Here is a 72,089-nt window from a genome sequence, read left to right on the forward strand (position 1 = left end):
CTTCATGCTGTGACTGATCAGTTTAATCCCTTTGTAGTTACTACAGCTCTGCACATCACCCTTATTCTTAAAAATCGGTACCAAAACACTTTCTCTCTATTCCTCAGGCATCCTCTCACTTTCCAAGATTTTATTAAACAATCTAGTTAAAAACTCCACTGCCATTTCACCTAAACACCTCCATGCTTCCACAGGTATGTCAACTGGACCAACAGCCTTGCCTCTTCATAGCTATCCTTACTTCCTCTTTGCTAATCCACTGCACTTCATGATTCACTATCCACACATCATCCAACCTTCTCTCCCTCTCATTCTCTTCATTCATCTGCCCCTCAAAGTACTCTTTCCACCTGCTCAACACACTCTCCTCACTTGTGAGAACATTTTCCTCATTATCCTTTATCACCCTTACCTGCTGCATATCTTTACTAGCTTGGTCCCTCTGTCTAGCCAATCAGTACAGGTCCTTTTCTCCCTCCTTAGTGTCCAACCTCTTCATACAACTCTTCAATAAGCACCTATAAAGGCATGTCTAAGGGTCAGCTCCCAGTGTTTTCTCATGTCTACCTCATGAATCAGAGCATCTTGGAGCAATGCAGCAATTGCCTCGTGTACACAGACAACCCTCTCCTCCTACCACCCAATACTATAACCTGTGAGAGATGCACTTATATAGCCAAACTGGAAGCAAAGCTCTCTTCACCCAAGACTGGACTAGACAGTCAAGAAGAGAAGGTAAACACTTGCACCACACCACACTCACCACATAGTCCCTCAAAACCTACACCACCAAAACACAGACATAGAAACACAAAACACATACCTACATTCACGGAGGCTCTCAATAAAAATCTACCCAAGCAACGGGGACCTCCAAAGCAGAAACGCAAGCAACCTCCACCCCCCAACACAACCCAAATGACACATAACCCAAAAACTCGGTGTGCCACTCAACCACAGCCCATAAGGCATAACAATGTACCCAACACTCTAGTCAATGGTGACTCTTTAGTCAGGTACACTGATGTTCCACTCACTAGGCTAAACAAGGAGAAAGTTACTATCAGCTGCCTGTCAGGTGCCAGGATCCGCCACATAACGCACACACTCAGGTCACTCCACAACAAGTACAAATATGACTCTGTCATTGTCCATGTTGGTGTGAATGACCTGAGATGTACCTCCCTGGACTATATGAAAAGAGACATGGAGGAGCTGTCCGATCTTGTAGCCCAGGCAGGTATGACCCCAGCCCTGAGCAGCATCCTGCCATCACCCAGAATGATACCACAGTACAAGGACAAAATGATTGACTTCAACAATTGGCTAAGCTTCTGGTGTCATTCTAAGGGGATCCAGTATATGTCTGCCTGGGGTGATGTGATCAACAAACCACAATGCTTTGCCAGAGATGGCCTGCACCTGTCGCCCTTGGAATTCCGGATACTGGCAAAGGCTCTTGTCACCCCATAGTGCCTTTTTTAGGCAAGGTTCAAATGACAAATTCACTACTGTAACAGGTACAAGCAAGCAAAATCTGAGGGTAATGTTACTTATTGCTAGAAGTCTAAACCTCAAAATGCACTCACTCGAGGCACTCCTTAAAATGGAGAACATCGACATCTGTGCAGTGACAGAGACCTGGTTCAAGGCTCCAGAGAGCATCCCTGCATTATCAGGCTATAATTCATACCACACCTTTTGGCCACCTAACCTGGACTGAAACAATAAAGGCGGAGGCTTATCCATACTCATTAAGGATATCCACACCTCCAGGCTAGTTGCTCAACAAAATGCATCCGAGATTATCCAAGTGCAACTAGCTCTAGGCAAGACCGCAATCCAAATTGTAGCTTGCTACAGATCCCCCACCATGCCCCAGGTTTCCCATTTCTCATTTCTTGATACACTGGAAAACATTAGGGTACAACTTAACACCCTAATAATGGGCGATTTCAACTACCTCACCATTAACTGGTAAAACTACTCATGTACCAAATCTTGTGCTCAATGTTTTCTGGAATTCATAAATTCTAATGCCTTGGATCAACTTATCCACACCCCCACCAGGGGCAGCAATATCCTAGACCTGGTCATTACCTACATGGGCAACTGGTGCTCCACACCAGAGGTCAGTTCCTCATTGGTCAGATCCGACCACAAGCTAATCACCCTAGACATCCACATCCCACCCCCCATTAGGGAAACCACGGTAAAACATTTCTCCAAAGCCATCTTTACACTTCTTAAGACAGAAGTGGCAAACTTCATGACACCCATGTTGACAGACAATAGATGTACGACTGCTGAATCCTACACAAATGCACTTTATAAGCACTTACATGAGTGCATGGATTGAGCAATCCCTAACAGAACCAAAATGCTATCCTCCAAAAAAAGGAAGTCAATCTGGTGGTCCCCTGCCATAAAAAAACTCTACAACAGAAGGAAGAAACTGTTGCAAAAAAGAGTAAAAGCCCATGATTGGAGGAACTCTGTGGTCAGCCTCAGTAAGAAGCTGAGATCCCTCATAAAATCTTTCAAAGCTAGTTATGAAAACAAAATTGCCACTGATTCTAAAGACAACCACAAAGCATTCTATAGCTATGTCAAGAATCTCAATGGCAACACACAGATCTGCTCTGAATTACAGCACAATGGCAATAAATATACAGACCCAACTGATATTGTTAACATCCTGGCAGATAGGTTCAGTGCTAATTTTACCCCTCTCTCACCCCCTAAAGGGCCCATCTCTATACTGGAAGAATGCAAAGTTCCTGTAACCGCAGCTGCACAGGTAAAAAACACATTCTCCAAAGCCAAGAACACAGCATCCATGGGACCTGACAACATCCCAGGCTGCGTTCTACATGAACTACAAAACGAACTGGCACCCCACTTAAGTACCATGTTCAGTCATAGCCTCACCTCAGGCTTTGTGCCCACTGAATGGTGCACAGCAACGGTTATCCCAATCCACAAAGGGGGAGCCACCATGGACCCTGGGAACTACTGCCCCATCAGTCTGATGAGCCTGGTCTGCAAGGCTATGGAACGTATCATCATGGAACTTATAAACAATGACATTGTTAATTTCCAAACTCTGGACCCTACCCAGTTTGGGTTTGTAAAAGGCAGATCTTGTCTCCTAAACCTGATAGACTTCTTTGAAGTGGTCACCAAAGCCGTAGATGAGGGTAAGGTGGTTCACACAGCCTATCTAGATCTTGCCAAGGCTGTCGACACCATTCCCCACTCTGGAATTATAGATAAACTCACTAAACTAAGTATAAAATTCCTATGTCACAAGATGGGTTGTCAACTGGCTCACTGACAGAACCCACACTGCGAAAGTAGCAGACTCTAAATACAACTTCATACCAGTGACAAGTGGAGTACCACAGGGTTCAGTCCTGGGTCCTCTCCTGTTTGGTATCTACTTCTCTGAAGTACAGGCTAACACAGAAGGTCTTTGGCTAACAATGTTCGCAATTGACTGCAAACTAGGAGCCATAATAAAAACTCCTAATGATGTGGACATCCTACAAAAAGGCCTCACTGAGACAGATGCCTGGTGTCAAAGCCATGGCCTCAAGCTCAATGCTAAAAAGTGCATTGTCATCCCGTTTGGTAAAAACTCTATACCCATGAACTACCACATAGGCGATAGTCTACTTAACACCGAAAGTGTGACAAAAGACCTTGGGACACAGGTGGACAGTAGTCTCTCCTTTGATAATCACATCGCAACAGTAGTCAGGAAATCCTTCTACATGGCACACCTCATCACAAAAGGTTTCTCATCCAGGAAAAAAGAGGTCATTGCTCCCCTCTACTCATCACTCATTAAACGCATTATAGAGTACAACGCCCCTTTTGGTATGTACCTCACAAGAAATCTACAACAACTGGAAAGGCCACAGAAATACCTCACAAAGAAGATTACCGGCCTCAAACAGATGCCCTACGCAGACTGTCTCAAAAACTCCAGCTTTACTCTGTCACATATCGCCTACTCAGAGGTGATCTATGCCTAACATACAAAGATATGTCAAATCCAGACCTGTTGGACATGCTCCACTTAAAGAAATCCCAATCCCCCTGAGCTACACCCTCTAGGGACCTACACCTTGTCACCACAATAAACAGAACATGCTGGAGGGATAGATTCCTGCCCCAGAGACTTCCCATACTCTGGAACAAACTACCTATCTATATCAAACAAAGATCCTCATTAGCACTCTTCAAGAAAAATCTTGATGATTGGATGGGAGATAGGAAATTCACCCCGGGGATCATTTCTGTGGCTCTGCTTGACAGGGGGACAGGAAAATAATTTCCTTGGGTGGCAAAAGTCAGGCTACTGTTTGGCTAGGCTTATATAGGCCCTAGGGCCAATAGCCTAATACCTACCTATGAACCTACAATGAATTTCGTTGTATTTACACAGTTACATTTTTCCTTATAAAATTGCTCTTCAATGAGATATTTTTAAGAAAAGTGGAATGCTGGTATTAAATTGCTGATGTAACAGTTGCTTTTTTAGTTCAATAACAGCAATCTTTATTGAAGATGTTCTTACTTCAGTGATTTCATATGCCTGAAATAAGGTAAAAAAAGAGATTTTAATAAAAAAAAATGATATGTTGAAGGTAAAGATCAGAAATTAGAAATATGTTGCACTCAGCTCAAAATTAAATTTATCAATAATACAGTCATAAACTGGAACATATGCACATTTTCTTCTTCATATTAGTGAAGCAATTTATTAACAAGGAAAAAGCCAACAAACACTCATTTCTGTCTATCATCATCAAACTTATTTTATGTGAAGTGTTATGTCTTTCAATTCAGAAATTATTTCTGTGGTTACATTGGCAAAGTTCTGCATAGTTTTTGGTTGCTTATAAATTTCAGTGAACCACATCAACGTTGAATATGTCAATCATTCCAAATGTGGTAAAACAAAAAAATAAACGTAAATAAATAAAAGAAGAAAGAAGATTATAATTCAGTAATCATTTCATAAATATATTATTCATCACATGGCCTCAAATGATAGTCAATGATAATTTGCAGAAGTTATGAAAGATTACAAATATTCAGGCTTTTCTAATTCAACTACCACATTCTCAAAAACAGTGAAAATGATTACTTTAAATGTGTAACACTTATCTCTAGCATCACAAAATCCAGCATATGTAGGAGATGAGAATGTCTGTCATATTTTATTAACAATACAGGATGGAAGCACACATCTGTTGTTTCATCCAAGTCTCTTCTACATTCAGAAAACAAGCTTATTGTAAGACATGTATCTTAAAAGACTATAACGGATACAAATGTATTAAGATATAATAATTGATAACGGAATCAGAGAAGCAAAATGAATTAACAACAGCTTCAGAACTTTAACTTGACTAATTTACATCAATGCACATAAACTCAAAATTGAAGAGGAAGAACACTTAAAAAGAATGAAAAATGAAGACAAGTATAACGTCACATATAAATCAAACCATTTCAATAATACATGTAAAGGAAGGAAAAAATAACACAACTATCTATTCAATTCCAACAAATTACATGTTTCAATATAATAAAATTGTTAATTCACACAAAGTACAGTAATACCACATAGTAACTTGCATCTTTATTATTTCTTATATGACAGTACCTTATGACATTAAATCAAAACACACAAATACATCAATATTGGATGTCATTTTCTTTTATTTTAATGTTCAAAGTTATACAACAGCATAATATTTGACATTAACATGATTTTAATAAGATGTAAGGATGTCAATACAACACTGCATGATGTTAGTTATATACAGTTTTGTAACACGCCATAATTCAAAATGTATTCATCATTCATTTGAATTTTAACTGAATTTTAAATTAATATTTGACATGTCCATTTCACTTACTGTTTGTCAAATTGTGCACGTGTATACACACACACACACACACACACACACACACACACACACACACGTGAAAACAACAGGAAATGAAAGGGAATTGTGTTAAATTACTGATATGTATTCTGTAAAGTGCTTTCTTTTGTTGATATGCATGTAAAAATTTGCCTTTACATATCTTACAAAATTAGCAGAGTGTTTCTGTGTATGTGTGTTTGTATGGTTGTGGGACACTTGGTATACATGTATACCTCTGTGAATATGTGTCTATATGGGTCTATGCCAAATGATTGAATTTTCAGAAAGCTTAAATTCATATGGTTGAGACCCTATGATCAAGTTTATGAAAACTCAAACATCAAAAAAAAAAAAAAAAAAAAAAAAAAAAACACAAAACTCTACCTTTTTTACATTTTTTGCAGGGAGGGGCAAGCCCTACTGCACACCTATCTCCTTGCAAAAGCTTTGAGTTTTCAAAAACATGATCATATGGTCTCAACCATATGAATTTTGAGTTTCTGAAAACTTGATCAACTGATAGGGACCCATGTATGCATAATTTTGAAGAAAAATTAAAAATAACAAATAATAACAAGTATGAAGTTCATGGGAAAACATGAACTATATTACTGCATGAGTATTTACAAGTTTATAAAATATAATTTAATGTGCTTAAATATCACACATGCATAAATATAAACCAGATTAGTTTTGTCTATTAATGCAAAGGAAACTACAAATATTGATTAAAATTTTCTACATTTAAAACAAGCACAACATTAATTAAATAAAAAAAGAAAAGATTTATTAGCAACAATAACCAGTTACATGTTTCTTGGTTCACCATCACTAAATGGACTGTCAAATTGAACAAACTCATTTAAAGATAACTCAAGCCCTCAGATTTACTAATCTTCCATGCAGGACTAGCTTAGTCCTGCTTGGAAGCACCCGCTTAGGAGCAGGATGGCAGTGTGCCATGCTCCTAGGCTTACACCGAGCATGTAAGAATGTAGGGGGCGTGTCTGAGAGCAGAGCTCTCAGAATAAACATGCCCCCGCAATGTAGAACAGAAAAAAGGGGTAAGAAATGAGCGAGACTGCTCATAGGTATCCTCATATCCCCACCAACTGTCCCCCATGTGTACAACAGCAACAGTACATATACATAAAATGAAGAAACCCTTTTATTTATTTATTTTTTAAAAATGAACCGATGTGAAGGTAGCTATCCTGCTAAATGATACCACACCAAAAATGAAGAGAGCTAAATACAGGATGCAAGTGTAGTATCAAACGCTTAGGACCATCCAAGAATGCAACAATATAGTTGAATACCAATCGAGACACACTAGTAGCACTTGTAGAGGACAAATCTTTTATTTGGAGACAAAAATGAGCGCTTTCGCGTGGACACCCACGCTTCATCAGATGTTTTAATGAAGATGCCTTCTTAGTTTAAATACTTGTTCAAAAGGCGGGAAAATGCTCATTAAACAATTAATTACTTTGAATAGTTAATGCATACAAATCAAGGCAGAATCTTGTCACTATTAAAAGGGCTACATCCAATCTAAAACAAAACTAACAATGGCAACAATATTTCATAATTCTTACGTCTTGTTAAAACAGCAACACTAAAAATGTATACATTAAAATCCCTATATAGGTACTGTTTTAAAACATATAAATCTGACCCCTTAGGACAAGGCTTATCATTTCTTTCACTCGTGTATGAATATGTATAAAACTTTAATAAAGATCAATAATAATAATAACAACAGCTAAAATTATATTTATAAATGCATCATGTTAAACATAATTCATGAAGGCACGAGAAACAACAATTTCAAATGCCAAGAAGTGAACCTAATTGCATGAGTATATCATAGATGTCATATGTATACCCTTCAGGCAATTTAGAAGCTGAGTGTAAGAAACTGTAACCAGAAGTTAGCAGTGCTTACTGCAGCGCAAACACGTGCAAACCCACTTACAACTGCTTTAAAGTGCCTTAGTCACTCTGTATCCAACAGCCCATGTTCTGCCTTGCAACAAAATAAACAGCCTCAGCAAGGGTTGAACAAAGGACTCTGCACACCATAGATAAAGTGATTTACCACTAAGCCATACTAGACATACATAAAACTAATGTTTTCACAAACATATCATCCAGCCCAGTCATGCAACAGTACAGAGAATGTATATCAACATATAGATGTATGCGTGTGTACATATATTAGTATCAAAACAGGTACAACATAGCTATATATGTAAATATATATATATATATATATATATATATATATATATATATATATATATTTAGAAATATATACATATATATATGAACATATATGAACATATATACATGCAAATACCTACATCTACACATACATATGTCAACACCTATATGTCGACATATACACAGCAAGTTACATATATGTACGCAGATATATATCTCTGTAAGTATATACAGACATAGGTATATATATGTAAGCAAATATACATACCTATATAGGTATATATAGCCATACATCTGTAGAGAGCAATGGTAGATTAACAGAAACATATATGTCCACATGCACCATTAATGGGGTTGAGAGGCCCCAAACAATGTACATCTTGTACGAATTGGAATACACCCCCCACAGCCAAACACATCCGCCCTGCAATATACTACCAAGTGTTGCAGATCCCATAACCAGGACCTGACACAACATGGGCACATGATGTTAACAGTACTACATCCCAGCTGTATGATGTCAGGCTGGTATTGATAACATATCATGCAGTACAGTCTGGCTCACATAGGAAATGTAAAATGTGGAAGCTATCAACATCCCCAGGATACATATACACAGACACATATATGCAGATACAGATATATATATATATATATATATATATATATATATATATATATATATATATATATATATATATATAGATATATATATATATATATATATATATATATATATATATATATATATATATATATATATATGTGGCTACGCATAGACACACAGAGATATGTACAGTAAGATACTTATGTAGTAGGCGCATACAATATGTACAGTAAGATACAGCCACTATGCCTATAGTTAACACCCTAACAACTGGACACTGGATGAGCCACCCATACAAATGACATTCTCTGTCTGAAACATATACCCACAGAGGTCATAAGATAAACACCACAAACAAGTTTTCAGAAATGGAATACCTTTATTTGTGTACCATTACAGATTTATATGCCATGTCATATAGCTGTTCAGACACTGACATCCATATCAACAGAGTAATGCAACTGTGAAACAGTTATACTAATACAGTAGTCTGGAAAGGTCCACAACTGTTGCTGTCCAGGCCAAGCCCTTCAAATCGTACATTAGTAAAGACAGACTGGGCCACAGGATACCACAAAATCAACAGTAAGTAATGCAGGTGTATAGTCCAGCAACCTCTATCTACACTCTGTACACAATCACTAGGTGGTAAAGACTTCACTTGACCAACTGGGATGTAACTGTTACATAACAAGGCATAACTGACACCATCACAGTCACACTGACTTGCAGAACAGTCTGTATGGTAGGAGGCAGTAGGCCTGCAGTAACCCACTTTATGTAAGTAATGTCAAGATAGGTGACACGTATGGTACTGTACATCCAGATACCTTAAGGCACCCCTGATAACACCACATGTTGTAACAGCCTAGGTTATGTATCGTGCACCCCCCCCCAAGACTCACTAATACAGGGTCATATACCACTGTTACATACACTGGCCTCTGGAGTGCATATGGGCACACATGTATTGCGTAGGTGAAGCCCACACATATATGGCCTCAGCCCCACCGTATGTGTGGGGGATACAATAGCAGTGGACTGCTGGCAGGCATGGCAGCATGGTATACGTATATGTGCATATGCATCTCTATCTGTATATGTGTAGACATATACTGCTCTGTATATGTATATATCTGGGTGTGTATATGCATATCTATGTACATATACACAGCCATTTATATATGTCGATATGTACATGTGTAATTGTCTATATAGATATCTGGATAATCATATGTACATATATATTCACCATATGTCCTGAACATGGGGTGTTGCCCTACCTCAGCCCTTATAGTCCAAACTTCATAGAGCAATGGGATGTCAGGTATGTATAGCAGGTATATTAGCAGACTATTGCTACTGTAATAGGGATTGTCTTCAAAGACATGGTGTGTGTGTGGGAGGTCACATCTACTTTTCACATGTTCACCATTGGCTACTGACAGACATCCTAAGGATATCATAGTACAGTACTACTGCAAGCATGTATTGCTCCTGTGGACTACAGCAGAGATATTGGCCAATAGATGTGGACATTCTAACACACTCTGTACAGTCCAGAGGTATACATAGACTGGCATGTGTGAGTCACTTAGCTTATGGGGAGGTGCTGGAGGGCTCCCTCTGTCGGATGAACATAGTACACTCCCTACATATGGTTAGGCACAGGTAGTCTGATGTTTGATATCCATTTTACTGTATGTGAGAGTCAGAGAGAGGTGTTATTCCCTGGGTCCCTCCTGTGTCAGTGTATGTGCTATGCGTTGCATCTTTGCCAAGGCCAGGGCATACTGGGCATGCCTCCTTCTGCCTACTGGGGCAGGCTCAGGTTGTTCCTCCTCTGAGTCACTCTGTGCCTGTGCTGGCCTTGGCAATGGTGGGGGGCTGTGTGGCCCTGCTCTGTGCTGTTCCTGCTGCAGCTGTTTCCTCAGGATCATATTGTGTAGCATGGCACATACAAGGACAATTTGGGTACATGTAGCTGGTGGGTACTGCAAGGCTCCACCGGATGTGTCCAGGCACCAGAACTGTGACTTGCACATCCCAAACACATGCTCTACTATAATTCTGGTCTGTGTGTATGTGTGTGTGTGTGTGTGTGTGTGTGTGTGTGTGTGTGTGTGTGTGTGTGTGTGTGTGTGTGTGTGTGTTTGTGTGTGTGTGTGCCTCATTATGGAGTTCTTGTTCGGGTGTGTGTGCATTTCTGATGGGTGCCATCAGCCATGGCTCCAGTGCATATCCAGCAGCCCCCACTAGGTGACCATCAGGGATGTCCCCAATGGCAAATCTCTGGTACAGCTGCGTCAGAAGCCAGATGTGGGAATCGTGATAGCTTCCAGGGCAGCCAGCACACACATTCATTATTATGCCCTGGGCATCGCACATGACCTGGCAGTTGATGGAGGGAAGTCCTTGCGGTTGACGTAGACCCTACTCCACTCACCGGATGGTGCTTTAATGCATATGTGCTTGCAGTCTATAGAACCCACTACCTCAGGGTATTCTGCTATTTGGTGGAACAGTTGCATATTGCTGGCCAACACCTCATGGGTGCTGGGGAAATATACGTGCTCACTGACATGTGCTGACATGGCATCCAGGAACTGATGGAGTACCCTGGATGATGATGCTTGTGAAATCCCCATCATATCCCCAGTTGGCCTTTGGAAGTATCTGTAGCTAGTATTCTTAGGCCTACACATACCTTGGTATCCACTGGCATGGGTTCCCCTCTGTTAGTTCTGTGTGTCAGGCATGGCCAGCACAGCTCAACAATTTGCTGTAGGAGGCCCCTGTCCACCCTATAGTGCTTCACTATCTCCAGCTCATGTAGCCCCTGGTAGGTTACCCTGGGTCTGTACACTCTTCTCAGTCTCCTAACTGTGAGTTGGTGGACAGCATTCACATCCCCACCACCCTCAGCCTCTTCCACAAGTTGTTGTATGATAGCTATTGCAGCCCCTTTCATTTTGCTGTTGTGAGTGTTAGGTTCCCCACTTAATTACACTGGTAGTGTAGAGTGTGGGAAAAAAAACAGAGGGGAAGGTGTTTGCTTAGTTCATAGCAGTGTTCTGGGCTGGGCTGGTCTGCTGCCTGTGTAAGTGGCTGATTCTGATACATTTCACCTGTCAGCTAAGTTAGTTCTTGATTACCTTCCTACTGCTGTTTTCCCTTCCCATTGCCTCCCTGTTTAAGCCTGTGTGCACGCCGCACAAACAGAGTGCTCAAATGTGCACAGAGCTGCTATTTCCTTGTATAATTTCCTTTTTCTTCCTGTAAAAGCTGGTGCGCGGCACGCACACCCGCTTACACTTTGTAAAGAGTGCTAGGCAGGGTAAGACACACCCCTAGCTTAGCTCTGCTAGCTAGGAGCAATCCCGAGCCACAGGGCTCCAGTCCACTTACAGTATGCCTGACACCCCCCCCCATGATTTGCTGATGGGTCCTGTCTCACATGCTGGGGAAAACTGGGATTCACTATCCTTCCCCTCATTTGCACAGGATTGCCTGCTAATGCATAGTTACATGTCTCACACTGAGCCTCCCCCCTTAGCAACCATTACTTACTGGCCAGGTTGTCTTCTGCCTGCCATTGACTTGCATGGCAGAATACTAATTTTAGTTAGGATGCTCATTTTAAGTTTATTTTCTTATTTTTACCCCAATCCAATTTGCACGTCGCGGGCCTATGCATAAACAGCCGAGATTGGCGAAAAAGACATTAAAAGTTGATTTCCTTATTTTTTAAACAGTTTGCAATGCCAATGGCCTAACCTATTCAGCAGGACAAGCAAAGTAGTAGGACAATGCTTCAAGGTCTCCAAACTCAATATCATGCTCCAGCAGGACAAGCAAAGTAGTAGGACAATGCTTCAAGGTCTCCAAACTCAATATCATGCTCCATTGCAGTTATACCTCTCAACCTCTTAGAGCAAGAAATCTGGACAAAACCAAAAATAATGGGGGGGGTGCAAAATCCTAAAGATAGGCCACATTTTAATTACTGCTCTTTTAAACTTAGAAAGTTGATGGAATAACATTTTTTTCTTGTTAGCATGCATTTTCTGAAGGATATGAATTCTGAAATTCAAATTTAGTGACTTCAATCCTCACTGATTTGCCACAAAACCACAATTTATATGAGGAACATACCAAAAATATGAGTTAAAAACCTGGACATTCTGCAAAAATCTAGATAGTTGTGAGGTGGAGAAAAAAATCTATAACAAGAAATAACATATTAAAATGAAAAACTAAATTACTTTTTAACTAGACAAGTATTTTTTTTAAATCTCATGTAAATGTTCTAATCAAATACAAATATGTAAACACTGTCTTTTGTTATACACGATCAGCAAATTATATACTTTCATTACAAATGGAACATTACAACACAACTTACATTAAATTCAGTTTAAATATTTCATATCACTGTGAATTTGTGTGTGTGAATGGACCTCTAAATGACTACCTTGACAAGATACAGAAGCTTGTCATAATGTAGCGACATTACTATTAAATGCCAGTATATTCTATCAATGCTGTGCACTATGAAGTAATATGTTTATGCATGTATTTGAAGAATGTACATGTAAAAGATGGTGCAGTGGTGGAGTTGTTGCCTCCCACTAAGAGGTTCTTCAGTTTGATTCTCGGCTGGAATGCCATCTGTGTGGAGTCTGCATGTCCTCCCTGCTTTCTTGTGGGTTTCCTCGCACATTTCAAAGACATGTATGGACTGTTTCTCCCCAGGCCTCCACTGAAAATTGGCTTTGTTCCAAGTTGGATTTTCTCAGTAAATAAATAATGCACATACAATTGTATCAATGCATACAGAAATACATATGCATACATACACAAGTGTACATAAAAAATAAATAAAAATTCACATTTTATATGCATGTATACAAATGTGCATTACTGCATCAACCATTAATTACAAATATACATAAACAAATAGAGATAGATAGATAGATAGATAGATACATAGATAGATAGATAGATAGATAGATAGATAGATAGATAGATAGATAGATAGACAGACAGATATACATAAACACATGAATTACTGTGTATGTGTATAAATGGCTAATGTCTATCGCACAGAACACTGTCAACAGAGAGGACAATATTATAGGCTTGATGTTCTACAATTTTGCTTATTTCCATACTGCAGCGGTGGCGTTGTTGCCTCACAGCAAGAGGTTCTCCCATTTGATTCTCAGCTGGTGTGAGGGGAGTGCCTTCTGTGTGGAGTCTGCATGTCCTCCCCGCTGTCTAGTGGCGTTCCGAAAGACATGCATGAATGGGCATGCCTTCGTTGAAGGTTGGGCATCAAGCTGGCAACTCGGCACCGTAAAAACCTACTGCCAATCATTAGCAGACCGGAGATCCGCTGTGGCGACCCCTAACCGGGAAAAGCCGAAAGACAAACAACAACATTACTGGCATAATGGGTTAGGGAATTTGTCCTTAACCAATTGCTAATCAATCTTGCAGCTGATGCACAGAATGTGCAGTTTGTTTGCGTAAAATGTCTATGTCTGACAAGTTTGGTAAACATTTTAGAAAATGGGAAATCGGCCCTGATTGGAGAATGCAAATTTTCCAGGAAGGTGTTAATATGCAGTTAATGTCGACAGAAAAAAAAAATCCACTGCTTCATGGTAGCAAATTAAGCTGATGAGAAACTCCAGCAGTTAATCAAATGGCTGCCATTTTTTGCAGTCGCTAAACAGCACTTTGCTATTTACTGAGCATAAAAAAATAAAATTATGAAGTAATAATAATAATAATAATAATAATGTGTGTATGAGTGAGTGATTGCATTTATTTGCATGTGAGTGTGTACTTGCATTGTGTAAGAGAGAGACAGACAACTGCAACAGGCAGTCAGTTATCATAAATAGCTTGGAAATGAAAATCTTAAAACTTGGCAGTATCTACTGACTTTATCCACAGTGATTTACCAGAGAAATACATGGGGGGAAGGAACATTTGCAGCAAATTTATGGAAAGTAAGGGGTGAATTATAATGCCATATATTTTTTATTTTTAACAAGAGGATAGTAATTGCAGTGTATGTGTGTGTGTGTGTGTGTGTCAGTCTATGTTTCTGAATGTGTGTGTGTGTGTGTGTGTGTGTGTGTGTGTGTGTGTGTGTGTGTGTGTGTGTGTGTGTGTGTATATGTTTGTGGGACTGTATGCACATCTAAGTGTGAATGAGTGTCTGTGTGTGTGTGTGTGTAGACATGAAAGACTTACATTCTTCTTCTTCTTTCAGCTTTTCCCGGTTAGGGGTCACCACAGTGGATCATCTGTCCGCTCATGATTGGCAGTGGAGTTTTACAGTGTCGAGTTGCCAGCCCGGCGCCCAACCTTCCACAGAAGGCACACACATGCACACACTCACACCTAGGGCTAATTTAGAGTGTCCAATCCATCTACTGCATGTCTTTGGGATGTGGGAGGAAACCGGAGCACCCGGAGGAAACACACGCGACCACAGGGAGGACATGCAGACTCCACACAGAAGGCACCCCAGCCAAGAATTGAACTGGAGAACCTCTTGCTGTGAGGTGGCAACACTAACCGCTGCACCACCAGCTTATATAATATATATTTTTTATGTAAAATACTTCCTCCAACAACAACAATTACACATACTACAATAAGTCTGAAACATTAGGTGGAAGAACTATTTTATATAAAAAATATAATGATAATAATAATAATAATAATAATAATAATAATAAAATACAAAACAGTATAACAGTTAACCCATTCTCTAAGTGCAAAAATCCCAGCAGTGTGAGTGTGTATGTTATTGTGGACATATTGCCCGTCCAAGGGTGTACAGGCCCCCAGCCTGTGGCATTAGGACTCAGAACACCCCAGGCATGCATTGTTTCCGCAATAACGCACACCATGTTGGAAATCATTGCTTTCTTATATTTGCAGTTATCAATTCTCCCATGTAAAAGAACATCACTTAAAAATGCCTTTAAAAATTATAACTGCTGACAGAATCACATTGAAAAAAATCAATGACAAATACTGCAAAATACACATGTTCTTCAATTACAATAATCTCTTCAACTTATGTCCATAGCACAACAGCACTATTAATAGACCCTGCAGTCAGGGATTTGTGAGCACATGCAGAAGGCAAATTAAGATTTTACCATAATATGTTCTATTAAATAAATCATTACATGTTGCATACCTTACAATCAAAAGTATGGCAACCATGACTGCATAAGTCACTCTTGTACTGCACCCTATCCTAACTTAGACTAATAAATGAATGAAATGTCCCATTCATTGAACAACTAACCAGGATGTGACACCCCTGCACTGGTTCAGTAATCAAAGAGCCTCAATCCTCACTACTGGCAACAGCTAGGAGACATATAGACTGAGTGGATGACAAGTACACACACAGTAAAGTGCAATTTCCCTTAAGAGCACACAGAGCTCACAGTCACTCCCTTTTTCTCCAGATCCCCAATAAGACTCCCCACTGGCACAGCTATAGAGTTGAGATCTCAGCTGAGTGGCCAAGCTAAGACCTCCAGCAGCCTCTCTGTCCAACCAATGCTTTATGTCCCTGCCCAGGTAGCTGACACACACACACACACACACACACACACACACACACACACACTTTGAGATTTGATTTACATACAAACACACACACACACACACACACACACACACACACACACACACACACACACACACACACACACAGCTGGGGCAGGCTGGCACAAGTTTACTAGCTATGACCCCTTCTACCCAAACTATAAGGTAGTTCCATATGCCACCAGCCACTACTTATCAGCTACTTAAGGCCCTTAAGAAAAGTTTAATCCTACTGTGTAATGTTACTATTAATCCAAATGGGTTAACTTGGATGACATCACTTTTTGTCACCCGACTTTAGTTCCCAAGCTACTCCCACTGTCATAAAGTACAAGCACTTTTAGCATCTCTCTGTGAAAAATACATATCTCTCAGATGTTTTCAGATCCTGAAAGTCATAAAACAATAAAACAATTCTGCATCTCAAACCTAGTAATTACTTCTCTTCCAAGACAATACAAAAAAACTTCTACTTCTAAACATTGGGTCTGCTACACTGAAACTGAGAGATAACTTTTATAGCACAATCATAAAATAATTTAGTTTCAACTTATTTTCTTGAAGTTTTTCAAGTTAACCATTTATATCCTAGTTTCTACTGTTAAAACATATACAGTTATACAATTACAATAATTTATATACATTTCTATTCTAAACCAGCAGAGCATGTTGTGCTTACATTTAACTCAGTACATAACATACAGTTCTGTATAAATCATATCAATATTCACAAATGACATAGAATTACTTACAAAATTCCAGATAGCAGGGCTGGCAATGTGACACAGGTATACACAAAAAGTTCTACAGAGGACAATATGTTGTGTGTGTGTTTTTTTTTTAACAAGAAACATCTTTATTAAATTGTCACTTATGACATAGGCAATCACAGATTTATATAAATGAAAACAAACCATATCAACATAATTTTAGTTACAAACATTATACATAGCAAACCATATTGACATGATTTTAGATGCAAACATTATGCGTCACTTATAATCTATCCAGTTATTGTCAGTCAAACATTACATAGCTCATTTAAATCCTGCCTTCTTTTAAGCATCATTCCTCCTCTGCATGCATAGTTCCCACAATTCCCATTTTTTCTTTGTGATTTGCTCCTACACTTTTCTCCCAATTCAGTTGTTTTATCTCTGTTACTATTTTCACTACCTTTAGTACAGTTGGTTTAGATTTTGATTTCCATTTTCTAGTAACTGCCTTTTTGGCAGCCACCATAACTGGACTCAGCAAGGCCTTACTATGTCTATGCAATTCAGATTCTGTATCATAGCTCAAAAAACATTTCCTTAGTTACACCAATTTGCTCACCCAGTATCTCTGACAGAGTAGTCCGCAGGAAATCTTTGAAGTCTGCCAACTCATTACACTTCCAGAAAATATATTCCCAACTGCCTCTTTCTTCTCCATCACACCTCCAACATTTGCTGTCTACCTGAGGAAAAATTCTTTGTAGTCTACTTGTGATATAAAAATTCCTATGTAAACACTTCCAAGCAAAGACCCTAAATCATTTAGAATTTGTTGCATATTTGGGGGACATGCATATATCCCCCCTTGTTTCTTTGTGAATTGCTTATCCAAGCTCTCTTCCCAATCATTTGTAACCGCATCTGATTGATTCTTATACTTATTGTGTAATATTTATATTCTCTATTTATTCCTTTCTTGACAGCAACTTCTGTTCTAGATTCTGTTAAAACTCTACCAGTGCTGGTCTTTCACTTAGGATCCCCCTGATTCTTTCTCCTTGCCTATACTGTCATGTTAATCCTTGATAGAGAAGGCAACCTCTAGTCTGCAGTCCAAATAAATTATTAGCCTCTTCCCATTCTATTACCTTTCCCTCTCTAATTATTTGCCCCCAATACCTTGGTTCTTTTACCAGTTTTCTTCAATAAATTTCAGCCACCCTTTTGCCTATTGTCTGTATCCCTAAATGCAGTCATCCCTGTCAGCAGAATCTCCTTTCTCTATTCCAGTGTTGGCTTAATTCTTAGAATACTTTCTGCTACTTTATGAATATAATATTCTGTATGATTATTGTTTTTCTCCTTAAGGATTTTCATTCAAAATCCCAGTCTCTCCTTGTTTCTTTTGCACCCCCCTGTTTCATCATCATCTTTTTCCGCTTTGAATTAAGGTTTCTGCCTGTGCTATGTATACGAGCCTTAACTATGTAGATCTGAAATACCCCTTCAAATTGGGTAATCCATAACCACCTTGTTTTATTGGAAGAATCAGCTTATCCCACTTGACTCTTGTCGTCTTCCCCTCCCAGATGAAATCCTTCAGCTCTTTATTAATTGCTATCCACAACTTCTACTCTGGTAGATAAAAATATGCTTGATAAGTGTATAAAACTAAAGGGACAAAAACATTTTATCTGACTGCATTTTACTAACCATATCCATATAATAGAGCTTCCAATTTCTCAGTATTTGTATTCTCTTTTGTTTAAGCTCTTCCCACATATCATTGTAATCCATACTTCTAAGTACTTCACTTTATCATGTCCCCATAATTATGTATATTGCTGAACCAGTTCATGTGTGGGTACATAATTTACAGCTGTTGTCTTTGTTTTAGCTTCATTAATTTTGTATTCCAAAAAAGCTGAAACTGCCTCAAAATGTTCCACAACACTGGAATTTCCTTTTCTGGTTTTATCAGGTATAGAATAATACCATATGCAAATAAAAACAGCTTTTCTTGACTACCATATCAATTATAACCTGGAATTTCTGAGTTCTTTATTTTCTTTGCCAATGGCTCTAAATATAATGCAAATAACAAAGGGGAAGATGGACACAGCTGTCTGGTTCCTCTGCTCAAACAGAACTTTTTGGAGAGGAAGCCACCTACTTTAACTTTCTCCTCTAATCCCTCATACATCCTCCTAATAAACCTTATAATTTTATCAGAGAATGCAAATGTTTCCATTGCCCTGCTCATAAACTCCCAGCTTAGTCAGTCAAATGCTTTCTCTGCATCAGGACCCACCAACAGCAGTGGTATTTTTATATATTCTACTTCCCTCTGGATCATAAGTGCTCTGTTAATGTTGTCAAATGTTTGCTTCCCCTCCACAAAACCACATTGATCCACATCAATCAATTTTGATATCACCTTTGCTATTCTTTTAGCCATTATAGACATAAAAACTTTATCATCATGGTTTAGAATTGAAATTGACCTGTACAAAGATAGATCCGATAGGTCTTTACCCCCTGTAGGTATTACAGTCACCACAGCTTTCTTCAAGGATGTTGGTGCTTCTCCTCCTCTTAAAATACTGAGTAGCATCCTGCCATCACCCAGACTCATACCACAGTACAAGGACAAAATGATTGACTTTAAAAATTGGCTAAGCTTCTGGTGTCATTCTAAGGAGATCCAATATTTGTCTGCCTGGGATGACATGATCGACAGACCATGATGCTTTGCCAGATATGGCCTGCACCTGTCGCCTTAGGGATTCCAGATACTGGCTAAGGGTTTTGCCACCCCTATAGTGCCTTTTTTAGGCAAGATTAAAATGACAAAGTCACCACTGTAACAGGTACAAGCAAGCAAAATCTGAGGGTAATGCTACTCAATGTTAGAAGTCTAAACCTCAAACTGCATTCACTCGAGGCACTCCTTAAAATGGAGAACATTGACATCTGTGCAGTGACAGAGACCTGGTTCTATGCTCCAGAGAACACCCCTGCATTACCAGGCTATAATTCATACCATACCTTTCGGCCACCTAACCTGGACCGAAACACTAAAGGTGGAGGTGTGTCCATATTCATTAAGGATATCCACACCTCCAGGCTAGTTGCTCAGCATAATGCATCCAAGATTATCCAAGTGCAACTAACTGGGCAAGACCGCAATCCAAATTGTAACTTGATACAGATCCCGCACCATGCCCCAGGATTCCCACTCCTCATTTCTTGATACACTGGAAAATATTAGGGTACAACCTAATACCCTAATAATGGGTGATTGCAACTACCCCACCATTAACTGGGAAAACTACTCATGTATCAACTCTTTTGCTCAACGATTTCTGGAATTCATAAATTCCAACTCCTTGGATCAACTTATCCACACCCCAACCAGGGGCAGCAATATCCTAGACCTAGTCATTGCCAGCATGGGTGACCAGTGTTCCACACCAGAGGTCAATTCCTTGTTGGTCAGATCTGACCACAAGCTAATCACTCTAGACATCCACATCCTGCCCCTGCCCCTGCCCCCATTAGGGAAACCACTGTAAAAGATTTCTCCAAAGCCAAATTCAAGTTTCTTAAGAGAGAAGTGGTAAACTTCACGACATCCATGCAGATGGACAACAGAGGTACAACTGCTGAATCCTACACAAATGCACTTTATAAGCACTTGCATGAGTGCATGGATCATGCAATCCCTAACAGAACCAAGACGCTATCCTCCAAAAAAAAGGAAGCCAATCTGGTGGCCCCCTGCCATAAACAAGCTCTACAACAGAAGAAAGAAACTGTTGCAAAAAAGAGTAAAATCCCATGACTGGAGGAACTCACTGGTCAGCCTCAGTAAGAAGCTGAGATCCCTCATAAAATCCTCCAAAGCTAGTTACAAAACAAAATTGCCACTGATTCTAAAGACAACCACAAAGCATTCTATAGCTATGTCAAGAATCTCAATGGCAACACTCAGATCTGCTCTGAGTTACAGCACAATGGCACTAAATATACAGAACCAACTGATATTGCCAACATCCTGGCAGATAGGTTCAGTGCTACCTTTACCCCCCTCTCACCCCCTAAAGGGCCCATCACTATACTGGAAGAATGCAAAGCTCCTTTATTCACGGCTGCACAGGTAAAAACCACACTCTCCAAAGCCAAGAACATAGCATTCATGGGACCTGACAACATAACAGGCTGCATTCTATATGAACTACAGAATGAACTGGCACCCCACCTAAGCACCATGTTCAATCATAGCCTCACCTCAGGCTTTGTGTCCACTGAATGGTGCACAGCGACGGTTATCCCAGTCCACAAAGGGGGAGCAACCACAGACCCCAGGAACTACTGCCCCATTAGCCTAACCAGCCTGGTCTGCAAGGCCATGAAATGTATCATCATGGAATTTATAAACAAAGACATTGGCAATCCCCAAACTCTGGACTCCATCCAGTTCGGGTTTGTAAAAGACAGATCATGTCTCCTAAACCTGATAGACTTCTTTGAAGCAGTCACCAAAGCCGTAGATGAGGGTAAGGTGGTTCACACAGCCCATCTAGATCTTGCCAAGGCTTTTGACACCATCCCCCACTCTGGAATTATGGATAAACTCACCAAACTAGGTATAAATCCCTATATCACAAGATGGGTTGCCAACTGGCTCACTGACAGAACCCAGACTGTGAAAGTAGCAGACTCCAAATCTGTCTTCAGACCAGTGACAAGTGGAGTACCACAGGGTTTAGTCCTGGGTTCTCTCCTGTTTGGTATCTACTATTCTGAAGTACAGGCTAACACAGAAGGTCTTTGGATAATGAAGTTCGCAGATGTCTGCAAACTAGGAGCCATAATCAAAGCTTCTAATGATGTGGACATCCTACAAAAGGGCCTAACTGAGACAGATGCCTAGTGTCAAAGCCATGGCCTCAAGTTCAATGCCAAAAAGTGCATTGTCATCCCCTTTGGTAAAAAAGTCTGTACCCATGAACTACCACATAGGTGGTAGTCTAACTAACACCAAACGTGTGACAGGATCCTTTGGGACACAGGTGGGCAGTAGTCTATCCTTTGATAATCACATCACCACAGTAGTCAGGAAATCCTTCTATGTGGCAGACCTCATCACAAAAGGTTTTTCATCCAGGAAAAAAGAGGTCATTGTTCCTCTCTACTCATCACTCATTAGACCCATTATAGAGTACAATGCTCCTTTTGGTATGTACCTCACAAGACATCTACAACAACTGGAAAGGCCACAGAAATACCTCACAAAGAGCATTACCGGCCTCAAACAGATGCCCTATGCAGACCGTCTCAAAAAACTCCAGCTTTAGTCTGTCGCATATCACCTACTCAGAGGTGATCTCTGCCTAACATACAAATCTATGTCAAACTCAGGGTTGTTGGACATGCTCCACATAATGAAATCCCAATCCCTCTGAGCTACATGCTCTAGGGACCTAAACCTTGTCACCACAATAAACAGAACATGCTAGATGGATAGATTCCTGTCCCAGAGTCTTCCCATACTCTGGAACAAACTACCTATCTATATCAAACAAAGCTCCTCATTAGCACTCTTCGAGAAAAATCTTGATGATTGGATGGGAAATAGGAAATTCACCCTGGGGATCACATCTGTGGCTCTGCTCAGCAGGGGCACAGGAAAATAATTTTCTTGGGTGGTAAAAGTCAGGGTTGCTTTTTGGCTTGGCTTATATAGGCCCTAGGGCCAATAGCCTAGTACCTACCTATGAATCTATGAATACTGTTAAACAAAATATTCCAGATATTTATCAGTTTTCCCCTCCTAGCTTCCAAACTTCCATAGGAATACCATCTATTCCTGGGGACTTTCCTGTGGGTTGATTTTACATCGCCATTTTTATCTCTTCTCTTCCTATCAACACTGTTAGTAATTTGACCTCTTCTACCTCTTACCTCTGCATATTTAATTATTCCATAAGCATTTCCATTTTTACCTTTTCTGGATTTCCATACTTCTCTGCTTTACATAGACTTTCATAAAATTTCCGAAATGTTTCTAGTACCTCTACAGGATCTGATATCTTCCTTGTTATAGGCTCATAAGCTTGGCAACAACCCTTTCTACTTTCTACTGTCTGAGTCATTGTACTAAAAGTTTTTGTACTCTGGAGTTATTATCAAAAAAACAGTTTCTTAACAGCAATCTTTCTAATCTTATACATATAACTGAGGTTGTGATACTCCTCCACTGGACCAGTAATCAAGGAGCCTCAATCCTCACCACTGGCAACAGTAAGGGATGTACACATTGGGAGGATGACAAGTACACACACAGTAAACTACAATTTCCCTTAAGAGCACACAGAGATCATAGTCAGTCTGGGGCTGGTTTCTCCCTCTTTCCCCAGATCCCCAATATGACTTCCTACTGGCACAGCTACAGAGTTGAGTCCTTAGCCAGAGTTCCAAGCCAAGTCCTTCCAACACTCTCTCTGTCCAACCAGTGCTTTTTGCCCCTGCCCAAGTAGCTGACACACACACACACACACACACACACACACACACACACACACACACACACACACACACACACACACACACACACACTTTGAGATTTGATTTAAACATAAACACACATCTGAGAAAGGCTGGCACAGGTTTACTAGCTATGCCCCATTATTCCCAGACTATAATGTAGTTATCACTGCCACCAGAACCCCTTATCAGCTACTTTAAGGCCCTTACCAAAGGGTGACCAATCCTACTGTGTAATGTTACTATTATCCAAATGGTAAATATGACCAAGACTTGCAAGGCTATTTATGAGTGGCCTGTACAGTGTCACCAAATACATATGCAAGTACCCTAAAAGCTTAAATATGTCTCACAAATATCAGACACAAAGATTGGTTTAAATATATTTAATAATAAATAATAAAAATCAAGACAATACTCAATCAACACAGTAACTGCAGAGTTCAGAATCCCAGGAAATATTTTAAAACAACATTGCAGGACAGTCTCAAATAAATACAGAAAACATCTAAACTAATCTTTACTATATCCCTATCTATATCTAAAATATACTATGCCCTAAATACTTTACTTAGAGAGCAGGGTAAATGCAGATGAGTGGATATTCTTGCTAGGTTCAGGACAAAGCACAGAATGCCCACAGTCTCTCTCTGAGAGAGTTCTTAAATTCCTATCAAACATTATTGCTGAGTCAGCTTGGATGACATCACTCTTTGTTACCTGGCTTCAGTTCCCAGGCTAACAGAAACTATCTCTGTGTTAAAAATACATATCTCTCAGTTGTGTGCAGAACTTGGAAGTCATAAAACAATAAACACTTTTACATTTGAAACCTAGTAATTATTTCTCTCCAAGTCAATAGTAAAACCTCTAGCTCTACACATTGTGTCTGTTTCACTGAAACTGAGAGATAACACAATTAGAAAATGCTTTAATTTCAACTTATTTTCTTGAAGTTTTCTACATTAACTGTATATGTTCCAGCTTCTACTATTAAAACATACATTTGTACAGGTATATAGCTTATATACATTTCTGTTCTTTTCCAGTAGGGTACACTGCGGACACATCTTTGAAGCTCATTACTATACAAACCCTGTTCAACACACACTTCTACACCAGTAGTTTAATATACACATAACATATAGTTCTCTTACATTTGTAAGACAAGCATATGAATCATGTTGATATTCACAGATGACATATGATTATTTACAAAATTCCAAATAGCTGGGCTGGCAGCATTTTGGTTTGTCACAGAGGTAATCCCTTATTTTCTGTTTATCATTCTGCAATTGCTCCTTTTCTTGTTCTTTGAAGAATCATTTGTCAGGCCCTCTAAATATTTTTTGTTACTTCTTAGCCATATCTCTCTTTCTTTTATTTCCACCCTATTTTTGAACTCCACATTAATTTTATCCCACTACCAAACTATATTTTCAGAAGAAATTTCAATCATCTCTAATAATTCCTGAAAATTTTCCACTACCCATTCCTTAAATTCTTCTCTTTTCCTTTTCAACAGATAGGCGGGAATGTGCCAGTGTCTCATTTTTATTTTATTACCCTGCATTTTTATTTTAGTTATTATTGGTGCATGATCTGAAATAGTTATTGGATGTCTATCAAAATGTTCAATCAAATGCACATGTTCCAGTGAAATGTGGGTTTAGTCTAGCTTAGCTCAGTTTTTTTTTATCTTAGGGAATAATATGTAAATTCACTCCCAACTCCTACCACTGAATCCACATCTTTAATAGTAAATATTTTCATAAATGTCTTCAATAATCTACCCTTATTTGTTATATTTTCCCTCCTGGGCCCTCTAGACACATCTTCACTGCTGCAAATAAAATTTCAGTCTCAACCTATAAGTGATATTTCCAAATGAAAGCTGCTTATTTCTTCCAGAATGTTCTTAAGCTCCATTATAGCAGTTTTAGGTGGAATATAAATACCTGTCTGTATAATCCTCACCCCTTGCCAAAAGCCCTTTAGTACTACAAATCTACCATTATTATCTTTTTTATCCCCTTCTGTCACTGTTGGAGCTCCTCTTACAATTATCATAAGTACTGTTTTACTTTGCCCTAGGTATTCCACTGAATAACCATTCTGAAAACGTTTATTTATTAAATTCACATGTTCAGCTTTTTCCAAATGTGTCTCCTGTAGCATAACTATTCGCACTCTGCATTTTTAAATATAGTTCACTACTCTTTTGTTTTGTATGTATCTGTGGGACCATTTATATTTAAAGGTAATATAGAAAGTGCAATTATGTAAAAAAGTTATTATCCCCACCTTTTATGTATAACAGCTCTTTTGTTAAGTATCTAGTTCCAGCTTTTGTATTACATGCATAAACTAATGTTTGCCAGGTTGATCTTTTATACAGTTGTTTCTTGTCATATTCATTTGAGCCTATGTCACATCTTATAAAACTTTTTATCAAAATCCCTAAAACAAACAAACAAAACAAAATTACACCCCTAAAATCTATTAACGTAATACTAACACACAAACTATATACATATTCAAATATAAAAGTTTTACCCTCCTAATAGTAACAATCGTCCCAAACTGACAGCCACACTTATAGACTTGAATTAACCTAAAAGGAGGTTATCCTAAGATGCATGGCACAGCCTGCACTTCTATGAAGTGCTGCCTGGTTTTGTCTTATCATTATTGGTCTCGCAGATTGAAAAATGCTTAAATGTGTTCAGAAAACATTATCTCCTAGCCACTGAAAGAAAGCCATTGAAACAAAGAAGCATTCTGTTTTTATTGCTCTTCATCAGATTGACTCCATGGAAACATGAGAACCTGACACAGAGTTGTTTCTACAAGCATTTATTTGCTAGAGGAAAGCTTTATTATATTTGATTTTTGATTTATTTGCTTTCTCTTAAAACTTTTTACTAGATCAAGCCAAGCGTCTTATTCCAGTCATTCCCCTATGCAAGAATGAGGAAAAGCAGATCATTTTTTTTCTTTTAACATGCTCTTTTGACCAAACTTTACATTCCAGTGCCTACATTTCTTAAAACTGAACAAGGAAAAAAGAGAGAAAGAAAAAAAAAACAGGGGCACTTGTTCACTTTATTATCCCCACTACACTTGAAAATAACTGAGAAAACTTTATGCTACAGCATCCAGATTATATCATGCATTATAAAAATAATGTCTAAGAACAAAATGTTGTTGTACATAAAGTTAACTCTCTCCCTCCTCTTCCCCTCTCCTAAGTGTTCTTCCAAACATTAATAACATGAAGTAGGTCATATGCTTTAGAGTTCCCTGCAAGTTTAACAAAGTCAAAGCAGTCCAGTATTTCTAAGTTGTCTTGTTCTGACATTTTGCAAATATAAGTAATGCTTTGTAATCCAGCATTTAATTGTAAGTTTCCAAGTTGATAGCTATATTCCTCTTTATCTCTATCTCTCATATCTAGTCTCTGCTTCATTTCCAATGTACCCTTGGTTCTTCTTGTCAACTCTCTTATGCTTTTTTCTGTCTCTCAAGAATTTTCAGTTGAAACATTGGAAGAGGTTTCACTGGCACAGTCTCTCTCTCTCTGGTCTTTATTACCAGAAGAACAAAAAGCAGAATCTCTTTTTTTCACAGCTCACTTTTTGCTGGGCAAACTTTTGTATATTTCCTACTTAGCATGTTCTGCATCAAAAATGATTAAGTCCTTCCAGAAAAGAATATTCTGAAGATATCTGGGTACAGCAGTTTAAATCGCATGTCTGCTTCTTGCCATCCCCTCATTAGTGGAATACATTTTCTCTTATTTTGCCTGGTGTACAGTGTTAATGATATTCCACAATTTCTCTACTGTCTCCCACTTTTAGTACTTTGTTCTTCTGCCACAGTTTTGTCAGAATCAACTGCTTCTGCTGGTAGGATTGCATCTTTACTGTTAAAGGTCTAGGTTGCTTTCTCATGGCCAGTACTTAGAGAATGCACACAATGTGCCCTTTCAATTAACAACTCCTGATGTGGAATACCAGTTCAGGTGCTTATTTGTGCTTATGTAAAATTAATAGTCTGTTCCTTCCAACTTCTCTGGTACAGCAGAAAATCTCAAGTTTTTCCATGCTTGCTCAGCCGTCTAATTCTATTATTTTTTTGAAACATCTCTTCTTGAGCAATCTCATATTCAACCAGCCTTTTCTGATTTTGAGGTTTTATCACCTTATCTGAATATCTGTTTAAAGCTTCTTCATTTTTCCAGCCTTTTATTATTTGAGTTGCTATACTCCATTGGTGTCTCATTTAGTTTAATCAACTCTGAGTACATTTGACTTATTTTTTTCCTCTAGGTTACTGGAGATAATGTCTTGCAACAAAGTTAGAGCTTGCACTGCTTTTCGTTGAACAGCTGCAGAATTCTTCCCAGTCAGTGTTTTTCCTCACTTTTTGTGATTGATTTTCTTTCAGGTTTTCTGAGTTACTTTTCCAGTGCACTTCCTATCCAGTTACTGAAATTTACTCCAAAATATGAGTTTACTGGTTCTCTCTTCTGAGTTTCTGTTTTTACAATGGGAGAGCTGAAATTAAGCTGTTATTCAGTGTGCAGCCATCTTGGAAGTCAAGAGAAATACCCTGTGTTAATGAAATTTTCTAAGTGTACAACCTGAAAGCATTATTCCTATAATTAATCTCCTACAGACTGCTGAGACACAATTTATACATGGCCTTCTTAGCATCCTATGAACCATCTCTCATGGACCTCTCATGTCTTATGGACTCCTATTAAAATTATACAAAAAATAAAATTCCCAATTCCATGTTACACAGAAATGATCAACAAACATGACACAATGGTGTATTTGGGTAGAAATGTAATTGTGTGTTTCTCGTGTGACAACAAAGACTGTATAGATTTAGGGTTGGGGAATGTATTCACGTGCTGCTTAAGCAACTTTGTGCGAAAGGTAAAATATGACATCATAGCTGTGGCTCACACAACAAAAGTGAATGAAATAAAAACACACAAAATGAATCATGTATAACAACAGTTTCTGCTACAAGTGCTTGATACACATTTGCTTGAGAAACACCCTGCTGCTGCCACTTTTGACAAGTGCCATACTTCCCATTAATCTAGCTACTGGAAGAAGCTACAAGAACTCAGATCCTAGCTCTAAAAACTCCACCAGTTCCTAAACATAATCTACCTTCCCCTCCCTAACCATAAAATACCATTCATTTCCCTCATCCTAAAGTCCCGATCATTCCTTAAGCCTAAACTCCCATTTCACTTTCTAACCTTAAAGTCATGATCACATCCTAAACCTAAAATCATCTTCCCCTTATCTAACCATAAACTACCTATCACTTCCTAAAAATAAATTACCCTGCTCCCTCCTTAAACCTAATTTCTCCTTCCATATCCCTTATACAATCACCCCATAATCCTAAAATCCCTCTTCATAACCATAAAGTTCCTATCACTCCCTAAACCACAAATTCCCATCCCCTTCACTAACCCAAAAACCAGTACTGCAATCTAAACCTAAAATTCTTGTGTCACTCCCTAACCTAAAGTTTGCACTCCACTCCCCATCCATCTGTAACCCATTTTCCTATTTTTGTAGAAGGGGTTGGGGTGTCACTTCAACAGTTACAATCATCTAGAGGCAAGGTTCACACTGCTGGGTGGCAATCCCTGCTGCAGCTGTTCTGTACCACACACACACGCTCACATATGGCTAGTTTAGAGTGTCCAATCTATCTACTGCATGTGTTTAGAGTGTAGGAAGAATCTGGAGCACCTGGAGAAAACTTATGCAAACACAGGGTGGTCATGTAGACTCCACACAGAAGGCACCCCAACTGAGAATTGAACTGAGAAACCTCTTGCTGTGAGATAACTATGCTATCTGCTGTGCCACTGTGCCATCCATCCCCTTCTCAAAATGGAAAATCACCCTCTCATCTCCCATTCCTCATTTCCACAGTAATCACTTGCTTGCTTCCATCTCCTAGGATATGACAAGATGTTTTGACACCTGTCTTGCTAAACTCACATTTGAGTTCAAGCATAATCAATTGGTCAGGCAGGCTTAGAGCTGTTTGTGTCCCTGGCTGTGAGATACTGGCATTCTAGTAGCTGGGTAATGAGTCGCTGTAGGAATCCCATCCCAAAACAAACATAATTCACTCTTTAGCTAAAAGTTTCTTAACTCCATTCTGCCTAAATATGCAACCATCCATAATAATCCACAACAACAAAATTGAAACTATTATTAAATAACCTTCCAATAACAGGTAATGTTCACTAATTATAAAACTACCTTACTGATTGTTGCCCTTATCAACACGTACACATAACTAAACACAGAAGTAAAACAACATTCCTTAATGTAAATCATCAGTACCACAAATGAGAACACATTCCATTAGGTATCTTATATAAAAACTGCATGCAAACTAACTAATGACATATACAAATTCAATGCAATGACTACCAAATGCATGGCATCCTTAACATCCCTCTGCTACAACATTAATAACACCTCATTTAAATTAAAACGTTTTCTCAATCTCACTCTCTCTCTCTCTATATATATATATATATATGTGTGTGTGTGTGTGTGTGTGTGTGTGTGTGTGTGTGTGTGTGTGTGTGTGTGTGTGTGTGTGTCTGTGTGTCTGTGTGTGTACAAAAAACCCCAGCAAAATCCATGGTCTACGTAACATAGATGCTCGTGACAGAGTGTCCATGGCTCACTGTCATAAAATTACATACAACACCATTATAGTATTAAAAAAATGCATAGCAATCAGATATTACATCATATTTAAAAATAAAAAAATAAACAATACAAGGCAAATAATAATCATGATTTAATCATGCATGAATGATTGCAATAACAGTCTCTCCATAACAGATATTACACCATTTTAATATTAAAAAAAAACTTTTAATCAATAATCTTTAAATTAAATGTTGCATACACTAGATTATTATAATTCAAATTATGATTCTGTTGCAACAAGCTGTTATACAGCCATTAATTCATCTTCCTGCCTCATACCTTGATTACAGGCTATCAAGTGCCTGTATTCAGTAAGGACAATGAATTCCTAACAATAACATCATTATGGAAATATACAAAATGACGCATAATGTGGAAATAAAGTCTGCAGCTGCGAGTAGTTCAATGAGTTTGTGAGAGTTTCAAAAAGTAATAAAACAATTTTGTTTTACATTTCATTTTAATAGTAAGGTTTATGTGAACCAGAAGATGAAATAAACATGCTAGATCAGCTGCAACACTATACTGAATAATTTTTTAAAAAGTTGCCCGTGATCACATGCTTTTGGCAATTCAAGTTCCATATCACATATTAATAAAGACCCATATTAATCACAGGCATTCCAGTTTTATAAGAGCATAAAATGGGGCTGTAAAGTCTCATATTTCCTGTCTACTTTTTAACTGGAGATCTGATTCAGTTAATTAGGTTTGTTAGCTGCCTAGCAGCCCATAATGTAAACCTATCATCCCCAGCTCAAATTGCTCTTTCCTGAGGACCTTGTTATTTTTTATATTTATAAAACTTTTTTTAACCTTCATAAAGTCACAAATGGTGGTGTTTATGAGCACTTAAAAGCAGAAACGGAAAGATGTTATGGACCCCTTTTGGAAAAGCAAACCAATCAGATCATTTTATTAATAACAAATAATATCCAAAATCTTGCCAAAGCATTAAACAAAAGTTCCATATATTATATAACCATATCAACCTAATATAATCATCATCATCATCAACAACCCCCTTTTCTGTTTTTTTATGTGGAGTCAGAGTGTCATACCAACATCAGATAATGTGACCAAAATCAATTAGAGTGAAAATCATTAAGTTGCCTAAGCAAAAACAAAGAGAAAGGATATCCATCAGTGCCTGTACAAAATCAGTATGTTTATAATGTAGCACAGAGCAATAAGGACATTATGAAGGTCATGCTTCCACTTGTACAGTTCATTTCTTTCCCATTAATATGCAAACATACTACAGTTTAGACTTAAAATGAAGAATACTAATCTGCCAGAGCTCATGCAAGAAATTGAAAAGCCAAGTTTCTGGGAATTGTGACACTAATAACAGAGCCTGCTACTCGAAGCAGTCTATTTCACTTGGGAAAATACTTCTAAACTGAAAAGAAGGAGTTCCCAATATACTTCAGAGTTTAGAAATTGCTTAAATAAGAATACTCTTGAAAAGCATACTTTTGACATCCCTGGGCACACTTATGTTTCGTTTCATATTTTGGACATTGTTACAATTGGTCCACTAGATGGGAACTGTAATATCATTCTGGAAAAGGATCTTAAATGGCAAATCTGACTCAGTGCCTATAACCCATCTGGATTTAATACTGCATGTTCTACCAAAAGCATGCTTCAGCTCAAGAAACTTGATCATAAAAGGTTTTACTAATCTTTCACTGACATTAGAAATGTGTTATTTAAAACTTTATATTTACTTAACTTGGACTGTTTCATTTTTATTATGTTTGGATGGCATTCTTTGTCCAGTGCTACACATACAGTTTTATCTGATTTTAAAAGTATTGTTTACTTTAATTTTCATTATTTGATTAGAAGCATTGCTATGTGTTCTTATTGTTTTTATTCTAATATTAATGTTTATTGGTGTTTGTGTTTTTTCGCTTGTATATATTTAGATGATTTATGTTCCATTTTTGTAATTATTTTCTTTTATTTTTCACTTATTCATTTATTGCTTATTTATGTGGTCCTCACTGATTTAGTTCTAAAAGCTCTTTTTATATGTTAGCATCAGTTTTATTTTTAATTGTACATTTATTTAGTTTAATTTGTATTTTTTTATATTTTTAGCTTACATTTATTTTTAATGCTACAGAGATGTTTATGGTTTATTTTTTATTCTTGTTTAGCACTTTTAATTCCCAGGGGGGTCAGTTTCTGTATAATCTAATGAAATCCTTCTGGTGAAAGTGCTTTTTTTACCTTGAGGACTTTTTTCATAAGACATGGCTTTGCTTTTATTTTACTGTTGTTTAAGGTTCATATTTAGGTGGTAAGGATTTAATTATTCTTATTACACATTAGAGGCAGCACAGAGGTACAGTAGATAGTGTTGTTGCCTTATAGCAAGAGGTTCCTGGTTAAAATCTCAGCTGGGCTGCCTTCTCTGTGGAGTCTGCATGTCCTCCCTTTGTTTATCTGTTTCATCCCATGTTCCAAAGACATGAATTAGGTGGATTGGACACTCCAAACTTGCCATAAGTGTGAGTGTGTGGCATGGAAGAACTACTGTGGCAGGGCTAGCCACCCAGCAGTGTAAACCTTGGCTCTAGGTGATGTCACTGTTGAAGTCACACCCCAACCCCATGTGCAAAAAAGGGGTTGAGGGTGTATGCCTACAGCAGCACACTTGTTCAAATATACCTCCAATGTTTTTCTGGCTCTGTTATTGTCCTTTACTTGATGTCTGTGGATTTCTGGCTCTGCTGTGTCCTTTATTTGCTGTCTGTGGATTTTTTTGGTGGTTAAACAGTTTCACATACTTTTGAATGACATGTAGATGCTAAATGCTGTTATGAAAAGTTTTTTATTTATTTATTTATTTTAATTTCATGTTGCTGGGTTTAGAAAAGTGATTTAGTTACTTGTTATATGTTTTGGTATGTATGTGGGCTATAGTTTATTACTTTGTTTTACAGTTTATTTTCTTATATTTACAACATATTATTGTATTGTTTGTTGCAGTTTCTGACTTCCTTCTTTGAACTTTTTATCTGACCTAGCTTTAGTTTTATTTACTTTATTGTTTATTTTAATAACTGGTTATACTTTCAGGCACATTTCTATTGGTTCTAATGTTATCCTTGGAACAGGATTCTGCTTTGATTTTTTTTTTTAGTTTGATTTTGTGTCTGCCTTTATTTATTCTTTCATTTTCCTTTATTTTTATGAATTTATTTTATCAGTACATGTATTCTTCTTTCTTGATTCCATGCTGGAGATTTGTTTCTTACTTGTTTACTCAAACTTGAAGATTCAGACTGATTTATTTTTAGGATGATTTTTATTTATTTATTTTTTATTATTTTTTTGCTGATTGGCCTTTTGGATTTTTAATGTGGAGGTGACATGAATTTTTTTTTTGATTTTTCTTTTATTTGGATTCTAGGTATATGTCTGCTTTAAGTGCCTTCTTGTCTTGTCTTGTAGTTTGGGGACTTGTTGATATCATATTTTGAGCATGAGATTGATTATAATATTTTGTTTGTGATTCAAGGCCATGACAAAGCTCCAGCTTTTATAAGAATCTGTCTCTATTAAAGTGTTTAACTCAGTAACCTGCTAAGTTGATCATGTTAATTAGTTATGCAAGTGTGGTCCAAACACAAAGATACTTCTCAGCACCTGGGCTTTGAGTAGCTTGTTTTATAGGTTGTCAGCTAAGGCCCATTATAATTTTGCATTTTAAATAGGTTATATCCCAAATGTCTAGCCTATCATGCATTACCAAATGCTTTTTCCTCATTATTATATATTTTTTATTTTGTTGTATGATCTTGTCTTCTATAAATATATATTTTCCATAAATAAAGCAGTTTATTTTTAAAAGATTATCTAATGAAATCCATTTTCTGGACAAAAGTGCTTATCATGACTGAATAAAACTGAGTTTTTCAGTGACGTCAGTTTTATTATTTTATGAAAATAAGTATTTACTTCTGAAGGTTTGGACTGCTAACACTTGTTAAATGTTTGAACTTTTAGTGATTTTTGTGATTTTGAAACTAACAAAGGAGTACAAACTACTGACTACTCTCACACTGTTATCAGCTAATCTCCTTGCATCCTCATTTTGTTTTAGACAACCATGGATATTACCTCATAGAGACATGGCCACAGCTTTAAAATTACCTAGAATCAGCTGATAAAATGTAAATTGGATGTGTCATGGAGGTGTTGGTATTTCTGATATAAAGAAAGCTATTTTAATTTGAATGCAACTAGGATAATTTACTACTATACTATAGTTGCTACCGGTCATTGTGACCTTGATAGACAGTCAGAGGAATCTTTTAATCAAACAAATGATAAATTGATGTGGAGATAGATTCCTCCATCCCCATCAAGATCAGTAACTAAGATCTAACAGGCTACAAGGCTGAAGTGCTTCTTGTATTCACTGAGTAGTGAACATACTCTATATAAAAGTGTACATTTCTTTTTGTAATGTTATTGTTTTAGTAAAGATGGATTTAATTTAGATGTCAGAGCAACTACTGTCCGGACTGTAACAAAACCAAACTAATGGCATATTTTTAAACAACCCCCTAATAATGCTCAATATAACAGCAATAGAGTCTGGTTTTATTTTTTGTCTAAAATACCAGGAGCCTTAATAGAAAGCAAGGTTATCTTCACAGCAGGAGCTATGAAAATGATTATGATGTGATTATTATCATAGAAACAAGGTTGAGTAAGAAAAAAACATCTTTAATATTATGTGGTTACAATGGCTGTCATAACAATGGAGGAGGACATCCCAATGGGGATGTTTCTATATATGTTCATAGAAGTCTGAAATCTGTTGAAGTTTTCAACAGCCTTGAGATATTAGATATTTGGTATTCAAGTTTTAGGAAACAAAACTAATTATAGCATCATTGCCATTTATAAAAAGCCAAACATAAAAAGGCATACTTCCAGGTTTGCTTGATAAAAATGTAGCTATTCTAGACTATAACTTAAATTCCCCAAAAATTGTCGGCAAGCTATAAAACATACTGATCAAAACTGTATATTTTTTCTACAGCATATATTGAAAGCTACTTACCAGCAAGCAGTCAATGAGCCATCTAAGCTCACTGGACTTTTTGATATAATCTGGATGAACAATTATTTCACATTAGATAATCTAACTGTCCTGTAATGGGTAATTTACACCATCATAGTTTGGGACAGGAAATGCCAATATTTCGGGTAGCATTTCAATACCTGCTACCCGAAAAAGTTGTCTTACAGAGCAAGCAATGAAACAATTCACAAACTGTAGAAGTCCCTCCAACCTGAAATGAAGACTCATCCTCTTATTTCAAGTCCTGTTCTCTACTAAAATTACATTAAGTTAAACATTCAGAATGTACCTGTCACCACTTACGGTCACATCACTTTTTCACTCTATCTCATCCACTAAGATGCTTTACTCCTTCTCACATCTTTAATATATACTACTCTTAATTTCTCAATTTTTTTTTACTTTTATACCCATTGGAAATTAAATTATATTAGATTTACTTTCTATGCCAAGCACTAATCTACCATTGTAATGTTTTACTGTTACTTACGTGTTATTATACTCTTGTCTATGGTGTGTGACTGGTCAGTTTTTGACCTCTCGGGCTGAGACTGAAATTACTCAGAGTTGATTAGTGTTCTACCCAGGTAAACAAATTCAAATAAATAAAGAAATTTAATCAGATATTTACAGGTGGAACTGGGAGTTGCAACTTACAGAGATTAAAAAACAAACTCATAATAAATTATACAGCAACTTGTACTCAGTTGTTACATCCAATTAGAAAAAAACAAATAACCTTGGCTGAAGAAATATTTCCAATGGAAAACTTCTTAAGAAAAGAGTATCATTTCTGGCAAATTTACATATGTTTCCTGTCATTGGCCAGAAAAGATAAGTATATTGCAGTACAAAAGTGACTACGAAAAAGAGTAAGAATTGCAAAACGTAAGGATGTAGCCAACTGAATCAGAGAAGCGTCATGATAATGTGAGGGCAAACATATAAGCATCCAGAGTAATCTAATGATTATGGCTGATGGTGTGAGGGTGAATGTGCAAACATTAAGTGATATTATTTTTCAAACAATAACTAAATCTTAATTTGGATGTAACACCAGTTATTACTAAAGGAAAACTACAATAGCCCAAAGTATCTGTAGAATTATTTCAGAAAGCTTTAGGTAAAATTTGGCAGAATTCAGCAGTTGAACCAGATAAACCTAATAGTTATTTTGCAAATCAAAGTAAGCTCTGCTCTTATTCCTTTTTGACCTGCATATTCTAGTGTTACAGAGACATAATTGTAACTCTTTGTAGTACATGGAGCTTTACCAACTCTGCATACTTCCATTTACACAAAAGTGTAGGAGTGTGAAGTGATTTACAGCTGAAAAAGCCATAAAATCCTTAGTGCTGCCACACAGACAGTATACAGAAGCAAATTATCTCTCTAATGAATGAAAAGCCTTAAGAGCTGTTAGATATGTCACTCTGCCATAATTTTTTTGTGTCTAAATGAAAAGTTTCTAATAACTTTTAAAGCCGTGAGCTTCTTGCTCCTGGTTTTGGTCACCAGCACTGACAGCAGCTATGGTCACACACAAGATAAGAACTTAAAAGTGCTGAGAGATGCTTAATGAAGTCTTGTTAAGCACCTTTCTTACATTACTGGTTCACACATACCCATGACCACAGGCAGCACTGTGGTGCACGGCATCAATTATGGGACTGGTGAACATCTACATGGATGTGGCAATGGAAGCATTGTGTCCCAACATGGCATGTACAAGGCTACTCATAGCATTGACCCTGAAATCCCCTGTTTACTAAAGCCTATCCACCAAACTAATCCTGTCCATTTCCATATAGGTAGTCATGGATTGTGCCCCAGTCACAGCCTGGCACATCTATCTTTTGAGGATGAGAATTGGCTAAGATCAAGATCCAAGTTTTGCTGTGGATAATGCCATGACGCATTGCTAACCCAGCATTTAGTAGGTACATATATATCAAATACAATGCACTCATCCTTCATTGCTGGCCCACGACTAGTCATGGCCATGAATCAGTCAAATTAATGTTCTCCCCAGATAATGTAGGTAACACACCACACTGTGCAGTTTATAAGGTGAGTGTAGGGAATGCTTATCCTGGAAAGTGGTTGTTGACCTGCTCAAGAGGGAGATGAGCAGTGTCAGTGTGTCCTGAGATGCTGAATCTATTTGCATTATGGCTTTGTTGTCAGACACAGGGAGGAGAGTGGCCTCAGCCTTTAATTCTGCTCCACCCTCTACATGCTTCAACATAGTAATGTTGGCCCTGTAGATACAAATGCATAACATGACTGTATGATATTGTTTACCTTACAATACATCCTGCCTCATGGTCTACAGTTATGTTCCTGCAGGTCTATATAAAATACCTATCTCAGGTATGTTTTCTGTGAATCTGTATGCCCTATGTACCTATGAAGTACAGAAGCAATAGTCAATGCAGCCAAGATGGTGCTGCAACACTCACTGCTACAGCATGCCTCATGCAGTTTGTTCTCATCTGCTGGCTAGCTGGTCTCTTTAAGAGATAAATAGGATCAGATATAAAAGCATCAGAATAACCCCCAAAAATTCTGGGCAGCCTTAAAACAGATTCTTAATTCTGGTCAGGCCACTGCACCATCTCCTACCACTATAAACGCCAAAGAAAGTATAGCATCTCAATTTAACTCGTACTTTATAAACTCAGTTCTATCTTTAGTAAAAAGTGACAACTCAGCCGCATTAATACCTGCTGATGACTCTGTACCTAGCCATACATCATTTCTTATCAGACCAATACAAACCAGCACCATCAAAACACTTCTACAAAAACTAAACCCCACATCCCTAGCAGCTGACCAACTCCCAAATGATATCTCAGACTGGCAGCTGATTCCATATCCTGTGCCATCTCTCTCCTTATCAACAGGTCCATATCAGAAAAATACATCCCTAAACTCTTGAAAATTTCTCATATCATTCCTCTTCACAAAGGTGAACCCTCTACTGATTTCTCAAATTACCGGCCAATAGCAATACTCTCACCATTGGAGAAAATTCTCGAAAAATGTGTACATGGTCAGCTGATTCACTACTTAGAAATCAATAGCTTGCTCAACAACACCCAACACAGCTTTAAACCCAAGCACAGTACTACAACTGCTCTAATAACCTTTACCAACACCATCAATGAGCTCAGAAACATTTTCCATAACTGCTTAACTAATCATCAGTAAGCAGTTAAGTGGCAAAATGAAATCTCTTCCTTATTACCAGTCTCAGTTGGAGTACCACAGGGCTGAATCCTTGGTCCTCTGCCTTTTACCATATTCACAAACAGACTCAACAGCTAACCCAGTAGCCTGCATTGTACAGTACAGTGATGACAGCACCCTTATTTGCTCAGCCCTTACCCTACCACAACTACTATAACAAATCCAAACATCCTTCACAGACATAGAAAACATTCTCTCAGTTACCAACTCATACTTAACCCCAACAAAACAAAACTAATGCTATTCTCTTACACCAACAGACCACACCTCCCTCCCCCTTTCATCATTTATTCCACCAATAAACCCAAAATTGAACCTGTAGAACACACCAAACTCCCTGGTGTTACAATAGATATAAACCTAAAATTCGACAAACGCATAGCACTAGCCATTAAAAACATCCATAAAACCTTGTATCACTATATAGATCCAAGCCATACCTCACATGCAACACCTGACTCTTCATAGCCGGGACTCATTTGCAGTAGTAGCAATATCATAATGGAAGTAGGCTGGAACATGAGTACATCATTAGATTACTCCATGTTGGGTATACTGTGGTGCCACATGTGTTCTACACCCAGCGGACTCCTGCATTGTAGTCCAGTATGTATAGTTCCAGGTGGGTCTGTGCAGGGAAATGACTGGGTATGTGTCACACAGGGATGCTTTTCTGTATGTGAGTGTCTTTGATGGCATCTGTGCAGGTACACCTCCCTGTGGGTGGTACAGTGGGCCAGGCTGTGATTGCCGGGGGGGGACATATATGGCTGCCCTACACTCCAGTCACTTCTGTGGCAAGGTGATTAGGTATTTGGGTTTAAGGGATCCACTTCACAATTGCTGTGGGTATCATCTACAGGACAGGCCACTCTACATTTTTGTACTATTGACTTCTGCAATGCAGCATACTTAGTGCTTCTACAGAAACCATCACTCTTTTATTTTGAGCACTGCCTACTCCCATGCATATGTACAGAGGGTAACACATCCTACACTGGATCTGGATAGGGAGGGAGTATAAGTCCCATGCCAGTGAGCTGGTTACCTTTGAATGGGTTGTACATAAATAGGTGCATGAGTGTAGTCAGGTACAGCCAATAGTGTAATACAGCCTATGGATATCTGAATGAAAGGGTGGTTATCCTGGATCCATGGGCTAGCTCCCCCTGATAGGTTTGTATGTACACATGTGCAGAAGTGAAATAAGGTACAGCTTGAGATGCTTGCTGCAACAGCTGCACAATAATCTTAACTAAATATCCTTGCTGTTTAAATAGAGACAGTGAGAGAGAGAAAGATAGTCACATGCATATGGAATTACAAATATATCTCTTCCCATGTTCATGTTGACCACTCTACCTTCTGTGGACCAACTGCAAAATAATTGTTGCTTTTGTAGTGGCAGAAAGTTTATCAGGCTGTTGAAATGAGTCTGCTACTCATGTTTCCTTTAAGCACATTTTGGCATTCACAGTTGTGGATCAGTAATGAAGGTTACTTATAAGTAACAGTTTGCACCTTATATATGCGTATGCGTTTAGATTCTGCCCTTGTCTATGAATTTCTATATTTCACAGAGGTGCACCCGTGTCATGAGACATAGATGCTGTCTGCTGCTCATCATCAGCATGTCAAGCATGCCTTCTCATTCATGCAAGCTGTGCATATATACACACGCTGCAAGCATACAAGACACTGGGGTATGATGCTCATGATTCATAGTCTAATGTAAAGTGCGATGCTTATGCTACCATATTGGTTTACAATACATTCATGCTAGTGTCTCATTGTCAGACACTTCCTGATGTGCAAAGGATAGCAAAATTATGCTGTATTTACTTTAGATCCAGTTCAAGAAATGGCTGCTGAAACCATAAATAGATACTTTCAGCAAGGTGGATGCCTGTTATGACTTGGCAGTTCGGCTGTCCAGTGCAACCGGTATCCTTCATACTGGTGAGCCATGTCGGCATCTGCACAGTGACCAGTACTGTTAATGATCTGGAAATCTCCAGGTATGGGAAGCAGAGTTAGTCAAACTGCCCCAAATGAAATGTATTTGTCACATCTATTCTGTACAGTGTTGCATTTAATAAATATTTCTTCTGTACTCGTGATTTTCCATTTTTATTTAATTTGATTGATTCACAGATATCTGAAGTTGTCTGCTGTGGGAAATTGCCTGTAAACTGTGTGTGTGCGTGTGCTTGTGTGCATGCATGCATGTGTGTGCCCATTTGGTGACAGCTATTGTGTTGTAGCACTATCTTGTTTTGAGGAATCAGCAGATACCTGAGACCCTGGGGCAGAATGTACACCATTCATGTTTCTTCATCATTTCCAATAGGTGTGTTAGTGTAGCTGTGTTTGTATCTGGCACCTAACAGCATTAGTGCAGCTACTTCTGCTCCTTTGTAAATAAGTGTTATAAAGTAGATTGCTGTAGTACAATGTGATAACCTGACTGTTTTTTTTTATTCTTCGCATATACACATGCTACTATAGTAATGTATTGAGATATGAGAATCATTTTAGGCTTTTGTATGCTTGATGTGTGTGGAGTTTTGTTGTTGTACTGTCACTTGGATTCCTTACCACCCTATACGCTGTGTGATTGCTTGCTTATTTCTTTGGTCTATCAGCAAAGGCAGAGTGTGCAGAGAATGGTACTAGCTGCTGCAAGAGGCAGTAGAGTTTACAGACATGGTGAGTTAAGTGGCATCTAAGCTCACTCCTAGCTTATATCAGCCATATTATCCCCTGGATCATCATCAGTAATGTCAGTTTTCCAAATTTTGTCCCCCTTCTGCAGATCACTGTGGTCCACCCAGAGTCATGGGAACATCAACCATAGCCTGCTGACACTCCAGCTGAGGCGCCTCACCCTTGCGTATTCACATCCAACTGCTTTTGTCTGTGGTCTTAAATCTATACTTGCTGCAGTCACCCTTCATTTCAACTGTCATTATCCCTTTTATTCCACCCTTCTTTCTTTCCCTGTCTTTATATATAAACTCATGTCCTTTACTCATAAAAAATGCCCTGTCTTTCCTCCAACTTGGTTTACTTTATAGTGTTTCTACAGTGTGCATCTCTGCATTCTCTACCACTTCTCTTGCTTTCCTATACTCCCCTTTCTATTCTTTTAATGAGCCAATGAGGTGTCCAGTCACTGCCGCTTACTGCACTCCATACTGTTTTTTTTTTTTTTTTTTTTTTGGCATGGCACATGCATCAGCAGCCTACTAATAGAGATGACAGGTTCTATATTACAAGATCAAAGTTTTACTTAATCGAATAAGTAAAGCTCGAACTTGTAATATCAAAACTGTAAATTGTCAAACGACCGAGTTAACCCAGGGAAACACTTTCCTTGGCCATTCTGTGGAGTATGCCTGTTTCTCCAATTTGGAGCAATCTCGGAGTTGGTATATTTAGGTAGGGGGGGTATGGGAGGCACAGCCCCCCACATCAGGGGGTGTAGGGGGCGAAGCCCTCCACTTGATTTCAGATGTAAAGTTTTTTTATTTTGATTCAGCCAAGGGAAGTGTTTCCATTGGATGAATCAGCCATTTGACAATTTTAGCTGTCGATATTACAAGATCTAGCTTTAGTTATTCGATTAACTAAAGCTTCGATGTTGTAATATAGATGCAGATGACAGCATACTGTACCTGTTATATTTTTCCTTTTTACTCTGACAGGTTTCTTGTAATATGGCATGAGACTGCAGCTTTTCCTTTATTTTGTAGACTCTTCGCTATGTCAGTCTGCTAGATTTACAAAGTTTCTTCTTTGCTTTGGCTCTCTCCCTGAGGCAAAGCAGTCTGCCTACTCATGCAGTTTTGCCTGCTTGTGCTATTTATTACATATTTGTGCATATCTGTCTGATATTACTGTGCTGTGTACCTATGTGTCATTAGTTCTGTACCACATTAATGTGCTACCCTATGAATTTCTCCATTGTTGCACAAGACAGTCCCTTTCACTCTTCTTGTGCAAACCATATTAATATTTTAAGCCACATGGGTACAGCTTTCTGAAAATCTTTTTTTCTGTTTCCCACCTACCTTTATTTCACATTCTTTAACTTTGCAGTTTAAACATGAGCCTTTCAAAAGACAACCCAGACATAGTTAAAATGAAAAGATTACTGCCTCATTCCATCAAATATAGTTATTAGAATCTGAGCCATTTATGCTGTTTGTTCTGCATTCAAACTTGTTAAATGCATTGCAAAATGGCAATTGAAGAGAAAAGCAGAAATAACCTTGCCACACCATGTACACATATTTATAATTACTATTTGGAAAGTATCTGCTCATCTCACTTCCATTTATATAAATTTCCATATTCATTACACCATAATTAGGAAAACAGTTTGAAACCTTTAACGTCTGTGAGGACATGAATGTGTACAAAAGAAGCATGAAATATCATCAGCTTGTAATTAAAGAGCAACTTTGTTTCACAACATCAGGATATGTATTTCCTTATTCCCTTAAAAAGAAAGAAAAAAATGTATTTAGTTTATACAATGCAGACATAATCCATAACAGTCTACTTCAGTTAAAAAAAACTGCTGTTTTATATGGCTGACATACTACAGTAGATGGGATTTCAACAAAGATCTGTTGTACATGCTGTGCAACTTTTAGTTTCAAACTGTGTTCCAGAAAGTGAAGTAAACACAAGCAATAACTTTGTGCGCTCACATCAGAGATTAATTTGTTTAGTATGTATGAAAATGCTATAACCCTTTCTTTTGAAATTTAAATTCAGTAAGATTGATATCCTTTAGTAAATCACATTTAGTTTAAGCATTTTTTTTACAAAAGAAATATTAATTTTATTTCAGTAGGCATGGTTTTATTTAATTATAACATTCTGATGGTATAACCATACTCTAAATATGGTACTTTGCAGCTAGCTGTCAACAGTTTTCAAACTCCCACTGCTGGTTCAGTCACTGAAGGAGACCAAAAGTGAGACAGTACAGAACAAATCCTATATATAAGAATCCTCATTATGCACTTATTAATGTAATTATATAGTTTAGGCAAATGAATCACAAGCATTATTTTAAGAATCTGCTAATTACGGACTGTTTTATACAGCTGCTAAAGAAAAGAAGGATGGACTTGCTTTTGTTATTTTTACAGTATGTATACTGATTACTTCACTGGCATTATTAGGGATTATCAGATAGAACTTTATTATATCAATGTTAATATTAAGAATAACAAATATGCATTTGAATAAAAACACATGAAATATAAACAGGGAAACAGATTTGAAGTTACAAGTTAAGAAGTATGGTCTAGGAGACTAAAATTATGTACTCTACTAAGAAGATTCAGAAATATGAAATAATGCAGAGTAAATGGGTATTTGAAGACATTTCCTGATGTGAATACTCTGTACAAGAAATATCAGCTGTTTGATGAAATCCTATGTTTAGTGTGCAGTAACTACTATGGCTTCTTTATAGAGATACAAATGCAAGAAAAAGATAATTTAGCCTATTGTTCTGCTCTGTATCCTCCCACGAGATACACCTTTTGCCCATACTTCATCTTCATTCCTCTCCCTTTGATTTCCCAAGAGTTCCTATAATGTTTTATTATGCAGATCATGATATTTCCTCCCTTAATTCTGGAAGCCATTTTAGGAATTTATAGCACTTGTTTAATTGTTTTAATGAGTAAAATATTTTCTTACCCTTTTCTTGTCCTTCTACAACCATTTTTCCCTACACATACTAGAATCTTATATTTGATTAATCTGTGGGAAAGCCTGATATTTACTATTTCAGACAAGTATAGTTACCTTTCTATAGAATAACAGTTGTGCTGTACCTTTAAGAAGCATTTCCAAGATCTGCATGTGCATATAAGTACCAAGCACGTGGTCACTTCAGTGCCATTTTGAAGGTGCAGCCAGAGTGTTAACATCTATGTACACGATAGCTAGTTTGTTTATAAGTTAAAGTTACTTAAACCTCATTTATGATGTGTTTGCATACAATAAAGCTGCTTGAACAAGAACTCATGATGCTTGCCTGTTTTATCCTGATCTGGTGAGTGGCATGGTGTCAGAACCAGGATGGCAAAGACTATTCTTCAGAGCAACGAGGTGCAGAGATAATGGCGAGGGCAAACTAAAAGAACCGAGAGCAAAAAAAAAGGGCCAGAAACAATCAAAGGTAAAGAGAACACGCACAAATAATTTATTTATTAAAAGAGGTAAAATGGAGCATTACAAGGGCACAAAACATATTGTTAAGCAGGCAAATAGCACAGAAATGTTTATTAAGCAAACAAGAAGCATGAAAGAGCTCATTAATCAGATGAAATGTTTGAAACCAAGTTAATTGATACAACAAGCATCAGAAAAGCAAATAAAAGGTTTAGAATTCCCTCAGATTTTAAAAACAAGCATGTTTAAAGTGAAATGAGCATGTTTAGAGTTAAAATGAGCACGAGAAAGTATAATGGGTATGAAAAGAGATTAAATGAGCAAATGAATATAACAAAAGTTCATAAAGGGCACATTAAGAGATTCAATGACAAAACAACTATAATAGAAAGGACAGAAAAGGGCACATTGAGTATAAGTAAATCAAAGGTGACTGCATGTTTTTTTGGCAAATTGCTGTGTATGGGCACAAATTGCTACCTCTCATTGATTGAAGCCTTGAATAGCATAAATAGAGTTTTTTGAAGTATTTCAAAGTATATAAAAGTGTTTACAGTGTGTGCTTATTACTGTGCATTTATTCCAAAGAGTTTGTTGTGTGCAAAGTGTAACTATTTCATGAAGTGCAGTCAATTGCAGCCATTTCAAAAATTTCTTGTGCCTGGGTGTGTCTGTTTGCAGAGTACCAGCTTTACAGACTGTCTCTTGCACTGTACAGAGTTGTTTGGCAAAGTGCAGCCATTTTGGGGAAATTACAGTGTGATGTGTACTGTTTATTCACAAAGTGCATTTATTATGAGGTGTTTCTCACTCTGAGCTTCTTCTGCCCAATACATTTGCAAAGTGCAATTACTTCAAAACAGCTTATTCATAAATTGCCATTACTTTGAAACAGTTTATTCGCAGAGTGCCATTACTTCAAGATAGCTTATTTGCAAGGTGCAATTGCTTCGAGACAGTTCATTCATAAAGTGCTATTACTTCAAGATAGTTTATTCACAAGGAATAGCTACTTCAAAGAGTTTCTTCACCTCAGTTTCTATTGCCCAGTTTATTCACATTTTGCAGCTATCTGAAATGTTTCTTAAAATGATGATAAATGACTTTGGCAGTTAAATGATGATAAATGGCTTTGGCATTAAGGCCATTAAAAGATAAATGGCTCGTATAACAAAGTAATTTCAAGGCAAGTGGTTTTTACAGTGACGAGATTTCAAAGTTTTACAGTGCCCAGGAGACTTATTTTGTGAAATTCAGTTATACAAAGGCCCATTGTGCTGTTACAAGTACTGGCATAAATTTCAAGCACATGTATATGTGTATGTACAAGTGTGAGTGTGAGTGCATATTTGCAAGAGTCTTCACGGATATATGTTAATATGGCATACGGATTTTGCAACCAACAACCACTTGTGTTTCATCAGAATATTGCAGAGAATTGGAGGATATCTGAGCAAGAATATGATATATTTATACAACAGTTTATTCTGATAAAGATGCATACACCAGGGAATTCATTTTGCTGAACCTAGCAGGGTCAGAAGTCATTGAAAGGGAGCATTCATTTGTCTATGCACCAGCAGTGAATGAAGGTGAAGGAGAAACTCACCATGTTGTTGTACAGGCTGAATCAAGGGAAGACCCTGAGTGTTTAAAGCACAAATTCAGAGAAATGTGTAACCCTCAGACTAATGTTACACTAGAGAGGTATTCATTTTACACAACAGATCAAAAGCAAGAAGAAACTTTTGCAGCTTATATTTACTGACCTGAGAAACAAAGCTAAAATGTGTAGGTTTGCTGATTTAAAAGGACAGACGTGTGTGTGTGATATTAATAATGCTGCTGTGAGAAAGGCTTTGCTCCATGACAGTGATTTAATGCTGAGTAAAGCCACTGAGATTTGTCAGATTCATGAAGTTACAGAAAGGCACACAAATATGCATGGTTTCAGTAGGCTTCAGAGCTAATGTAGACAGCATGCAACATATGACAGGCAAAAGTAGGCCTACGCACATGGCAGCAGCCCCTGGGGGACTTTTTGGTAAAACTTGTAGTCTCCTAGCACATTCCAAGACCAGTTCAGTTAAAGGAGCATGCTCAGTGCAGGACCAAGGATACCTAGTGCAAAACAAACATTGCTCAGAACAGTGTAAGAGTGAATCAGCAAAACCTAAATCAAGCTTTATTGTTAACTGCTGTAATTGTGGTGCTAACCATGAGTCCAGAAGAGAAAAGTGCATAGCATTTGATCAGCAATTTCACAAGTGTAAGAAATGGAACCATTTTCAAAGATTTTGTAAATTGAGTAAGCCTCACACAGTTACAAAGAAGGGTCACTTCAAAAAAGCAAGTTAATCAAATAGACCTGCAACAGTCTGCTTTCTGTGTAGATGGTGTGTCAGTAATTGGTGAAAAGCTTGATGCAGTAGATTTATTGGCAAGAAATGAAGTATTTTGTACTGTCTGTATCAATGGTAAATCCACCGGGCTTAAAGTAGACACTGGTTCAAAGTGTAATGTTATGTCTGCAGTTACTTTTACAAGGGTCAGAGCTGGTGAACAACTAAATGTGACTAGTTATGAAAAACATGTTATTTATGGAGGTGAAGAAATTCAAACTGAAGGCTCAGTAGTTGGCCAGGAACTGTTAGAACAATTGGTTTGAAGACCTGTGCAATCATTATTGGATCTCAGAGACAATTTGAAAAATCTGCTTTCTTTTACCAAAGAAGTTCATCAAATGTGCACATGCCCAAGTTCCAGCTTCATTAACACCATTTTTTCAGCATATGCTGATGTTTTTGAAGACAAGTTGGGCAAAATTCCAGTTGTGTATTCCATGAAATTAGACCCAGAAATCAGTCCAGTGGTCAAACCAGCAAGAAGAGTTCCAGTATCTATGCAGCATAAAGTCAAAGCTCAATTGAACAAAATGGTGCAACAAGGTGTAATTTGTCCAGTTACAGAACCTACCAAATGGATGTCGTCCATGGTAGCAGCTCATAAGAAAGGCTCAGATGAAATCAGAATATGCATTGACACAAGAGATTTGAACAAAGCATTGAAGAGACTGAATCATCCCATGTGTACAGTCAAAGAGGTTGCAGCCCTGATACCAAATGCTGCTGTTTTTTCTGTCTTAGATGCAAAGAGTTAATTTTGGCAAGTGATGCTTGATTGCAAATCTTCATTACTGACTACCTTCAGTACCCCAGTTGGAAGATATAGATTCCTTAGAATTCCATTTGGAATAAATTCTGCAAGTGAAGTCTTTCAGCGTGCAATGGAGCAAATTTTTTCAGGTTATCCTTGTGCCATAATAGTAGATGATATAGTGGTCAGAGGCAATGGTGAGGCAGAGCATGATAGACAACTTAAGAGAGTTCTAGACAGAGAGCACGTGAAGTGAACTTAAAGCTCAATCCACTGAAGTGCAAATTCAGACTACCAGAAGTTACACATATAGGTCATTTGTTTACAAGTATTGGCTTGAGATCAGACCCTTCCAAGCAAGCAGTCATTCTTGAAATGCCAGCACCAGATAATTCTACAACATTTTCTTGGTATGGCCAATTACTTAGGGAAGTTTATACTAGACTTCAATGAGTTCACAGTGCCTTTGAGAGAGCTCACACGTAAAAATGTTACTTGGTCATGGCTAGACCATCATCAGAAAGCATTTGAAATTCTTAAGCAGAAAATTGCTTCCCCCATCAACATTAAGATACTATGACGTCAACAAACCAGTAACTCTTTCCTGTGATGCTTTGAAATTTGGGTTAGGTGCAGTTATCCTTCAAGAAGGCGGCCAGTAGCTTACACATCTAGAACACTTATGCTCAAATTGAGAAAGAACTTTTGGCAATAGTGTTTGAATGTTGCAAGTTTCATGATTGTATCTATGGTCGAAAAATCTAGACTGAAACTGATCATCAACCTTTGGTTACAATTTTAAAGAAGCCTATGCATCCAGATCCAGCAAAATTACAAAGAATGATGCTTAAATTGCAAAGTATAACTTCAAAATGGTCTATATGAAAGGCAATTTTTTTTATCTGGCTGATACCTTATCTTCCAGATCACCCAGAGATACTCCAAAACAGTTTAATGCAGAAAATTTTGACTTTGATGTCATGGAAGTGCATATTTTTCTACCACAAGACTTGAAGAGCTAAGAGATGATACAATGACTGATCCAGTTTTGCAGAAACTCAACCAGGATATTTTTGTTGGATGACCGTCAAAGCAGTCAAGTGTAGCACCAGAAGTACAGTCTTACTTTCCTTACAGAGATGAGTTGTTGATGGAAGATAGCTTTATTTTCAAAGGTCCTAAAATTGCTGTTCCTGCTTTCTTACAACAAAAATATATCCAGATTTTGCATCATGGTCACCCAGGTTCTGAATCAACTTAGAGAAGAGTGAGAGGACTCGTATTTTGGACTTCTCTAGTGAAAGACATTGATAGAGTACTTTCTTCCTGTTCAGTGTGTAATAGTACTAAAGCGCATTTGCAATGAAAGCCACTATAGCTAAGTCAAATCCCTGATCTACCTTGGTCAGTTGTAGCTACTGACATATTCAATTGGAACAATCAAAATTACTTAGTATAAGTAGACTCTTATTTAAATTGGTTCAAGATCGATCCACTACCTAATCTCACTTCTACTACAGTCATTACTAAGTTGAAACATCATTTCTCAGTCCATGGCAGTCCACAGAAATTAATCTCTGATAATGGTACACAATTTACCAGTCAATTGTTTCAGAAATTTGTCAGAGAATGGGACTTCGTACATGTTACTAGTAGTCCAGAGTATCCGCAATCAAATGGACTTGCTAAATGGCTATACAGAGTGCAAAACAATCACTTGAGAAGTCAAAGTGTGACAATACCGATGTTTTGTTGAATTTACTCAAGCTCAGAAACATATCCCATGATGATATACTTGTCTCACCTGCTCAGAGACTTCTATCTAGGCAAACCAGAACAACATTGCCTATAAGTTCTAGTTTACTGAGGCCTAAAGCTAAGAACAACCAAGCAATTAAAGCCCAGTTATCTAGAAAGCGTTCTTTCCAAAAGTCCAGTGATAACAAGCCTGCAGCAGAACCAGTATCACAGCATCATACCTGTGATAAAGGCTCTAACTCTCAGAGCAATCCAGATGATATTCCTGTTCCTGAACGTGTCTTGATTCCTGATACTGTTCCGGCAGATGATTCCGGTGTTCCTAAGACTGAACAGTCAGCAGAGACAATCCCAGTTGCTAAACCAGATCCCAAATGTTATGTCACATGATATGGTCGCATTTCAAAGCCTAGTGTGAAATGCACACCAACTTGGGCATAGTTGTATATTTTTATCTAGCTTTGTATAAGTGCATGATGAAAATCATTTCTGTGTAAATTGCATATTCATTAATATTAGTGACAATGCCTAACTCATTTTCTCAAATAGGGAGGATGTAGAATAACAGGTGTGTTGTACCTTTAAGAAGCATTTCCAAGATCTATGTGCATATAAATATCAAGCACGTGTTAGCTTCAGTGCCATTTTGAAGGTGCAGTCAGAATGTTAACATCCATGTGCATGATAGCCAATCTGTTTATAAGTTAAAGTTATTTAACCTCATTTATGATGTGTTTGCATACAATAAAGCTACTTGAGCAAGAATCCATGATGCTCACCTGTTTTATCCTGACCTGGTGAGCAACACTTTCTTTTCACTGTCAGATTATATAAACAGAGGTGTGGTTTCTAATACTGGAAATAGTATCCTACATGAACTCTTACTTTTGTGTAATTATGTGCTTGCTATGTTCTAAGGAATAATCCCTGACAGTATATAAGTTGCTTGAGAAAGAATGGATGAGGCAGACACTTGTAGTATCTTTTAACACTTAATAAGCGTATGCCTTGGAACAGTATTTCCTTTATAGAGTGAATATATATTTCTCATTATTAACAATTACATACTTACATGAAAGAAGTTTTCTCATTGCCTATGCTGTTGTGTATTTATCCACTTACAAGAACATTCAGAAGCAAGTTGCATGGGATGTTTACAGCAATTTGTAATATTAGCAGTAATGGTCAGTATGTAAAACTCAATGATAGATTAGGACAGATATGCCCGCATTCTAAATACAGATTGCTAAATAACAATGCGGTGAGGTTAACATGTTGACTTGCGATTTAGATAAGAATGGACCTGTCTGATGTGAGAGATGTTATTAGATTTGCTGAAGAGTTTCCTGGTGAGGAACCTTTTGTTTTCACAAGAAGCATAATGTGCAGTTATAGCAGGAGACTAGAGTTTAGTTACAGTGCATGTGTTGTTGCACTTGTGATGTGTGATAATAAAATCATTGATTCTAGGGTCTGGCTTTTGTGCACGTGTGATGATGTAGGCAGCTATCCTGAACTATTTAGTGTGTACAAGTATGGATAACTGATATTTTCTTTCACTTTGAAAGTGCCTTAGAATGGGCTTGGTGTGATCACATTAATATATTGAATTTTGTAGCATCATGGTTATAGTATTCTCTTTACAGGAGACTAAGCATGGAAAGAATATATGTTGATAGCTAACCAAGAAAATACTTAAGTTGTGTAACCCTTCCATTTCAATCTGTGCTTGTGGAAAATGAGACTGTGTTTGAAACCATATGCTTCACAATGATAAGATTGTATTAATTTGCATATTTTTTTATTCAGCAATGCTCATGGCATTTTTGGGATGCACTGTGAAACTTCAAATGACCAGATGCCAAACAGCCACTTTACCAAGCACAAATGCCTAAAATATCAAAAGAGTGGAAACTGGAACTACATTTTTTTTGTTTGTTTTTGCTTGGGACAAGTCCACCCCCCCTCCCCCATGTATGTGTGGAGGGCAAGTCCTCCACTTCTACCGAGCATAATTATACCAACCTTATGGTCACACCAAAACAAACAAAGGACAAATCTCCCAAAATAAAGTTAACACTGCAGGTGCACAATTAATTATAAATTATACCATCAGTGATTACTTTTGGAAAACAGTCATTGGTTTTCTATTCTTCAAGATCTTGTTATTTGGTTACGTGAAGCTCAATGAATGTCATTTCAAACAACTGCAGCACTACTGTACTTACAAAGCATTGTATATATATATATATATATATATATATATATATATATATATATATATATATATATGGGTCTATGTTGCTTGATCGAAATCTCACAATATCGATCAAGCAACATTGAAACTCATTAAAGTGAAACTGCACTAGATCGAAAGTGCTCTTTCGAAAAAGCCAGTTCTCTGAACCAGAAAAAAACAAAACAAAACTGTTTTAAACAGTATTTCCTCCTGCACCTCCCATGTGGAGGGCTGTGCACTCACAGCCCCCCTACTTAAATATATTAACTCTAAGATTGCACTACAGTGGGGAAAAGTATATATTTCCTTATCCCCACTGTAATGCGCTTCGGAGAACTGGCTTTTGCAAAAGTACACTTTTGATTTAGCACACTTTTGCTTAAATGGGTTTGATCTTCTGGTTGTCGAGATAGTGAGTTTTTGACAATCAGAAGTAGACCCATCTCTCTCTCTCTCTCTCTCTCCATATATATATATATATATATATATATATATATATATATATATATATACATACATATATTTTTTATTTTTTTTTTGCTAAACAAGTACTAGGCAATGTATGCATAAGGAAGCTGCCCTGTTCACATATGTCATTAGCTGGTAGGAAGCCTACAGTCTTATTTACTGTGATACTTTTCAGTGGTTAGAATGTAAATGCTTTCTTTACTAAGTCGCCACAGTACATTTTTTCACGTGATTTCTAAGAAATTGAAGAAACAGCATTTAAGTTGAAAATATGGAGACACTTCTTATATTGCAAGTACTTCTTCAGTTTCCAAGTTGACAGTAATGCACCCTAGTTGGAGACATTTGTGGAAGCAGTCCACCTACTACACGGTATAAGCAAAATAATAAACTATAAAAATATTCAGCTTTTCAGTCAAAGACTGCATCTCCTAGGAGATGTCATTTACTGTTGTATTTCCCTGTCTACACTTCGTAGAAAGAATATAAGCCCAGAATACATTCCCTGATCTGCTTGTATTTTTCCAGGAAGAAAAAGAAAAGAGCTTTAAAAAACTTTAGCAGTTTCTCATGCATGTACAATATATAATTATAAAATTACATTATAATGAAGTTGTTTTAAGAAATAGAGCTGGCTTATTTTTATTTTACAGTTAGTTTGACTGAAATATAAGGGTTATTTTTTCAGCCTCAAGAACAGAATGTGAATATCTGTCAGGTTTGTCTTCAAAATATAATAACACAAGAAATGGAGATTCATTAATGCCTACACTAAGTTTACACTATCCGTATTCAAAAACATCGCTACCACATTTTTTCTGTTTTTTAGTCACTCAGAAAAATTACTCTAAGTTTACATGTAGGGGGGAATTAAAAAAGCATACACATTTTTTTCATGTAGGCATCATGCCGCGATGCTTACACTGACGCGAACATATTAAGATTCAGCACACACAAACACGGAAAATTCCATGGCATGCAAATAGCCTAAAAAGCAGGTGAATCTCATGCAAATGAGGCAGGTAGAGTGATTCAACAAGCAGAAAGGCATCTGTGCAGATCCTGTGTCAGTGTCTGTAGTGTACGAAGAAATATTCCACATACAGTAGTCTAAACAGACAAAAGGGGGTGTAAAACTGTAGAAATGTGGTCATAAACCCCCTGAAAATATTATACCACATACACTTATGAGCAAAACTATTATTCTGGATGTCAGAAAGATTAAGGGAATATTTATTTATTTTATTTATTTATTTAAAATGTGTTTACTGGGAAAGTCCTACTTGGAATGAAGCCAATTTCCAGCAGCGGCCAGGGGAGAAATGCTCCAAACGAATATGTTAAATTAAGAATTTTTTTTATTGCAGTGCACAAACATGTTTAATAAAAAAAAATATATAGGGAAAAAAGAATTTTAGACTATGTGACAGAAATGCATTATAGGACCTTGCTTTGGGTCCCTACAATGGTGCATTACTGCTGTTGCTAAGGTGATAGGGCTATGAAGTGTTTAGTTTCCTGGTTGTCAGCATGTATATGTATGCAAATGAGGTGGATTTGTTGAATAGCAGAAAGGTGTAATCTTGTCTGCAGATCCCCTTCATGTAGTCTCTTAGACTATGTTGATGTTTACACAGGATGTGGTTGACATCAGGGGTGTGTGTCTTCTCACTTCTAAGCTCTTTTAAACTTAGATGTGCGTGTTTGCGTAGCAAACTAATAAACTATAAAAATATTCAGCTTTTCAGTCAAAGACTGCATCTCCTAGGAGATGTAATTTACTGTTGTATATATATAGGGAAAAAAGAATTTTAGACTATGTGACAGAAATGCATTATAGGACCTTGCTTTGGGTCCCTACAATGGTGCATTACTGCTGTTGCTAAGGTGATAGGGCTGACCGTGTCCTTAAAATCAGATGTATTCAGTTATTCATTTTGACATTTGTATATGCCATGCAGCACTGTGTGCAGTGCCACACACTGAAATAGGGACATTAACTGATGTTAATTATATTGTAGGCAGGTGGAATACATCATAGTTAACCAATCACACATTCTGGACCTACAGCAGAGCTGTGTCAAGTATGCATATACCCTACATTCTGATTTTCCCCAAATACCCTGGACCATTGAAGTACAGACTTGGGAATTTTAATTGAGATAATGCTAGGGGTGGCTGCAGGCCTGCTACATCTGTAAAACTATGCAGCACTGTGTGCAGTGTCGTGCACTGAAATAGGGACATTAACTGATGTTAATTATGTTATAGGCAGGTAGAATACATCATAGTTAGCCAATCACACATTCTGGACCTACAGCAGAGCTGTATGAAGTATGCATACACCCTACATTCTGATTTTACCCAAATACTCTGGACCATTGGAGTACAGACTTGGGAATTTTAATTGAGATAATGCTAGGGGCTGCTGCAGGTCTGCTACATCTGTATGTACTAGATACTGAAGTCAGTGCTGCTGTTGCTGCTGACAATAGGCCTAGACTGAGAAGAAGAAGAGTGTTCAGGCCCAAGATAACCTTCCAAGGGCTATATGAGATGGAGATTGTAGAGTGCTACAGGTTGGCAGGGACATACTACAAAACCTCACTGAGCTTTGCCGCCCTCAACTCAGACCCAGAGTCAACAGAGGGGAACCTATCCCAGTAGAAACAATGTGTAGCTTTGTAGCTCTTAGGATACTAGCTACAGGTACTTTCCAAAGAACAGCTGGGGTGATGATGGGGTCTCAAAGGTATCTGCATCCGGAATACTCCACCAGTTCTTGGATGCCATGCTACCACATGCCAGTGAGCACATATCTTTTTTCCTTACAGCTGAGGTGAGGGTCAGTATTATGCAAAACTTCTACCATGTAGCACACTACCCCTGAAGTACTGGGTGCCATAGACTGCAATCATGTACACATCAAGGCACCACTCAGTCAGGAGGGTAGAATCTACGTCAACTGCAAGGGGTACAATGCCATCAACTGCCAGGTTGTGTGCATTGGAGATTATCCTGAATGTTTGTGCTGGCAGCCCTAGCAGTTATCATGTCTCCCATATCTTGCATGCATCACAGCTTTACCAGATGTTTGCTAGGGGGCACATCCCACAGGTCTACTTACTGGGGGATGTTGGTAATGCCCTGGAACTGTGGATGACGACACCCACCAGAAATGTACACACACCCATGGAAGAATGCCATAATGAGACACATGCACAAAATTGGAAATCATAGAGCATATGCTTGGGTTTCTGAAGTCACGGTTCAGGTACCTAGATATATCTGGTGGAGCCCTGCAGTACTCTCCAGCCACATGTGCACATATGTTCACAGTATGTGCTATGCTACACAATCTGATCCTGCAGAAACAGCTGCAGCAGGATCAGCAAAGGGAAGGGATACACAGCCCCCCACCAGTGCCTAGGTCACCACAGCCAGAGTCACAGGAGAACTCAGAAGAGGAGGAACCCATTGCTGATGTCCCTGTAGGCAGACGTAGGCATGTTCTGTAAGCCCTGGCTTTGGCAAAGAGACAACACATAGCACATTCACTGACAACCTAGGGACCTAGGGCCTGACACCTTACTCCTACTCACATATATATATATATATATATATATATATATATATATACATATATAGATATATATATATATATATATATATATATATATATATATATATATATATATATATATATATATATATGTGTGTGTGTGTGTGTGTGTGTGTGTGCGTGTGTGTGTTAAAACTGATGCCAGGCAATCTACACACCTGTATCTATTCATGTATTGGCTGTGTACTGCTTGCATCAGACGGTCATCCCTGAAATACAGTTCTGTCAACTGCAGCATTCACAAGGTAAGTCTCTAACCTACAGAGTACTTGTAAGGATTATTATGATATGGTATTGTATGTATGTATCTGCTACATTTATGCAAGTAAATATAGTGAGCTGTTTGGACAGAAGTAACATCCACATGGGACTACAGATACCCAGTCCACTATCATGTGTCCTTTAATATTCACTAGGACTCATGCATGGAATATTCACTACATCAGTCAGGGGAGATGTTACACAGTGGGGTTACATGATATTCAGACTACTGTGTATCCCAGAAGAACATGCAGTGTTGTTTCTCCACCCCACAACACAGCAGTGTTCCCATATGACTGCTTTAACAGTAACTCATCAATGGTATATCAGCAGCCAGGGCAATCTCAGGGCAGTAACACAGACATTGATCATACATTGAATGTCACACTTAATGCAGGAATAGCAACATACATATATATGCTGTTGATTATGTGATGAATGACTCCTCTGTCAGGCAGCTTGTGTGCCTCAGTGGTTTTAGGGAACTTAGCATGTGTGATGTGTTGATGGTTCTAATATGGAAGTATCCACATCCTTTGGATGTAAAGTATTATTATGTCGTTTTATTACAGACTGTCAGTCTGCATGCTGTGTAACATTATTAACCTCTGTCACATATTAAATAAATCAAACAGCTGAAGAATGCCATGGACAATTTGAGTGAAGTGCAGTACTGCAGAAACAGGAACAGAAGTCACTGTCTGTAACACACAAACTCCCGGACTGAAGTACAGGCAGGTGTGGACTAGAGTCAGTTTATAAGTACTGACAATCCCGCTGGATATGGTCATACACTTAGTCAAACAGAGTGAAAACTCTGTTGCTCCTTGCTCTGAATGACCTGATATGTATAGATAGGTCAATACATACATATATACATGTATACATATCTGTCAGTCACTATCTCTCTCTCTCATAGATAGTATATTTCTTTCTATGTATATACAAATAGATACATATATATATATATATATATATATATATATATATATATAAAACATACATCTCAGTCTCTCCCCATATATCTACACACACACACACACACACACACACACACACACATATATATATATATATATATATATATATGCACACACACACACACACACACACACACACACGCACATATATATATAAATATATATATATCAGATACATTTATATATAAATCCCTGTTATATACATAAATATATGTGTGGATGTCTGTATTGTCCTACATACCCTGAAAATAGTGAGTAAAGCTACACTATGACACATCTATAATTTTGCTCAAAGGATCCAAAGTAGGGGCTCAACAGTACATAATATACTTACCTACAGACTCCGATGCCTGCTGGATGTCACCAGACATGCAGCAATAGGTGAGTGAGCAGGTGGTGTAATGTATAATGTTGTCTACGCACGCATGGACAGGGCACATTGTTCCTGCCCACAGGCTTGCCCAGCTAAATGCAAACAGCCACATATGGCCAAACTGGTAACTATAGCCACATAGCTAGGATAAATAACAGTTATCTGACTGCTAGACTGCACTATGACACATCTATAATGTTGCTCAAAGGATCCAAAATAGGGGCTCAACAGTACATAGTACACTTACGTACAGACTCCGGTGTCTGCTGCATGTCACCACACATGCAGCAATAGGTGAGCCATCAGGTGGTGTAATGTATAATGTTGTCACGCATGCATGGACAGGGCACATTGTTCCTGCCAACAGGCTTGCCCAGCTAAATGCAAACAGCCACATATGGCCAAACTGGTAACTGTAGCCTAATAGCAAAGATAAATAACAGTTATATGACTGCTAGGCTACTAGACGCAGATAACAGTATGAAGCAATATCACTATGCAGGCCAGAGATGCTCTTCTACACAAGCCTAGTTTATGTAATCCACAAGTAGTTTGCCTGCAGTCATGCATAAAACAGATGTCAGCCATGGCACATGTAATATATACTGTGCTCTATAAAAGTGTATAACACCAGGAAGGTAGGGTTCTAATGTCACTGTAGGCCACTCAGTGCATGTGTATCTCCATGTGAAGTGAATATGATCAGCTCAGTAAGTTAGAAAAAGGTAGGGTTTTGCAGTATTTTGGATGTAGCAGGTGATGTGGGCCTTCATATGCCTAACCACAACTAGGCCTACTGATGTCATCAATCATTATATGCCCTGAAGAGATAGCAATAACAGACATGAGGTGTAGTGCATGTGTCATGTACAATGATCTGTAGTGTGTACCATTAGTCAGGTAAGTGTTGTAATCTACATGCAACCAGCTTAGAGTGTATGTGTGCTGTGCTGTGTCCCGTAAACAGTAACTGAAAGTGGTGTTATTCTCAGTAAAGCCAGGGTTGCATGTTTGGCTGATAGAACATTTTACATCAGGTTATGGAATCATAGGATCTTTGAACTTTAGTAGCCTAATGGCTCTACAGCCCGCACAATCCTCACCAAGTTTTTACACTTATTTACATGATAATTACATATCTCCCTTGTCCACGATGGGACACAGACAGAAGCCCTGCAGTGAAATGACAGTCATACAACCAGTCATACAGATGGCATCTGATGAGGTCCAATGAGGTGCTCTGTTTGCTATTAGGCAGGTTTTTGTTTCAAAGGTGTGTTAAAGTCTGTTAGTCACATCTCTCCCACCAGCATGTATTACTAATGTCACATACCAGCTTAATGTCCTTACAGTGAGTAATCCATGTACTATGCCACCTACAGATATGCAGCATTTCCAATCAAGCAGGGTCACACATTCCCTGTATACAAAGCAGAGATAAACTCTGAGTAGTCTATATGCCACGGGCTACAATGACAGTGATTTCAGACAATCCCCATTGAACAGATACTGAAGATATGAAGCTCCCTTGTTAGGGACCATTGTGTTGTGTGCAATTGCCAGTAGTGTTTGGAAAGGTACATTAGCAAATGGCAATTGCACTCAAATATTGGCATGCTGAGGGAAGAGTACATGGGGGTTATGAGTATGTGAATTCTGGGTGACTGTGCCTTCAGTTATGATATACGATTCATGTCTTACCACTGGAAAGACATGGTGATCTCAGGTACATTAGGTGGAAACGTGTGTGGCCAGGCCTGTGTGCCCAGGTCTATCACCCCTGAGTATGTACATCACATGTTGCTACTGATGTGCTACTTGCCAGGAGCATAGGTGTTACCAATGGAAATGATACTACATATATATCTGCATGGAGTCTACAGCCATTAGTATGTCAACAGGCATTTGTTCATCAACATCCTCTTGTAGGATATTGACATAACTCACAGATTATATGACTGCTCACAGTTGCAGGCATTAGCCAACTTTGTCAGCCACAGACATTCAGTTTTTGCTTGTATCATGGTTAATGGATTCCAAGCAGTAGAGGACCCAGGACTCAGCACTGTTGAACACTGCTGATCAGCTATTGGAGGTGGAGTCCCCTAATTTGAGTATGTGTTCCATCAGTGAGCCTCTTAGTGGCCCCTATAATGATATTACCATGGATGCCTAAGTGGGTGCTTTTGTCAATTATGCCTAAGGGGGGATAGAGTCATACGGCTTGACTAAGTCGAGAGGGTTGTATGCCCTGATGTCCCCTCACCAAGGTCCTTTCTGACTGCCCCAGACATGTCTACCAGGTTTAACAGCCATTATCTCCCTGTCAGAAATCCAAACTGTGTACAGTCAACTGTTTGTACATTATGTATATGTTTGCTGATCAGCTCCATGATGATTTGCCCAATGGGCATACAGTTATGGCTACTCAGGCAAATGGGTCCATAGTTCCAGTGGTCAGTGGATGTACCATCTCTGTGAAAGGGGATAACAATTGCCATTGTCCAGTCAGCTGGGATGCAGCCAGTGGTTACAGTATGATTGTAAGGAGTTCCCAATGGAGTTAGTAATCCTTGCTGGATCCCATGTAGGACACATCCTGGAATGTTAGCATGTCCAATAGATGCTGTGTATTCCCCATAGAGAGGCTAGTTATGATGTGCTCTGTAGATACAGAAGGTATGGGACAGGTTGTAGGGATGTCATGTGGCACGTGGTGGGGACAGAGGAATGAAGTTGGCACAGAACATGTGGGACAACATGTTAGCTATGAGTACAGACCCATTATATGTGGTATCATTAAGTAGAAGTTCACTGACAATCTGGGCCTTTCCTCTGAGGTTACACATGTAACTACACTGTGTGTTGTGGTTCTGCTTTGTGGGGGAGGCTAATTGTGTCACATACTGTAAATCCACAATGTCACATTGACACTATGTGCTTGTTTTAGCTGAGGAGGTTGTGTCTCCATTTTGGGGGAGCATCCTCACCTCAACTATCACACAGCAATGTCCTCTTCTTATTGTACAGCCTGCTAATGGTAGTGGTCCACCAGGCAGGTTTTCTGTGCTATGAGGAGATTGTTTTCATCTTGTCAGGTACAGCCGAGTCTATGCAGTTGTACTGCTGCTTACATAAAGCATGGGTGTAGAGCTCTGCATACTTGCCTGTCCCATCTGAAAGGGGAGTGCAATTTCCACATCTTATCAGCAGTCATTGATAGTGCCATTAGCAATACAATCTTGCTTGTGTATACATCATAGCACGTCATCGTTAGGCAGTGCTATGAGAGATGGTGAAATGTAACATGTCTCCTTTATGTAGGTCCCCTAAAGTAACACAGCACCTAATAGTGTGCCATACAATGCTTTGCCAGCAATGTGAACCTTGGGTTGACCATAATCCTATTATTAGGCTTGTTCCAAATACTATACCCACAAATGTGACACGGTGCAAGTCCAGAAAAGTTAGGGTCATGCTACCACACCCTTGAGGTAGACAACCTGAAACACAGTGTTTGTAGGCACTCCTTGCAGTGAAAATCTGGATGTTCATGCATACACAGAGGACTTGTTCACCTTTGCTGACATTACATTGGCTTTGCAAGCATACAGTGCCTGTCAAGCAACCACACAGCAAACTGGTTGTTGTGTGACATGATGTGGGAACACAGACATCTGTCCTGGGTGTATAACTGTACAGTATGACATGCCTAGGACATGTGGTAGGTGGACACAATTTGGTCAAATGTGGCCGGTTCTCTGCAGTAGGCCTCAGAGCCATATCATGCAGATATCCACCATTAATCTGTTGAAGAGCAGGATGCATGAATTGTTGTGAATTTGTCAGCTAACGTGGATCACCACCACTGTACTGCTTGTTTCAGCAAGCTTGGACATCTATGTCACTGGACATTGCGCATTATATTGTGACGCTACAGCTGTGCTCCTAATCACCATCTGGTCAGTTCCCTAGTGATACTAGCAACCCTGGTAGAGAAGGCATAATACATGCAAAAGCCAACTGATTGCTCAGGTAGCTAATCAAGGCATGTACCTGGATAAGTGTATGCGAAGTCTACAGAGCCTTTCATGCTGTGTGACAACTATGTGGCTGAACAAACAGGCTGTGTCCTGCTTCTTATTATGAGCTTCATAGTAATGTTTTGCGTGTGATGACAGAAAACGTATAGGAGCATGATTTCCCATGAGAGAGTGGTTGTGGTGAGACCAGCATTGGTAATAGTCAGGCACCAGCAATTCAGGGGACTCCCGTGCTTTCCACATTCTTCAGAAGGTAATTGTGTCCTTTAAGTACACACTGTTTGAGCAGTGTCCAACTGCAGAATACCTATGTAAAACCTCCCACCTTACCTTCACAGAATATACATATTACTTTTCCCTCCATTGTTTGTCTTTTCTCTGTAATGACACTTTGGATGACTCTTTTGTTGGAACATGATGGAAGTAATTGCAATACCATGGAAATGTGCTGTGTGTGTTTGTAGGTGACCTGATTTTTGACAGTGATGTGTGAGTGCATGCATGAACATAGTCAAGCTCAGTGTTAGCCCTACATGTGTGTATGTTGGACAGCCTTGACCCATGCATTGTAGAGCTGACATTGTGTCTGCACCCGAACATGGAAACTGGCTCTGCAAGGAGTTGCACTGGCACCTCCATGCCCAAAGTCAGAAGTGGTGCTAGTACCTGACAGTGACTGCTGTCTGCTGACACTGCATCCTCCACAGGAACACCCAGGACCACGAGTTCATCTCCTGCCACATCTTGGTGTGGACAGCACATCTCCCTCTGGAGCACAGGATGTACTGCACAATGGGAACATGATTGTGCACGGCCATGTGGACTCTCAGCAGATGGAGTTGCTGACCTATGTCCATGAGTCTGACGCTGAACTCCAACCAGATGTTCCATCATAGCCAATGTGCATTCCAAAACAGATATTCTGTGATCTGTCTCAGACCAACATCTTTCCACTGCATCAGTGAACTGATCCAGGGTATCAGCAATGCACTGGAGGCAGTTATCTGGCATTATTTTCAGAACATGCCTGTGCCTCAATGATGGCTTGAAACATATGCCGAGTGACATGTGATGAGACACCTGCAACAAGTGGTGGAAGGACAACAGGCCTCATACAAGCACCCCTTTCAATCCACCTGGATGGATCCTAGCCAGCTCTCTGGCTATGGCCATTGTCAACACTCACTGCCACACTTTCCTGTTTAATGTCCCCACCCTCTGACTGTCCAATATCTGTGGCATCCGGGGACTGGATATGTGTAGGCATACTGACTGTGTGCAGTGATAATGAGGGCAGAAGAGGGGTGTAAATCTCTAGGACAGATTCAGCTCCTGAAACCCCTACCTGTGCCTCTCTTTGGCCATCATCATCATCAGCGTCTGAAGAGACACTGACATCAAGTTGTACAGGGGACAGAGACCAACCCCCCCCCCCCATCACCTGTGATAAAATAAGGGAAAAGTAGTACATTAATACCTGCACTATTATGCTCTGCAGTACTATGTTGCAATATATGTTAAGCTGTATACACTGCTGTTACTATTACAGACCTATTTAACCCCCAACCTCATATAGTAGGACATGAGGACATTACTTTTCACACAAACAACTGTAGTTACTTGTAAATAAAAGCTCTTTACACAGCAATCCCATCAGCAACAATGAGGTACTCTGTTGACATTTGTGAAGACTCTGCACAGTTGACACATATGGCAATCTGTAATGTCCTGACAGTACTATCACATCTATCAGTGTGGCCACACCTACAAGGCATAGGTATGTCTCTAAAGTGTGTACAGTCAGAAAATATCTGTGCAGTTGGCAATCATGTGGACAGTACAGCAATCCAGCCAGCAGGACTGGGATGACACTTTAGGGAATACACTGCAGTAAATCTACATCTGTAACAAAACAGTGTTGTACTTACCAGAGGCAGAACTACACCCTTGTCCGATTCCTGATGGATCTGTGAAAAGTTGAGGGAGAAGTAATGCAAACACCACTACATGTTGCACTATAACAGGGTAATATGCCCATGTATCTCACATTTACAGTAGCTACTTTGTTAATTGTTATTTTGATAAAAATGTGAGAATGAGATTCAAACTGCAGTTAAACTCCTCTTCCAAAAAACAAACGCCTGACACCCATGTAAAAGTATGTACACCCTGACACACTGAATGCTACAGTATTCCAATGCTGATCAAACTGAGCCTATCTGGATGCTTCTCTGGTGTGGAAACTGTGGCACCCACATTCATGATATATGGTGTGGATGCCTGGGAGCTGTTTTGTGTTCCTAGGTTCACCATAATTCCTCAGGGGCTGAGAGTGGTTGTTCTGCTGCAGGCCCTCCACTGGTAACACAATGATCCCTGGCCACATCTGCTGCTCCTCTGCATGCAGCATTTATCATTTCTGTTGCATGGTGTTGAACCTGATCATATATCCTGCTCTGGTGACCTATGGCATTAACATCACAGACAAGATCAGCCCACCTTGCTGCTTGCTCTTCCCTGTTTTGCCTCCCCTGGACAGTAGGAGTTCATGGTGTTGATGGAGGCCTTCCAGGATTATATCATTCTCAGCATCTGTAAAAGGGCATGGCATCTTGCATACATGTTTCCTGAAAGACAACAAAAGGGGAACACATGTCAGGATCACATACATGGGAGTACACTATGCAGAGATACAGCAAGAACAGAATGGATGGCAGTATCCACTGCTTGATCAAGCATGCCATATTCCACAGTGTGCAAACATACTAAATGTGTGGATACAACTAAGATACTAGAACAGTAAGCTATTCCTATTTGTGCCATGACAGATACTGCTGTATGATTACACACCCAACACAGAAGTCCATTGTAGTGTGTCCCTTAGGGGCAATCCCCCTGATAATATGTCAAAACAACAGTGCCAAACAAATAGCAGTGTGTTATTACAATCACTATAAAAGGACATTCCCATGAGACCAGTGTGCCACACTGACTAAAAACACTCCACCCTTGATGTATTATACGTCGTCTGTAGGTGTAACAAATCTGGAGGTCAATGACGTGTCATCATTGCAGTTCTCAGAAAGGCTTAATGTTGTAATCCCCATTCCCCTAAGTATATTCTCACATATGCATCACGTTGTAAACAAAAAGTTTACATAGCTGATGGAGAACAATACTCTTCTGTTGATATGTGCAGATATATAAAGTTTTTGGCAACTCATTTACTGTGTGAATAAAGTCTCATACAAACTGGTTCCCCTAGCCAGCTGTTTGCCTTTTTAACATAATTCTCATTACCAGGTGATTGGCTCTTAACCAATTTGTGGTTCTGAAATGCTAATTGCTGCCAACACAGCTGATTTGCAGTATAATCAGCCAGTGACATGCAACCACTGAATACGATATAAGGCATTCATGTAGATTAGAAGTCCTTTCTGATATGTTGTGCTGAACATTACTGGGGTCAAGATACTATGTCATCGAGGAGGGTACGTCTGTAGAAGCTGCTTTTACATACAGATGTGTATGCTACAGACTGCAGCTGATGCTGCAGGTGATAGGCATAGGCAGAGAAAGTGAACACTTTGGAGGACAACAAGCTCTAAGTGTAACTGTGAGAGCTGTGGAAGCCTTGTTGTAGAGGCAGAGGAAGATTGAGGGTACCAATTCCACTGTAAATTAAGACATGTGCATAAGGTACGTATGTTAGGCAATGGTATCACTAACAGAGTACTAGGCAACATGTCTGTTGTGCCCTTGAGTAACATAGGGTGTAAATATACCATTATGTCAGCCATTTGGGCAACTGGCAGGCCATGTGTCACATTATGGTAGTCATTTAGAATGTGTGTGCTGGCAGTTCTTCTTAGTAGCAAGACCTCCATATGGGTATGCTAGTTGTGCAGCTGTGCTAATCTGTAATATCATTATGAAATGACTGTGTGCTGCACTGTGATATTAGTCAGCCTCATTTGCATTACCTAAGTTAAAACTCCTCTGTGAATGCATATTTAATGCATGACCTGACACTTTATGCACTTTATAGTGTTGGTACAGGTATATGTCAAGTGTGTTCCTATCTGCAGGCCTTTGACTTCCATCATTGAAAAGCAGACATTGCATTTGAAATGCATTGTGTGGATAAAGAGTGCATGAATCAGTCATTCATTGATGGCTTCACAATAATGTAATTTAAATACTACATACCACCGGATTTGAACCCAGGACCATTTGTGGTAAAGCTTACTGCTTGCAAAGCATTTAACATACTGAGCTACTGAGTCACTGGTACAGCATATGTATTTGTGAAGATGAAGATTAGTGCACACATACAGGCTGTGACATACCTCCATTACATCCATTATTATGTGCCTAGCTTTATAGGGATGTATTCCTCCACCAGAGTCCCAGTTGAACATGTATTTTGCCATTAATATTTTTGCAGGTGTACTTCTACATGTTGCTGATAAAAGTGCACATTTACCTGCTATTACACACCTGTGTTTGGCTATCTATTGGTGTAGTCCTGTACCAGACTCCAAGTTACACTCCCAGTTTTTCCATTACTCTTACAGCAAGTTTGCGTGGTGTGGCTCAATGCACTCTGCTTAAATACGCTTAATGATGGTAACTTGCAATTACTATGTTTTGCCGAAACCACCTGTTCTAGTTAACAGCTGTGTAGCATGGTAGGTTAATGCAGTGGTCTACAGGGGTGATGGTCTTGTGTTTGAAACAGAAGACAGGTGTTTATTTTGTACAAGTTTATTATCATTTATAACACATATACCGTATTTCCCCAAATATAAGACCGGGTCTTATACTTTTCCCCCGCCGAAATGCGCATTACAGATTATTATCAGGGGATGCCTTATTTGCCCCCCCCCCGTACAACAATCCACATTTATTCATGTACAAAAATTGACATTTATTGATGTACAATAATGGACATTTATTCATGTACACAAATCGAAATTTATTCATGTACACAAATTGACATTTATTTGATACTTTTCCATTATTGGGTAACAGTTCTAGGTAACATGCTAACAGTTGTGTGAGAATTCTACATAAACAGTGCAACGAACATTTCAACTTCAAAATATCTATGTCTTAGCTTTCACAGTGCAATGTTTCATGCTTGACAGAAAGTGTAGAAAAATCTCAATACATGTGTATTGGAGGAGGGGAATAAAACAGATGAATACCTGCCACATTTTGAGTGGTGATGCTTTCTTTATTCCTTATCCAAATCATTAGAGAAGAATGATGGAAAGTCATAAAAATGAAATCTGGGAACTAGTGGCCTTACTTTGTAATTACCCTTAATACAATAAAGTCAAAAAACTGACAAGAGCTTGCTTGCAGCTGAAAGCAGAAGAAATCCATTATGTTGCCCTGATAATGGAAAAGTTATTCAAATACAGTCATTTCATCTTCTTCTGAAACATTGCCATAATTCTCCAGCCCCCGAATTCCAGCCTGAATTTCTTGCGACTCCATTTCCTGCTGAACCATTGGCCCCAATCTGTCATGCCTAGCAATAGAGCTTTCCTTAAATGAGCACTGCATGTCCATGCAGCCAGCTCGTAGTGCATTGGTAACACTGCTGTCAGTGATTTTATCCCATAAATTCTTCACCCAAGTCACAACCTCTTGCAGACTAGGCTTCACAAGGTTGCCGTGCTGATTTCTCTTCATTCTATTTTCAATGTAGTCATTGAGTTCCATGCACAAATGGTCCTCGAATGGCTTGTTTATTATAATACCAAGAGTCTAGAGATAGGCAGTCATTCCTGCGGGAATCATTATTTGATCTAGTCTTCTCTGTGCAAGGAAGTTCTTCATGTCTTTAGCGCATTGAGTGCTGGCTTAATCCCAGACTAGCAGATCTCTTTTGCCACCTCGCAAAACAAGTGGCAGCATTACATCGACCCACTTCCTTATAACTGCGTTAGTGCACCAGGGTTTTTCGGTTTCAAGCATGTAAATGCCTGAAACACATTCAATCTTATCTTTCTTGCCCTTACTAATGATTAGAGGTGGGGTTTTCTTTACATCTAGATGAATTGCCAAAATACAGGTAACGCATGCACTTTTGTAACCAGTGGAGAGAATGTAGAATTACGAGGCACCCCTCTGATCAATTGTTGTTTGAGATCCTTGGCCCATAAAGTTTCATCCATAGCAATCATGTTGGAGAGTTGGTGTTTGGAAAAGTCAATGCCATCAACAAAGGACTTGAATGTAAGTGCACGTTTAATAACTTCAGTATCTTCCAGCTTGAACAGTGTTGTCGATCTTTTTAGAGACAGTTCATATCGCTGAAGGAAGCCATCCAGCCAGTGTTGTGATGCTTTGAATTCTTCTGGGGATATTTCTAATTGTGGTGCCATTGCAAGGGCAAATGCTTGAATATCAGCCCTGCGCACAACCAAAGCCTTTGCTCTCCTGTTAGCAATCCATTTACAGATGATGTTTTCCAGCTCAGGAAATAATGGTTGCCGACCAGATCGACACATGCACTTCTTAGCATTTCCCTCATCTGTTTGTTGACTGAGGTTATTGTACGCTGCTCACCATTTTCGGACCATTCAGAGATCCAACTTCTCTTTGCAGAAAGCCATCAGATTCTTTCTCTGGAAGTCCTCCACAATTCCTTTCTTGTATTCGACAGAATAGCTCTTTTTTTTTTGCACTCATCTTGTCTGGGAGGGGTTAATAGAAGACTTACGAAACAGGAGTGGCAACACAAAATGGCGACAGTTAAGAAGACACAACCACACCTGTTTGTTATCAAGTGTGTACGTTTTACATGCGTTGTCTGTACTTTGACCAATCAAAGTACACTTGCCAGTATTTATGGGCCAAGGATCTCAGCCATCAAGTGTAAGTGAGGATTAGGGTTACAGTAAGAATTGTGGAGGACTACCGGGGAAAGAATCTTATGACATTCTGCAAAGAGAAGAAGTTGAGTATCCGAATGGTCCAAAAATGGTGAACAGAGTATGACAACCTCAGTCAACAGGTGTCAATAACATTATTATTTTATAATTCAACACATCCGTCATGTGTTGTTGACAATCTTAACTGGGGCTTATTTTTGGGGTAGAGCTTATATCATGACCACCCTGGAAAACTATGCTAGGTCTTATTCTCTGGTTAGGTCTTATTTATGAAGAAATACGGTCTCAATATAGCTCCATTTATCTGAGCTTAGCTACCATGTGCAATGCGCTGCATCACTCCTTGTCACACAAAAATTCTTTAAAGAAAAGAAAAGAAAAGTGGAAAGATAGCACAGTGGTGAAATTGGGTGCAAGCAGGGGGGAAAACATAGTGAAAGGCAGGTAGGGATGTGCAAGAAATGTGTAGGTAAGAACCATAGCTATCTATTTCTTCATCAGCAACAACTGTGCACTTTGACAGAATTTCTAGATGAATTTAGACTGTCACCCCCAGGGAGAGGGGTGAGGACAACATAATTGCATTGTCAAGCCAATTGGACCAAATTACGTGTGTCCAGTAGACACTTGGGCAAAATGGAGAGCTATGTATGGGACGACATATTTTTTTTGGAACAGGTATCCATTTGTTTTTTAAGGTGAGAGTGGAATGTTGGGAAAGGGACATAGGTACATGTGAGGGAGGTACGTTGGGAAGCTGAGGAAGCTTTTGCAGACAGACAAGACTGACAAAACAGCAGACAGGGGTGGTGTGTAACCCAAGAGGGGGGTGAACACCTTGGATGAGGAGGTTGTTGTGGAATCCCAGTCTCAGGTGCCTCCACAAGGTAGCAGCATAACTCAAGTCCCCACCCATGGGACTGTTGACACTGCTCCTTCACTGTCCCTGTGGTAAAAGTGGTAGAGGCTGATTTCTGGGACAAGGCTGCACCACCAGGGTGGTGAGCATGCACTCCATCCAGTGCAGGCATTGTTCAAATGTTCAGAAGAACATCCTGCGCACCAATCTTGTTAGTCCATCATGGGTGACAAAACCACCCCATCCACCACCGCTCTTAGAGGGGGGGCCCACCCTGGCCTGTGGGACAGAAATACCTGATGCCACAAGTAGTGCAGGGGCAGCAGAGGTGGCACCATCAGACTGCCGCTCAGACATGCTGGGCCCCAGTGCCACAGTTGGAGGATCCAAGGCAGGTGGATCACTTGGATCCAGCCTACCTTGTCACTCTGTAGTAAATTAGATATAAAGATAAGTTAAGGTTAGTAATAACCAAACCAATTTTTAATATTAAGACAATGGAACATAATATTGATTAATTCAAATACATATTAAGGTATATTATGTTGAACACAACAATAAATAACATAACAGTAAATATGTTAACAGCAAACTAGTATGACATAACCCATAAGGCCAACATTTTTATTTTATTTTTATTTATTTTATTTTACATTTGTTGACTGGGATAGTCTGACTGGATACATGTCCATTTTCAGTGGAGGCCTGGGGAGAAAAGCTCCAAGGTCACCAAATTAGATTAAAATACAGTATATACAGTGTGGAGTCTGCATGTCCTCCCCGCGGTTGGGTGGGCGTTCGAAAGACATGCATAAATGGGCGTGCCTTTGTTGAAGGTTGAATGTCGAGCTGGCACCTCTGCGTTCATCAAAATGTACTGCCAATCATTAGCGGACCGGAGTTCCGCTGTGGTGATCCCTAACTGGGAAAAGCCAAAAGACAACAACAACACATACAGTAGTTAACATATCTAAGCAAGCAATAAAGTTTATGATTACAATTTTTTTACAGAGGTTACATACCTAGTCAAATAATAGTAGTTCTGGGGTTAATGGAAATCAGAGAGTAGGTCTTCATTAAGTAATTCAAGTCAGCTAAGAATACTGTTATTAACTCACACAGTTAGTTAATGATACAATATTTACAGTGGTTAAATGCCAGAACATATTAGAGTTAGACAAGGTAAAGGTCAGGATAGTGCCACAGGTAAGCTAAAATAACTATTTTAGTCTCATTGTCAAGGAGAGTTAGTCGGGTTTGCTATACTGACATAGCCAGTTTAGTGTCAAATGTTGTTTAGGTCTAGTTTTGAATTGGCTCAGGGAATTGAGCAAAGTAATTTCGGTTGGGATAGATTTCCAGGATCTGCTGATAAAGTTTGCGAAGAGAGCATTGCCGGCAGAGTTATTAGTTTTGATAGTCTGGACTAGTAGTTTATTAGAGGATCGAAGTGGCCAGTGATTGTGATAGGGGGTAATAATATTTTTAAGAGAAGGAGTATTGGATTGTAAAGTATCTTATGGGCAGTTATCATGAGGTTATGCTGGATCAAGCTGGGTAGTTCTAGCCACCCAAGCTGGTTTATGTTAATACAATGGTGAGTCCTATAAGGCAGGCCAGTGGCAAATCTGGCAATATGGTTATAGCAGATAGAGGGTTTGTTAAGGACAGATTTGTTTAGATTAGAGAGTATCAGGGATGCATACAGAAGAGTTGAAAGTAGGTGAAAAAACGAGCTATGGCAGATATAGCAGGAGGGGTTAAGAAGGCTTTTATTCTGTAAAGTGAGTCTAGTTTTTTATTGATGGTCTTTTATAGATTGAATTAACATGTTTTATAGAGGAGTCTGGGGAGATTATGGTGCCATTATTAGATTTAATGGAAAAGTGAATGCAGTAGACCTGTGTGTGAATAGCAACAGTTTTTTTTTTTTTGGGATTCAGGATCAGACAATGACCAGAAAAGTTAGTTTAACAGAATATATTAATATTAAATCATAATAATAAATAACATTAATAAATTAATGAAGATAAGGGGAGGGGAGAGAGAGAAAACATACCATTAGTGAATTCACAGTTGATATTAATAAACAGACTACTAATACATACTTCTACAGGTGTGCAGTGTCAGTTGTGAGTACAATGACTTCAATTCTTCTACAGATGATGTTGCACATACATACCTCTCAAGCTGTTAGCATGGGACTGTATGGGCCACGCACTAACAAATGCAGGTACACAGCTGCACAGAACTGTTTCACATTCTGTGCTCATACATATCTACCAAGGTGTTCTGTAAATGGATTTGCAAATACATTGCATTCCAGGTAATCATTTATCTGCTAATCAAGGACCAGACAGATTTGGCAGTTGTCATTACATTACAAAAAAGCA

This window comes from Protopterus annectens, chromosome 2.part2, assembly GCF_019279795.1.
Source record: "Protopterus annectens isolate FY-2018-M chromosome 2.part2, PAN1.0, whole genome shotgun sequence".
In the NCBI taxonomy this organism is placed as follows: domain Eukaryota; kingdom Metazoa; phylum Chordata; order Ceratodontiformes; family Protopteridae; genus Protopterus; species Protopterus annectens.